At 44.8% G+C, this 72,089-nt stretch overlaps 1 long non-coding RNA gene across 2 annotated transcripts; it reads right to left on the minus strand.

Annotated features, from left to right (window-relative positions):
• Positions 1–6,730: 6,730 nt before the first annotated feature.
• Positions 6,731–26,236, minus strand: LOC146811189 (uncharacterized). Of its 2 annotated transcripts, none has more exons than XR_014966689.1 (2): positions 23,359–26,236; positions 6,731–6,928 (listed from the first exon to the last, which is right to left on the minus strand). It is a non-coding gene; the product is annotated as an uncharacterized LOC146811189 (long non-coding RNA). The 2 variants fall into 2 exon arrangements; XR_014966690.1 differs by lacking the exon at positions 23,359–26,236 and adding an exon at positions 20,331–20,712.
• Positions 26,237–72,089: the final 45,853 nt, after the last annotated feature.

The raw sequence follows: 72,089 nt of genomic DNA on the forward strand, positions 1-72,089 counted from the left end.
ACGCGGATATACTACTATTGTTCATGCTCCCGATTTATTGCCAGCTCACAAAAACACATTTCTAAACTGCTTAGAACACATATATCATCATAGAACCAGCATACACCTTCCTTCTTTGGTTTCTGCTTAAAGAACAGGTTAGTTTCTGCTCCTTTGAGACACTGAATGTGTCAAATGTGAACAGAATATTGAAATAATATATAAACTTGTATATATGATATTAAAGGGGTATGCTACTTGATGGTATAGATGTAAAGAATAAAGTGAATCATTAAGGTCTCATTTAAATTTTTGGTCAAATAATATTAATTTATGACACTCCTCTCTTATAGACTCTGGAGAACACTCTAATAATAGTGTTAGAGGCCTTTTGCTAATATTGTACTAAAATGTCAAGGTGGGTCATACTCGCTGTGTCATCAAAAAGGAGTTCCTGATAATTATATATTTATATAATTGATAGCAGAGGCCTATGTACTTGAAATGCGTACGCTCCTTGTGATCTTGGATAAAGAATGTACTATCCTTCCACAGAGAAGAAGTTGACAATGGCCAGAAAACTTACCTGGGCAGCCTGCAAACGCCGGAACACGCCATTGCTGTCGCCGCCACCGCCAAGAGTCACACCGTGCCAGAGTCAGCGTCGCCGCCCCGGGACTCCATATCCCGGCAGCACTAGCGGCGGCGCGCGCATTGAACGTAGCGCCAGCGCCAGGAGGCGCACATAAGACCAGCCGAAGGCGGCTGAGCGGGGGGGAGCAGAAAACTTACCTGGGCAGCCTGCAAACGCCGGAACACGCCATTGCTGTCGCCGCCACCGCCAAGAGTCACACCGTGCCAGAGTCAGCGTCGCCGCCCCGGGACTCCATATCCCGGCAGCACTAGCGGCGGCGCGCGCATTGAACGTAGCGCCAGCGCCAGGAGGCGCACATAAGACCAGCCGAAGGCGGCTGAGCGGGGGGGAGCAGAAAACTTACCTGGGCAGCCTGCAAACGCCGGAACATGCCATTGCTGTCGCCGCCACCGCCAAGAGTCACACCGTGCCAGAGTCAGCGTCGCCGCCCCGGGACTCCATATCCCGGCAGCACTAGCGGCGGCGCGCGCATTGAACGTAGCGCCAGCGCCAGGAGGCGCACATAAGACCAGCCGAAGGCCGCGTCGCGGGATCGCGCGCGGGTCGGCGCCGGGAGAAGCCCGGGACAAGGGCGGGACCGTCTGTGGCCGTCCGGGGCCGAAGGAGGCCGGGCCGGGCCACCCCCCTTGATCCTTACCACAGGTATTTTGCTGCTTGCATAAATCTACGTGTTGAACTGTATATTCAGAGTGAATAATGGGGAAAACTACACGGATGGCTACTCGTTCATCTGTTAAATCTAAAGTCCCTACTAAGACTCCTCTCCCAAGTCTAACAGCAATAGACAGGATGTTGCAAAAAACAATTGGAGTCGTCGCCAATGCTATTGAGAGCACTGAGAGGCGGCTATCACTACCTCCTAGTCTCTGTCTGTTAGCGCAACATCAACAGGATACAGAGGACCACTCTAACGCCATGCTGAGTATGCAATTGTCACAAGAATCTATATTAATGGCCTCTTATGCGGACTTTCCGGTCAAGGACCCGATTTGTGTTGTATCTTCACAAAGTTCACCTCCTGATGAGTTTATGAATCGAGACAATAGGTTGTCTCTAACTCCTAGATTAGAATCAAGTGAGGGACAATCTAATACGAATAATGTCTCCAATCATAGGGAGGAGATAATTATCTGTGAGAATGAAGATACAAACTCTATGGGCTTGAAAATTGGTGTAACCTCCTTGCAGGAGGTACAGGATAGTAGACCGAAGACTAAAGTGGCACAGACTGTGCGTAAAAAAGGGAAATTAAAAGGGAAAAATAGGAAATCCTTTTTACCCTCTCGCCAAGAGAATGGAGCTAAAAGAAAGCCACCAAGTAGTATTGAAGAAAACTCCTCTTTACAAGAAGCCATTACACTGAGTGATTTGGTAGATTTTATGTTGAAAATTGAGCAGGTAATGAAGTCTCTGATATTACCAGTGGTAGGAAGATTAAAGTCCCTCTTTGATAAAATTGAGGGCTTAGAAAAGCAAGGGGTAGTTATTGTAGAATCTTTGGAAAAGCATGGCGCACTGATTAAATCTCAAGTTGCAGTAAGCACTCCTAGCGCAGATGATGTTGCTATTATTGTACCGCATACATCAGTAGCAGAGACTCTATCTGAAAGGAGTAAGAAGGATGATGCACCCCTTATTATATCTAGGGGGGAAAACATGTCGAATAAAATAGATACTGGTGAAAAAAGAATTGAAAAAGAGAAAGGTAAGGGATATGGAGAAAAGGAGAGAATGATGAACCAAAACATTGAAGAACAGAATGATAAGGTTAAGAAAATACATATTGACCTCCCTCCACAGTCATTACCTTATACAGTAGTGTTAACCGGGGTACCAGAATTGAGTGACGGAAAGATAGAAAATTATCAGGAACTCAAGAATAAGGTAATTTACTGGCTGAATCACAATAGGCCATTGCCTGGACAAACTCGTGTAGAAATTTTAAATGTTAGGAGGGTACACTGGATTGGACAAAGGCATAAAGATATCCAAGGAGATTGTATTATCATAAACTTGAGGGATAGAAGAGCTGTGAGTCACATTTGTCAATGGGAACCAAACTATAATATTGGCAGAATTCACACTCTAGATTTAACCTATTTTTACCCGTTATTGGATTTAAGGAGAGAAAATATCTGGTATTCTCGGAATTATGGGTACAGACATAGAGGCAACGTTAGTCTAAATTTTACAATCCCTTTAGCAAATAGATTTCAGAGCCTGCAGGGGTTAGAAGATATTGACTGACTCAAGGGAGATAATAGACCCACTGATTTGAATATCCCCAAAAGGTATCAGACAAGGGACCAAGGGCTTCGGAATACCCCCACCGAAACAGAGGTAGTTAAGGTGGTCCCTATCACTGATAGCTCACAAATTGAGGCATCCCGTGGTGAGGAAATGCCTCTTGATAGTAGTAACAATCTAGATGATGATCAACCTAGCGGGGAAGTTTGGTCCCTTATGAGTTGGAATATTGCAGGACTAAGGTCTAAAATGGGTAATGAAAATTGGGCAAAAATGGTAGGTGAGTCTGATGTAATTAGCCTCCAGGAAACTTGGACAACTGAACCCATACATATTAATGGTTTTAAGACATTTTTTTCCCCAGCGGTAAGGTCAGTTTACGGCAGGGCTAAAGGAGGTTTGTGTACGTATGTTTCGAACCTCTTAGTAGGAGTTAAAACTGAGTTAGTTTTTAATAATGTATATTATCACATTATAAGGATCACAGTCAACAAGGGGTTTTCCATAATTTTGATTAATTTTTATGATAACATCCAAGGTGAAGACCCAAAGGATGTTTTTAGACTATTAGGTAGTAACATCACATTGGCAGCTAGGGGGAGGTCAGAGGATTACTGCATTATTTGGGTAGGAGACTTTAATTGCCAAATATGCAGGAGTGGCGAGAATGGGTTGTGTGGGATACAACTGGATAGAGATAAAGGTTCTAGTCATTTTGAGCACACTGTACGAGGGGATTGTTTAAATGAAATAATATTTGAAAATGATCTGGACTTTGTAAATAAGTTGATCAGCCCGGAAATCCCCTTTTTACCAACGTTTAATGGCAGAGGGGCAAATACAACTATTGATTATGCCCTAATGACTTCTAGACATAGGGACACGATCTGGAAATACGGAATTTTGGATTGCCCACTTAGTGATCATTTTCCATTAAGTTTTAAAATAACCATGGGATGTAAGAACTATCGTGGTAGGACCAAATCTAAAGTGATAATAGGCGATATCGCTATGGTCCGAAAAAATGGTTATGCTCTGAAGTGGACAAAAATTTGCCCCCTAGAATTTCAGGAGAAATTAATTAGAAGTATGTTGCCAGAATTTTATGTATGTACAGATGTAAATGCCAAAGATATAGATTTTATTAGTAATTTTACATCAATCACTGCTCAAATAAGAAAGTTATTGTGGGTTGATTCCAAAGGTACGAACACAAGGAAGAAGAGGTGGTTTGATACTGAATGTACGAAGGCGTATAAAAGTTTAAAATATGCTATACATGCTACTGAGAAGGATGTTGACCTAATCAGGAAGTGTAGGAGTGTCTATAAGCAGACCCTTAAAAACAGGAAAAACGCACTAAAAGTAGAAGCATGGGATGCTTTATGTGACGCCTCGTTAAATAAAGATTCCGCCTCATTCTGGCGAGTCGTTAATGCCCCTTTTTCAAACTTTAGTGACACGGACCCACTAGATGTAGCAATCACTGAGAATGAGTGGGCCGAGCACTTTACTAATTTGTACTCCATTGTACAGGATCATATTGTTAGTACCAATGATGATAGTTACTTGAGAGATCATGTACAGAGGAGTATTCAACTCGAACCTAAAATAACAATAACAGAGGTGCAGAAATGTATTGATGCAAGTTTGGCAGGGAAAGCACCAGGTCCTGATGGAGTCCCTGTTGATTTATTTAAAAACAACAAGGAACTCTGGGCACCAATCCTCACACGCATGTTTAATGCCACTCTGAAAGAAGGCCTCCTGCCATCGTGGTGTGAATCCCTGATAGTGCCAATTTTTAAAAAGGGCGATCGTGAAAACTGCAAGTGTTACCGCCCAATATCACTCCTGGATTCTACTATTAAAATTCTAGGAAGGGTAATCTTAAATAGGTTACATACATGGGCTAATGAAGCAAATATTTTAAGTGACTTGCAGTACGGTTTTAGGAAAGGTCTTGGTACAATTGAACAGTGTTTGAATTTGCATATTTTAATTGAAAAATATACCAAAGTGAAAGAGGGACGAATGTTTTTAACTTTTGTAGATCTTACCTCAGCATTCGACTCAGTAACACACTGTAAACTTTGGTTAGTAATGGACAAAATGGGTGTGGATAAGCAGATTATTGACTTCCTGAGAGACCTTTATGCAGGAGCATCGGCCCGAGTAAGATTTGGGAAAAATGGTGAATGTACTAGATCATTTGCAATCAGAAGGGGTGTAAGACAGGGCTGTGTCCTGGCGCCGTTTCTCTTTACACTTTATATCAACAACGTGGAAAAGACTCTGATAACAGAGTGCAGGGATGTACCAATGGTAGAAAATAGATCAATCCCAATTCTGTTATATGCAGATGATGCGGTATTAATGGCTAGAACACCGCAGGCCATGCAAAGGGTAGTCACTTCCTTCTCTGATTTTATGAACCAGCTAGACTTAACTATAAATTGTTCTAAGACATTCACCATGTACTGCGGGGCGGGTGCGCAGAGGAAGAAAAAAGCAATTTATATTGGAACCACCCCAGTTGAGGATACTTTAACATTTCCTTATCTAGGAGTCTTAATCGATAGCTCTGGGCTATGGAATAATACTATTAAGACAAGGAAACTTTTGTACTGTAAATCTATCATGGCCTTAAAGAACTTTAGCCGGAAAATAGGGAAGAAACCAATTAAAGAAATGTTGACTGTTTACAAAGCAACTTGTGTAGCAATTGCCACTTATGGAGCAGGCTTATGGGGATATGCTAATGTCAGCACACTACAAGTTGTTGAAAACAATTTTATGAAATATCTCCTGGCTGTCCCACAGAGTGTGTCAACATACTCTTGCCATAATGAACTAGGGGAAACATACTTAGAAGATATAATAAAAACTGCACCAGTTCTTTTATGGCATAGAATATGGACCGTAGATGAATCTGGTTTAAATAGAATGATTATGAGAAATGCAATGGGTCTAGAGAAGTGTGGGAAGATTAGATGGTTGCACTATATCAATAATTTTCTCACGCTATTGGGTTTAGGGGATTATTTTACTGATCCTCTCTCTCTTTGTAATATTTCGAGGAAGTGTTTAAAAGATAAATGTATGACCTATTTGCAAGAAACCAGACTAAAATCAGAATCTAAGAAAACTACGGTAGTAGCTCACGAGCAAATTATAATCTGCTATAGTTTACAGCCATATCTAAAGCTACAAATGAGTGATTACGAAAGGTTTTTATTGACACGTTTTAGATTTAATCTATTATTTAGAGCACTCAGCTTTCCAAATATGAATAATTGGTCAAAAATTATGAGCAAATGTCCCTGCGATGATTTATCAGTACAATCTGACATGCATATACTTTTCTTTTGTAAATTTTATACTAGACCAAGACAAATGTTTGTTGTACCTTTGCTAAAAATGATGGAAATTGATCGCTGTCGCCCTGCTTTTTTAGCTGTACAGAAGTTGGACAATATTTTAACTGTCGTATTTATTTCCTCATTCCTGAAAAATGTTTTTAAATTACGGAAAACAATTGAGATCTGAACTTACTCGGTTTTTATTATGTGTGGCCCTATGTAATTTTATGTAATTGTGATTTTGTTTTTGTACTTTTATGGTTATTTTGGTATTAATAACCGAATAAAGAATAACTTGACTTGACTTGACAATGGCCATTTACAATCTACTAAGCTCACCGTGCTCTTCTTGGATGGATTTGTTTCAATCAACATACCTTATTATTTGCTGGAGATAAGCAACACATTCATATTGTGTGCAATAACTTAATACCATTTACACTTGTCTATAATGTCTTCTGATAAATAACAAACAGAAGTCAAAAACTGGGATGCATTACTACTTTATTCAGAAAAGACACAAAGGACAGCATGATCCTAAAATGATTTCTAAATAGTGAGACCAGCTTTCTCGGTACATAGAAATCAAAAATCGTCCCTTGAGTGGAGATTTAAAAAGCAGAGGATTCATCCACCATCATCTCTGTGGAGTCCTTCAAGTGGTGCCGAGGTTGGCGCTGGAGATCTGCAGAAACGGAAACATATTGGATGTGAGTGACTAGGATTAGGACTTTAATACACCAAACAACTAACTGAGTAGAAAGAAGAATGCAATAACTCCATAAAGAAAGAAATATATACATCCAAAAAACTATCAGTCACTGTGAACAGGTACCCTATGGTTGGTTGCTCATTTGTAGCCATGGCTCAGTGGTGCCCTCTTATTATTATTAGTTTATTGTTTAGTTAGTTAAAACCATAACAATGTAAAACACAACAAATGCCTTCAATCAAAAAAATGTAAAGTTATAGTGGTGCCCTCTGCTCACACAATCAACAATCTCATTTTGTGATATTTAATGCTCGTAGGATTGCATGTGAAAAATTGAAGAACTGGATTCACTAAATTGCGGATGTTCATTTACAAGGTAAATTCCACCTCTAAAGCTATGTTTATTGGCTGAATAACATTCATGCCCTGTCAGCTGGTCTCACTAGTTATACCACCGGACACTGATTTGGCCTACCCTATACACCTAGCTAAGGTAATCTCCTGGAATATAGCTGGTATTCGCTCGAAACTAACTGATAAAGCTTGGCTGGAATACATCAGGGGTTTTGATGTAATCTGTTTACAGGAGACGTGGGCCAAAGAAAGAATAGAGATGGATGGCTATCAGGCCTTTGATGTGCCTGCCATAGCATCGTCGTCGGGGAGGGCAAATGTAGGGTTGGTAACCTTGTTCTCAGTCAGATTTGGTTCCATAAATGTGTTTTGTGTGGGATCCTCTCAATGGTTTTAAATGATTATGATTATTAACATGCTCCAGGTGAGAGTCCTTCTTGTAAACTGGTTTCTATAATATTTTCGATCCAAAGAACTGCCATGCTATCGAAGCCTTGCAAATGGAAATCACTAACATCTCTGGGAAGTGGCAACCTTTATGTGTTTTATGGGTGGGGGATTTTAACTGTACAGCCTGTAAATACAGTAATGCTAGAGTGTGGGGTCTCTTGGACACAGATGATCAGCCTTTGGCGCATTTTATTCATAATCCGCAGGCTTGCTGGCTACATACAAACCTAAACGGTGTGGCGGACTCCCGAATCCAGAGCTACCTCTCTATTGAATCTAATCAAATCGATGCAAAGCTGTGCTAGCTTTTTTCCAGAAAAAACACGGACCTGACGGGATAATACTTCTACTATTCTAGCTACTTTAAATATCGAATTAGGAATTATCTCTTTCAAAGTGTACCGCCTGACCAAGTGTACTGCTCGCTTTGGACACACTAGCACCTCACCCTATATAGCGGAGGTCTGCTTAAACCTTAACCTTCAAATCTTGATGAATACCTGGTCGTTTCACTGCTTGATATACTCTCAAATAACAGCGTGAATCCTTCTACCATATCTTCAGTTGAAAACCTATATATTGATTCTTATGAAGAAAGCCCTATAGATCTAGCCTCTGCTTTCTGATAGACTGCTTCAGGCCAATACAAATACTATTGACGGAGCTCTGACCTATATTTGAAAGTATCAGTGTACCGAATTAAATTTGTGTATGAACAAATTTTGATTATCCTAATCCTACCATCAGTGCCCTTGTGTGTCTGATTGATTGACATTTTTTCTTGTTTTTTGTTTGCGTTGTTATTTATGTATTTTATTGTTGAATCATGTACTTTCACTAAGTGTATAGCTTTGTCTTTTTTGAGATTTTCTCATTTTGTCAAAATGGATTTATGTGCATTTTATAAATTTTGGATACTAGCCTATTGAAAAAAAGATAAATATTTGTGAAAATAAACTTTAAAAAATAATGTTATAGATAAAGAGTTATATTTTTTCTGTAGGACAGTTCTAATGTGAATACTACCGAAAGAGGTTTTTTGTTGTTTATTGATTGTGTTTCCCTGATACTCCGCAGGGAGAGGCACTGAATACTATAATCATTGAGAATAACTTGGACAGCCTGACTAACAGTTTCTCAGTTAAGTTCCCTACCTTTAAAGGTGGGGGTAGGGAAAGTTCTATCGACTTTATGTTTATTTTCAGGGAGTGCTCCTCACTGGTGTGTAATTTTTATGTGGACCCGGAAACAGCGAGTGAACACACCCACTAATTGCTTCACTTAAAGTAATAGCTAGAACTACAGGGGGGGATGGTCGCTCGACTGATTATAATCACAATAAAGGTGTTCGACTAAACTGGGGAAAAATAAATTCAATACTTTTTGAGGAGGAAATAGTTAGATCTAAATTCAACCTGATCATGGATTGTTTGGAGCACGATTCTTCCTCATCTACGATAGTGCAGAACTTTGAACAGCTCTGCACTAACTTAGCAAACAGATTAACATGCCCAGCTAGGCCCCAGCAGCATTGTGAGAGCCGCTGGTTTAAGACAGAATGTTCCAGAGCCCATAAGATCTTAAAAACCGCCCTCCAGACTCACCCCCGTAACAGAGAACAAATAAAATACACAAGACGCCTATATAAAACTACCATCAGTGAAAGAAAAGAGGAGCTGAGGAAATTTGGAATGACCTGGAGAGAGCTAGCGCTCTTAGAGATAGCAAAAGCTTCTGGGCCATCATCAACTGACCCCAATTCACTGAGGAAGTGGGAAAAATTGAGTCACTAATCCTGGGAGATACTTGGGAACTACATTTTGCACCTATCTTTAACCCAAATGGTAGAGACCTGCTGATGTCTACTGAGGAGCCCCCGGCCGATATGACGCAGGCAGTTGAGCTTAGTGCTTCACTTACGGTGTCAGAGGTGGAGGTGGCAATTGGAAAGGGAATTTGCAGTAAAGCCCCAGGCCCAGATGGAGTTCCACTAGATCTTATTAAGTTAAATATAAATCTTTGGGCACGCCTGCTAACACAAGTTTTTAAATCGGTGGTGATTGGTACAGTTCCAGCATCCTGGAAAGGGGCTATAGTCGGACCCGTGTTTAAGAAAGGGAATAGAAATGATCCTGTCTGCTTTAAGCCCATTACCCTTATTGACTCTATCGCAAACGTATTGGGTAGGGTAATCCTTGCCCGACTAGAGTCATGAGCAACTGGTAGGGGGATCATTTCGAAGACACAGTATGGCTTCTGGAGTGAATTTGGAGCCACAGAGCAGTGCCTAAATCTGTCCTTCATCATGGGCAAGTACATGAGGGCAAAGAGTGTTTCTATCCACCTTGTCTTCATGGACTGGTCCTGTGCATTTGATACTGTGAACAGGGGGAAACAGTGGGCACTAATGACAGAAATGGGGTTTGAGGGTGCACTAATCCTGCTCCTAAAAAAGCTACACACTAATACATCTGTTTCCATAAGATTTGGCTCACACGGGGAAAGGACAAAGCCCATTGCCTTAACCGAAGGAGTTTGGCTGGGGTGCATTTTAGCATTTTCTGTTTTTAATTTACACGAATGGCCTGGAAGCATTTTTACTAGGCAAGAAAATTGATTTTTCCACATTAATGGTCAGCCAGTTCCGCTGCTCTCGTATGTGGATGATACTGTACTCATGGCCTTGATGGCCAACAGCCTCCAAACCTCCCTGGACACCTTTACTAATTTTATGGCGGCTCTAGACTTGAGGGTTAATTTCTCAAAGTCTTACATAATGGTGTGCGGCCCAAAAAAGGTTACAACCAGAAGTTTTAATGTCAGTGGTAAGTCCATTGAAAGGGTGGATCAGTATTCATACTTGGGAACATGTTTAGCAAGGATTTGAAATGGGATTCCCTGATTATGGCTAGGGCAAAGCAGACATGTAGAGTAGTGGAGGGGCTCTTTAGGTTCGCTTGTAAGCTATGCCATAACCCAGTGTCAGAGCTGGTTACTCTATTCAATTCAAAATGCTTGTCAGTCCCATCGTATGGGGTGCGTATGGGGATATCAAAGAAGTCGCCCGCTACTAGTAGTGGGGAACAAGTTTATAAAATTCTTGTTGATGATTCCAAGCAGCTCTGCCACCTCATAGTTTCATCGAGAAGTGGGGATGGAATAAATAGACGATCGTATCTTTGCTGCCCCTTTGCTCTTGTGGGTCAAAATCTGGGTCTCAGAAGAGTTACAGATTTCCAGGGAGATCATCGAAGACTGTAATAATTTGGACAAGTCTGTGAAAATCCCTTGGCTTCGGTTTGTGAGAAATAGGTTATCCGAGATTGGGTTGGGTGAGTACTTTGACACTCCGTCAAGTATCCCCTTAACGCAAAGGGTATATATTGAGTTGGAATAGACGGTTACTTTCATCTGGATACCCGTTTACTGTAGGATGACATTAATGTATAAATTGTGTTTTATAATTGTCAATATGTGTGTACACATTGTTTGTGAACTTATATTATTTTATATTATTGTTATTGTCACTAGTTGTGAATACATGATCTGTGAACTGAATTTGTTGCTCTAGGCAGTGTCTGTAAGGTTTTGAAGTATCCAAACTGTGCCTATAAGTTTCCTAATAAGCTGATTGTCTTCATCATGTTCCAGATTTGATCTCTTCTCCTCTCCCGAGTAACAATGGGTTCCCCCCAATGCACATTAGTCTTTTCACACTGCCTATCGACTTGTTTACGGTTGCCACTAGCAACAGCACGGGAATTAATTGGGTCCCGTTTTTCACTTTGACCAAATAGGGAGACTTACGCTCCATTATCCAGTAGTAGAGGAAGACTGTACTGCGATTCAATACCCCCCACACTCCCGCCCTGCAGCAATCTTGTTAATTCTATCGGGATCCGAACTATGACTATAGTCCTTTTACTATTTCCGAACCTTCTGACATAAACTCACATACGGTTACCTTGGTAACCGCACAGAGCCTCGGACGAGTTCACACTGCGCTGGGCTTCCAACGGAGACGGACGCTCCGGTTTTTCAAGCACATTTGTTGTGACCGCATGGTAAGCTCTACCAGTGCCCACATCTACGTTTTGTAGATTAATGAATTACTCACCCAGGCGCAGTTTTAAGTAACCATGCCCCCTCCTTGCTTTTAGCCGTGATTGAATCTCTGCCTCGGCTATCCCTGAACAGACAGCGGATACATCGCTACTAGTCTCTACTGATTCCTTGAAGCGGTAAGATGCCCGGGCTTTCCACTATTCACTAAGGGCTTGCTAGATAGCCACTACTCTATCAGTTCCATCTAACTGTTGGCTATTCTTAAAAAATATTTTGTATCATTGGTTTGACCTATGACCTTACCCTAATTGAATCTAATTTATTATTCTTTCAATTAGACACGAATTAAATGACCCTTCATAGCAAGCCCTATAATCCGGCAATTTTCCCAGTGGAACTAACCCACTAGGTATGTGAATAATTCCAACATACCGTATTTTTAAAATGTTTTTAAACAGGACAACTTCCTCACACCCCCTTGTTTTAATGTTTCAGGTGGTTCAGTTAAGATCACCCACCAGTCAGGTTGCCCCCTTTTTGTCCTGATGAAGACCCGCAAGGCCAAGGCTTAAAATCCCCCAAGGCCATCAAGACGGGTCGAAACGTCGACGCCCACCTTTACTACCTGGGACACATTTCCAGTCTTTCGTGCAAGACCACCAATGGGGTCATTTTCTGAACTATACTAATTTTGTATCCAATAAATGTGACCAGGTTTTTTGGCTTCTGGACGGTGAATTACAACCGATCCACATTGCCTGTAATTGATTAATTACTCCTACTACTATGTATCTTTCATTCCTTGTCCTATTCACGCACTTTTCAATCACTTTTCTTTGATGCACGTTTCCTCTTGGAGCAACCTCGTTCTGTCCTATGAATATTGCAAAAAACTGCTAAAAATAAATGTATGTATAACAGCTCTCAGTGTTTTGGATGTTGTCCTTTGTTGGTTTGAATTACCTATTGAATATTACGAGCCTTTTGTTCTTAAAGAAAATTTTGTTTAGGCTCATGATTAGCTAACTAACTGACTAAGCAAAATATATATCTCAGATTTATTAATCATTGGATAAGGACCACTGTTTTTGGTACCATTAATCCACCCAGGTCCTTCTTCCTTGGGTTACCCCATTTTTGTAATGGCCACCTTTGTGCAGGCAAGTCCTGCGAGGGTTTAATTGTTTAATTGTTCATTGTTTGTGTGTTTTTGAATGGTTCCAATTTTTGTGGTCTCTATTGTTTTTCCCACACTGTTGTCATTATACAGACAGAAACTTTTATACAAATAGTCCTACTATGTCAGAGAGGGAAACACTGTCATACAGCGAGGATTATATTGAGAAACTATTACAACTACAAGGAGGTAACACCTTCTTAGGTGGTACCACTACGAGTATAGATTTAACCCTTAACGAAAAAGTGTCTAAGCTAGAACGACTTGAGAAGAAATTGATCAGGACAAGATTACACGGTCGCACTTTGGCTCAATATCTCCAATCTAATGTCATCCCGGTGTGACTACAAGTAAGAAATGAACCAGCCATCTTTCTTGATAATCCAAAGTTTAAAGAGAATTTCAGTTTTGTGTCTAACAACTGCTCAAGGCACTGGATGGTGCTTGGTATAGAGACAGCAGTGGAAGAGGTACAACGACTTATTAAGGAAATCTCTGACATAAAAAAAGAAATTATTGAAGATAGGGCTCTAGTTAATGCCAAAGAGGCACTAGAGAGATTAGAACGCACCATCCAGGATTTTGATACATACACACAGGCAACAAAACTAGACAAAGTGACTAGAGATATTAAATTCTATGACAAGAAGATCACTTACCCATATTTACAAGAAGGTTACTACATAAGGGAACAACAGGGTACCTTTTCCAGTAGAGGTAGGAGTGGGTTTAGAAGGTACACTACCTTCTCAGGTTCCTCCTTTGGCAGCAGCTCAGGGAGTGACTCTGAACGTCCAGGACCTAGTACAGCCACTCCTACTGGGGGTTTGAACCAGTCAAACCAACAGCCCCCTTCCTCCTCTTTTTTACCAGAGGAACCATGGTGGGGCCAGCGAGGACGTGGCCGCCCCTGGGGGAGACCCAGGGGGAACAGAGGACAGACATGGAACCAAGGGAGAGGCCAGACAAGGAGACAGGCACACTTCCAACAGGAAACACATGGGGAGATCCAAACGCGCAGGCAGCATTACAGATGGTAATCTACAAACCGGACAACCCTGTTATCAACCTGTCAAATTACACCTTGGCACCTAATGAACAAGGGATCCTGGAAAAGGGTCTGTCATTTGTCCCGACCAACATGCCTAACAACTTTCACTTAAAGATTGAATTGCATCAATTCTTTCGCAAGCTGCGTCTTAAATATCATTTCTTAAAAACCCCTAGCAACCCCACCTTTTCTGCCAGCGGACTGCGACCACCATCTAAATTCAATCCCCCTGCGTCACTGATGCCACATAAACTTCTGGCTTTAGAACAGGTGGTTATGAGGGATGTGGACAATATACTGACTAACAGACAGTATGTCCAATATAACATCAGTAAACAAGAACGCGCAGCCCTGGATACATTAAAAAACAATCCCCATATCGTGATTAAACCCGCTGACAAGGGTGGTGCCATTGTTATTCAGAACACCGAGGACTACAAAAGAGAGATCGACTCCCAACTGGCTGTTGATGGGAATTACCTGAAATTACGTAGGGACCCCACCCAGGACATAAGTAAGACTATAAGGAACCTAACTGGTACTGCTCTGGAGAATGGTTATATTAACAAACTAGAGCATGACTATTTGAATAATAAACATCCCAGACTTCCTACTATCTATACCCTCCCCAAAATACATAAACGGATGCAAAATCCCCCAGGGAGGCCAATCGTGTCTGGCTGTGGCTCAATCCTAGAACCTCTTTGTAAATACATTGATGTATTTTTAAAACCCATCGCGGAACAGACACCCACCTATCTAAGGGATACCATGCAAACTATACAGCTCCTGGATGAATATCCATATGACCCGGACAACCACTTATTAGTTACTATGGACATAACTGCCCTTTACACCAACATCCCACAGTTGGCAGCTCTCCAATGCATAGAACTAGTACTTGGGACCAGACCTGCACCACACCTGGTTCCCACAGAATTCATTGTGTCATTACTTAAAATTGCCATGACCCAAAATTATTTCACCTTCTTGGGTCAATTTTTTGTACAGACTAAAGGCGTGGCGATGGGAGCCAGCTTTGCCCCAAATCTGGCCATCATTTACATGAGTGAGTTTGAACATCAATATGTCCTCAACCAGGTAAACCCATATAGTGAGTGTATAGAACTATGGCGTCGATACATCGACGATATTGTATTCATCTGGCGAGGTGAGGAAGATGATCTCAAAAAATTCCATCTTTGGTTGAACACATGTTCAACTGATATACAATTCACGATGAACTACAGTAGAGAAAAAATTGATTTCCTTGACATCACAATCAAATCAGACTCAGAATCAAGGAAACTATACACTACACTATTTAGGAAAAGTAGCGAAAGAAATACACTTCTTCGTTACTCCAGCCACCATCCACGCAACTTACGTGATAACTTACCTTTTGGACAGTTTTTACGGATTCGGCGAAATTGCTCAAAAAAAGAGAATTTCATGGAAGAGTCCGCAGGTCTATTGTCTAGATTGATAGACCGTGGCTACCCAATCAGGCTTCTGAAAAAAGCGCGAAAATGCGCATGGTATAACCACAGGGAACTCTTGCTAACACCCAAAAATAAAGATAAGACCCAAGAGGAACGGTTGGTTTGTGTAACCTCGTTCAACACCAAAAGTAATGCCATCAAGAAGGCCATTAATCAGCATTGGCACCTAGTGGCTGACGAATTAGGCAACATGCCCACTCCCCTTCATGCCTTCAGAAAAGGTAAAAACATTAGAGATTATCTGATCAAATCTCTATTACCTACTGGTCAGACGGTAGGACAGATTACCCTATGGGGTACCCCGGTCATGGGTCACCACCAATGTGGTTCATGCAAAGCATGCGCTCTAACCAGAACCATCAAAGAGTTTACACACAACAACCACACCTACAAATTAAGGGAACACAGCAACTGTAACACTTCAGGAGTAATTTATGTTATCACCTGCCCATGCAACTTTCTATACGTGGGTCAAACCGTCCAGAAGGTTAAGTGCCGGATACTGCAACACTGTAGTCGTATCCGATGCAAGACACCTGGGGCCCCTTTGGTGGAGCATTTCACCAATTTTGAGCATACAGCAGACAGCCTGAGGTGGTGGGGTTTGGAAAAAGTTAAACCTAACCCCAGAGGTGGTGACTTTACTGAAATACTGAATAAACGGGAGTATAGATGGATTCATTCTCTGGACACGGTCACCAGGGGTCTGAACGAACTAGAAGAAACTAACAAACAAGTTTCTACCATGAATCAAAGATAGAGTGTATCTCTTCCCCAACTCATTCTGTGGTTAAAGGGATCTTTAATCAGCGTCATGTATTGAGTTGGAATAGACGGTTACTTTCATCTGGATACCCGTTTACTGTAGGATGACATTAATGTATAAATTGTGTTTTATAATTGTCAATATTTGTGTACACATTGTTTGTGAACTTATATTATTTTATATTATTGTTATTGTCACTAGTTGTGAATACATGATCTGTGAACTGAATTTGTTGCTCTAGGCAGTGTCTGTAAGGTTTTGAAGTATCCAAACTGTGCCTATAAGTTTCCTAATAAGCTGATTGTCTTCATCATGTTCCAGATTTGATCTCTTCTCCTCTCCCGAGTAACAATGGGTTCCCCCCAATGCACATTAGTCTTTTCACACTGCCTATCGACTTGTTTACGGTTGCCACTAGCAACAGCACGGGAATTAATTGGGTCCCGTTTTTCACTTTGACCAAATAGGGAGACTTACGCTCCATTATCCAGTAGTAGAGGAAGACTGTACTGCGATTCAATACCCCCCACACTCCCGCCCTGCAGCAATCTTGTTAATTCTATCGGGATCCGAACTATGACTATAGTCCTTTTACTATTTCCGAACCTTCTGACATAAACTCACATACGGTTACCTTGGTAACCGCACAGAGCCTCGGACGAGTTCACACTGCGCTGGGCTTCCAACGGAGACGGACGCTCCGGTTTTTCAAGCACATTTGTTGTGACCGCATGGTAAGCTCTACCAGTGCCCACATCTACGTTTTGTAGATTAATGAATTACTCACCCAGGCGCAGTTTTAAGTAACCATGCCCCCTCCTTGCTTTTAGCCGTGATTGAATCTCTGCCTCGGCTATCCCTGAACAGACAGCGGATACATCGCTACTAGTCTCTACTGATTCCTTGAAGCGGTAAGATGCCCGGGCTTTCCACTATTCACTAAGGGCTTGCTAGATAGCCACTACTCTATCAGTTCCATCTAACTGTTGGCTATTCTTAAAAAATGTTTTGTATCATTGGTTTGACCTATGACCTTACCCTAATTGAATCTAATTTATTATTCTTTCAATTAGACACGAATTAAATGACCCTTCATAGCAAGCCCTATAATCCGGCAATTTTCCCAGTGGAACTAACCCACTAGGTATGTGAATAATTCCAACATACCGTATTTTTAAAATGTTTTTAAACAGGACAACTTCCTCACACCCCCTTGTTTTAATGTTTCAGGTGGTTCAGTTAAGATCACCCACCAGTCAGGTTGCCCCCTTTTGGTCCTGATGAAGACCCGCAAGGCCAAGGCATAAAATCCCCCAAGGCCATCAAAACGGGTCGAAACGTCGACGCCCACCTTTACTACCTGGGACACATTTCCAGTCTTTCGTGCAAGACCACCAATGGGGTCATTTTCTGAACTATACTAATTTTGTATCCAATAAATGTGACCAGGTTTTTTGGCTTCTGGACGGTGAATTACAACCGATCCACATTGCCTGTAATTGATTAATTACTCCTACTACTATGTATCTTTCATTCCTTGTCCTATTCACGCACTTTTCAATCACTTTTCTTTGATGCACGTTTCCTCTTGGAGCAACCTCGTTCTGTCCTATGAATATTGCAAAAAACTGCTAAAAATAAATGTATGTATAACAGCTCTCAGTGTTTTGGATGTTGTCCTTTGTTGGTTTGAATTACCTATTGAATATTACGAGCCTTTTGTTCTTAAAGAAAATTTCGTTTAGGCTCATGATTAGCTAACTAACTGACGAAGCAAAATATATATCTCAGATTTATTAATCATTGGATAAGGACCACTGTTTTTGGTACTGTTGATGATTCCAAGCAGCTCTGCCGCCTCATAGTTTCATCGAGAAGTGGGGATGGAATAAATAGACGATCGTATCTATGCTGCCCCTTTGCTCTTGTGGGTCAAAATCTGGGTCTCAGAAGAGTTACAGATTTCCAGGGAGATCATCGAAGACTGTAATAATTTGGACAAGTCTGTGAAAATCCCTTGGCTTCGGTTTGTGAGAAATAGGTTATCCGAGATTGGGTTGGGTGAGTACTTTGACACTCCGTCAAGTATCCCCTTAACGCAAAGGGTATATAGCTAAAGAGGAGTATAGGGTCTGGGAAATTTGTGTCCTTTACAATTGGAGTGGAAAGTATAATGGACAACCCAACCTACCCTTGAGGGCTTGGGCAAAATAGGTGAACAGGTATGTGTGCCTTCAAGGGATTTATTCTAATGTTTAATTCAGTTATTCAGTATCTTTGTTGTGAGCAGGATAAAATGATTACCTGCCTAGTGAGTTACTCAAAATTAGATTAACAGCAATTTTTTATATATGATTTTCACTTCAATAGACATAAAGTATATTTTCTATACAAAAGCAGCAAAAACGGGTGTAAAAATAATCAAATTTTATCTTTGAAATTTCATAAAGGGTACTCAAAATAATACATACAATGAAAAAAGAAGGCGACAATTAAATAATTCAACCTTCACAAATTCCAATTGTCAACACTTTCTCACAATATAAGTATAAAATTAATTTAAGAAGGAAAAATGTATATGTCGAATTTTCGATCTCTAGTCTTGCGTCGATGAAACCATCTTCAGGACTGAGATATATTGATAATAGTTGACCCCTAGTAAAGTACGGAATAGACATTGATTACCATACAAATCATTAAACAAATTCACGATAACACCCGTGTATATAAAGCAATCTAGACTTCATTCAAACACTTACATTTTATCTTATCATGACGTCTACAATCATGTACATTTATTAACATCTTATCAACATCTTTTTTGCTGCTAGAATTCCAATAGTTGGCATGTTTTACTCTATTCTATACGATTTCATTCACAGTCTAATCATATAGACATACTCAATTACTTAGAGTTTTAAATCGGACTTTTTAGTCACTAATACGGCATTTGCAGAGTAATTCTTTCTAATTCTTTACTATTAGTCACATTGAGATCACTCATATTTGCAATGTCAAACGGCATACTGTAAAGATTTCAGACCATCTCAATTAACAGTACATATATTGTTCATTCTATCGTTTTTTTAAAAACAAGATCATCCATTGGGTTAAAGTAATGTTTCAAATTTCTCTAGTATACCTTATTTTCATACCAATATAGATTCATACATTTATTATTTGCCCAGCAATATTTTTTGAGAGGGAAGCTATTATTTTAAGTGCATCTAAAGATTACTACCACAATCGTTATTCTATTGTGAGAAGAATTTATTCGTTTTCATCAATGTATACTCTGGTACTTTAATATTGTTCCTATTGTCATAGTGCTCCATTTTAGGCACCTAGCATAACTCTAAAAATAGACATAATGTCAAAAATACCTTGAGTCTGTAATATGGAAATATATTTGATAAGGATCTGCGACAATGTTACAGCCTTGATTCAGGACCTACACATGGCGTATCTATTAAAAATAAATACAATTAGTCTTCGTGCGCATTGTGCATAACTTACTTGACTATAGGATTGATATTAAATAAAATGTACCTTAAATTCGCAATGTTTATCGCACCGGTGTTAGATATTTATTCCGTTTGACATCGAGGGCATTTATTTCTTTCACATATAGTTACGTGATAACACTTCGGAGTCTACACAAAAAGGAAATAGTCAAATGTTGAGCTAGTAAGTTCTCCAACTGGTGATAGAAATAACCTGGTTTGCATAGCAGGTCTTTTACGCATACCTCTCTTCTCCTTAGAAAATTACATGCCAACGGGGTGAACGTGCCGACATCAACTTCGTAATACATCATAATATGGTGTTGATCACATTAGCTTATATCATACGCTCCTTTTAGTGTAGTGAGCGTTTGTTTCTTTTGTATTTACCCACGCTGTAGCGTTTCAAAGTCTAAAAGGCAATGGGACAACCGAGTATTAAGTTGTTTGGGTCTCAAATATATATTAAGCAATGGCCTATTTACATTGTTGTTATTATACACGTACCTCTGATTTCTTTGGTAAATTACCGGCCGAGGAGACAAGCATTTCCGCATCAACCTAGTTGTACGTCGTTTTCCGATATTTGTATTGTTTGGAGCGCGAAAGAGGACTGGCCCGTCAGTGTTAATGGCTGCCATCTTGGAACGATAAAAGTGTTTATTACAACATGATTGTCAATTATTTTCAACAAAAAAAGGCATTTGAGTCACCGTATGTTGATTTTATCAACCCTCAATAAAATCACATTCATAATTGGGTTATGTTATAACGCATTTAAAGTTATTCAATATATGGTTAATGATATTGATGTATTTTCATGCTGCGCGATTAACCATTATATTAGAGAGAGTCATGATAACCATCTCTTAGTTGCAAACTATCCTCATCATATATCCTTTAGTTTGCTTTTATAATAGAAAGTATAACAAATTGATTTTGCAAATACATTCACGATCTCATTCTCGGAGACAAACACAGTTTTTTCACATTTAATCTATCATGGAGGCATTGTAAATGTTCAAGGTTCATCAAAAAGAGTATAACTTGGACAGCGACAGTTAACATTTGCATCCATATCGAAGATAGTGGTATGTGTATCATTTTGCTTGACTGAACACAATGATTAACAATACACTTACATCTACCTATATCGATAACACAATTATGTACATCATTCCATAAATCATGATATACATGCCAAAGTATGCCATTCTGTACCAAATTCAGCCATGTTCAGCCCGTTGGCATGTAATTTTCTAAGGAGAACAGAGGTATGTGTAAAAGACCTGCTATGCAAACCAGGTTATTTCTATCACTAGTTGGAGATCTTAATAGCTCAACATTTGACTATTTCCTTTTTGTTTAGACTCCGAAGTGTTACCATGTAACTATATGTGAAAGAAATAAACGCCCTTGATATCAAACGGAATAAATATCTAAAACCAATATCAATCCTTTAGTCAAGTAAGTTATGCACAATACGCAGGAAGACTAATTGTATTTATTTTTAATATAGATGCACCGTGTGTAGGTCCTGAATCAAGGCTGTAACACTGTCGCAGATCCTTATCAAATATATGTCCACATTACAGACTCAAGGTATTTTTGACATTATATCTATTTTTAGAGTTATGCTAGGTGCCTAAAATGGAGCACTATGACAATAGGAACAATATTAAAGTACCAGAGTATACACTGATTAAAACAAATACATTCTTCTCACAATAGAATAACGATTGTGGTAGGAATCTTTAGATACACTTAAAACAGTAGCTTCCCTCCAAAAAAATGTCGCTGGGCAAATAATCAATGTATGAATCTATATTGGTATGAAAATTTTGACTGGGTCTATCTATGTTTTGTCCTTGGTGGTAATTAACCACCATATTTTAAAAGCAGATTTCTGGAGGGGGAACTGTGTTACAAAAATGCTTGTGCATTTTTAATATTTCTTTTTTATTGTGATATGGATGTGAGCTTCTGTTCTTTGTGCTGCTTTATTTTTGTACTGCTTTGTTGTAGCGTGAGGCTGTGTTTGTTATATTGCTTCGTGCATGTTCTTTTTTTGTTGTGTTTCATTGTTCACTTTAACAAATGCTGCTACATTTCCAGTCAAAGCTAGTACCTATCGCTAAAGATCCTGTGTCAGAAAACCATATATAATTGTATAGGGTGGTAAAATAGCACTGTTACAGCTCCTGAAGCTATTTAAGATACTTAAATATGATAGAGACGTGGTGGTTGAGGTGCTTACTTTATGTGATATGCCCCCTCCAAAATCCATTAGTTATTTCATTTATCTTTATTGAAGTACATTTTTACCTGTTCTGCATTTTGCTACTGTAATGAAATTTGGTGTTAGCCTGCTCTTTTGGCCCCATGTGGAAACACCAATTTACTAAAACCGTAATTTAACCATATTTGAATATAGACTTTATATTTTTATCTATCATAAATTACATTACCCATCAACAGATAGTCAGAATATTTTTTGTTGAGATTGGATTTGCAGAGCTTTACAATTAAATCTTTGCCGCTAATTGCATCAATTCAATCAATAATAAATTGATTTTAAAGTCTATTATTTTATTCATTATTTCATTATTCCATACAGGTGTCTTTTATTTAGGAAGTCAGTTACCTATCATCTCCAAAGGCCAGTCTCAATTCTCCTCTCTCTGGCTACTCTCTATATCACTAGTACCATGACATATTGTACCATTTAGAATGGCATAGAGGGAAACACTACTTTGTATGATTCTTCTCATTATAGATTTTACATATCTTCTGTTGGAAAAAGAAAACACCCACATCTATGTAAATATCACCGTCTTCTCAGCAAGGACTCTCCAATGGGGAATTCTCCTTAGCACCTTTTCACTGTTGGTTTCCATTCACACAGGCTGATAAATGGATGTTCAGATCTCCGTAATTCATTTACCACCAGGGTAGACCCGTCTCTCCCAGTATTACAAGGTGCAGAGAATCACACAAAGAGGTACTAAATATATGTAATCCATATTTATTTAAATGTTTTTGCTGTCAATTTCCCTCTAGATTACTTATTGTTTGCATATTCCTTCACATTAATAACACTCTCCCAAGCAGGTCCAATTCACCTTTATTTCTTTAGTAAGTGCATGTGTAGCTATTTATGGTTAAGCCTTTTGCCCAACGATGACTTTGAAAGAACGTAAAAAGCGTAGGCTTAAAAGCCTGCACCTCTCTGTAACAGTGGGGGAGCAAGTCACTGAGAGGTCATGACATAAATTCTGTGTGAAATACCTTGAAGGTTGAAGAGCAAAAGTGTATTACATACTTATGGTGTGTTATGGTCACATTTTTTTTGTATGTTGGCCACACCTAGAAGCTCGCTGTAAGAAGCTTAACGAAGAAAACATAATTTCCTAAATCAGCACACATGGTATTACAAATTGTAATTTGAATAAAATTCAATCTGCCTATGAACCAATATGTTTTAACCAATAAAAATCAATAACAGACTAAAATTGATAAAAACGCTGGTTCTTACCTTTTACTTCTAATGGGGATAAAAAAATAACAAGAATGATTAAATAAACCATATTCAGTAATAAAGAATCAATATTTAATCCCACTCTGCCAAAAATGACTCAACTCTGTGAGTACGAAGAAACACAATAAAACACAGAAATACATCCATTCCTAAGATGAGAGCATCAGTTCCAAAGTCAGAAACCTTTACGCACATGCGAAAATACGTCACAAGACAATCTAGTCACAGGTGTGGGCTTTTCTGAATGGGAATGCTTTGTAACGTGGGTTAACCCACAAACACCTGCTAGTTTGCTTACATTCTCAAACTTTATCTCGGCACATTCTCGCCCAGGATATTTGTTTAATCAAGGGTAAGGGAAAGAGTCCTATCGGAAATCTGTGACGGTCCCAGTTTCACTGTTTTATTCTGTAAATGTAAAAACATGCAAAATGTGTCCTGGATATAAAACTAAAATTACAGGAGCAAATTTATCATTTGAAATAGGGCCCAAGGTTCTGCATTCCTCCTTGGAGACACCATATTTGAAACTATTTGGTGCAATTTTGGCGATCACAAAAAACATTGATGTATTTGACAACTTCACAAATGTTGTATCCACATTTCACTATTCAGCACAAGTGCTGAACATGTCCTATTTGCTTCATCTTCAAAGAATTAGAATGTGAGGGTAAAATCTAGACCTTCACATAGTTGTCCTTAATTGCAGATGACAATTGTGTGGGTGACCTCTTTTGTGTGGATTCAATATTTTGCCATACAGCTACTGGAGGTGACTTACATTAGATGTACAGTTTATTTAAATTACCTTTATGTCATACTATTTCGTAACTCATTTTTAAATTTAGGGATGTGTAATTTTTAGAGGTGTTTTGCCGCTTTAAGAAATCAGGGATGACTAGTGTTTAGGGGAGAAAACAGATTTTAGGGTTTATGGATAACTAGTGTTAATGGGTAAAACATGTTTTTTAGAGTGGCGGGATGGGTAGTGCTTAGGGGTACTAAGGAGTTTCTAGGATACAGTGATGGGTAGTGTTTAGGGGTAGTAAGATGTTTTTCAAGTTGAAGGATGACTAGTGTTTATGGTAATAAGACATTTTTACAGGTCAGCAATTGGTAGTGTTCAAGGGGAGTAAGAAATTTTCATGGCTCTGCAATGGATAGTGTTTAGGAGTAGGAAGGGTTTTTAAAGCTCGGGTGACTCAGAGGAACACTAGACGTCCTCGTGGGGAAGATAGGCCTGGCCATTGCTTTGAGAACTGGCCTAGGAAACAGTCCCCTAGTGTCTGTGTGGACTTCACAGCCCTGGTCTCCTGACACTGGTAATAATAGGGGAATTCAATGCATTGTGAGTGAGCTGCAATTGGACATCAAAGACAGCAATGCGTGACACTCAACTAGAGCCCCTGCGGTTTAACCCATTGAGATGGGCTTTCACTCTCCCCATGTACGGGAGGTCAGGCATGAGCAGGTGAGGGTCCTGCAACAATTGCTCAGTGGTTGACCTTTAGGGGGACTAATGGAGCAAAGAACACTGTGACAGCCTGAACGTGCTTGATGCTCAAGTATCTCTCATTTAAGAAACTTTCACAGTTTTCCCCCACTACATATGTAGAAGAGGCAGGAGAAAGGCAAACTTCTCTCTCTGTCACCCACACAGCAAGATAGATCAGTCTCCCCCCACGGGCTTCCGCTCCTCCAGTCAAACCCAATAGGTCATAAAAAGGTTCCAAGAGCTCAGACCTCGAGCCATACTCTGCAACACCAGACAGGAAAGCACTTTTGACAGAAGCAGAAGCTAGCAGCTCTGCCTACAGTCACCCTGGGAAGGCACACAAACATCCAGGCTGAATGACACAAGTATTTAAACCTCTACCTAGACACATGGAACTAAACATCCAGGTACTTGACAGCAAGTAAGGAAACTACATCAGCACATCTGCCATTTGCCACACACCACTATTGTTGCACATCAAATTACTTCCTGGGCAGCAGCCGAGAATCATGCCCATGGGCTGCAGGAGGCAACTCATGTGACTACTGGGATATATGTGTAGAAGCCTAAACAGTAGGAGGAGCCTGACCCTCAAAGGGAAAACCTCATGAAACCTATGGTGTTTGCACTCAGTAGCTTTAAGCAGAACATTGTTTCCTTTAAGAAAAGCCATGGGTTTCCTCATGAGGTTTCTACTTCTGATCAAGCTTTCTTTCCTTCCAGCTTGGCCCCATTTGTATTTGTTTGCAAATTGAGTCAGGGCTGGATCAGGCATACACTCCACAGGTAGTAGAGTCTTTCGGGGGCCCAACCAAGGAGGGTACTATAGTTCAGTTTCAAAGGATTATGCAAGGTGTGGGTGGGTTAGGACTTGTGAGAACCTTTCTATCACACTGGTACAATCCAAGGCCCAGGCTCAACAGTTAGGGTCCTCTTCAGATGACTGATCTGACAGACTGTTCTACCAAGCTCATCCTTCACCTCACATGACCTGGTTTTTAGGCGTCTGACATGTTCTCTTGGGTAGGAACCCTCCCTGTGCCCAGACCTCACCCAAGGACCCAGCAGTCACAGGCTGCTCCACTGGCTAGCATGCAAGAGCATGGCCAAACCAAGTGCCTGTGTTCAATCTGAGAGACAGATGAAGTTGGACCTGCATCATCTTAGCGCTTTGCCAGGACAGTTGCAGACACCAGCAGAGCTGATCCGAAGACTTTACAAATCCATCCATTTTTTAGTAGTAATGGGCAGTGTGTACAAAAGGCAGGGACATAATCAACATAAGCTGGTGACATGTATCTGATGGAAACTCTTCATTCTAAGGACATTATTGCCATCCCCAATCCCTATCACAAATGGAGTTTAGCAGGTAATACACACCTGTCAGCAAAGAGCAGAAACAGACTGCTCCGTTCATGTTTAATGGCTACTTGAGGGGGTGGCACCAGTGTAGCATTAATTTACAGGCAGTGCACTTTACTAGGGACTTATAAGTAAATTAAATTTGTCAATTGTGGATACATCAATCAAAACAAGTTTAGTGGAGAACAACATGCACCTCAGTGTCAAAGTGCTCATAGTCCGAAGGTCAATAAAAAGAATCCAGCAAATTTGGAGGAAAACAGGAAATAGTTTAGAGAAAGACCACTGTCAGGTTGGCATTTAGTCATTTAAAAAAAAAAATCATTCTTGTCAAATGATTTATTTTTGGTTTGTCTTGTACATGTCCAATTTTATATTTTGATGTGCAATACAAATGTCCTTGATCATCTTTCTTCATCATTGCCCAAGTTTAAAAAAGGAATGGAGTTGATTTAGAGTTTCCATAATTTATGTGAGCAGTCTGCTTTGAACACTCTAAGTTTTTCATCGTAAATGCATCAGTCCTGCAAGACACTCAGTCAAGAGTATCAGGGGGGACCAAGAGGTTTGCAATTAGGTCAGGCCAAATAAAAAATAAAATAAAGAAAACAATTTGGAATTCTGTGTTACGCTTGTTACACAAAGTACTTCAAATTACATCATTATGCCACTTTGCGTAATTAAGCGCCATTCGTGGTAAAACTCTACTGTATACATGTGAACCACAGAATGTGAGTGGCTGTATTTTGTGGTACTTTTTTTTATTATGGGTCCTTGCAACAACAATTGACCAGAGAATGCTTTTCACACTGCCATTTAGTCAGAAATGACAGATTTGAAGTTTACATAGTTACTCACAATTTTGGTAAGGTTTCACCTAATTATGCAAAAGCATATTAGGTTAATTTCACACGTTCATCCCTACTTGGAACTGGATATGTAGGAGTTCACCTTTTGGATGGACAATCAGCTCATGCCAGGATTTATCTATGATTTTTTTTTAATTGCAGCAACTTTGATATAATCTATTAGTTCTGGAATTACAATCGTTGCTGGCACCATAATTGCCCTCCAATGGATCCTTATTAAAGGATTTGAAGTGTAGTCATCCCAATTTTCACTGGGTGGGGATTCGGTAATTTGAGCTCCTGCTGACTTCCTAGAATGTGCTCGTCTTTTCTCAAGCTCCTTCTTTATAATCAAACCCTAATCCCACTTTACATGGGGCCAACATGGGCACCATGGTAGGAACAGAGAGCACCAGCTAAAATTAATAGGCTTGACTTCTGGACGTACCATCACAGGTATGGGAGAGTGCAATTGCCCAAGGATATCTAGAATCACAAATCGGCCATCCTAGCCCAGATTTGTCTTTGTCTGACAAATGCACGCTTCCTGGGAGGTCAGTGCTCATTGGCATGTATTAGTTTCGGAATTACCAAAGATTTCTATCCAAGTAATATATGGAGCGATCAAAGAAATCATAACTGATTTAATCAGCTATTTGAAATTTGATCATACTGACCGTGTGAACAAACGTTTTTACATGTGACATCATTTTACAACAATAATTTAAACAATAATTTAAAAAATTGTACTATTTCTATTGTATGTTTGGTTTTATACCTAACCGTGTTTTTTATATGTTTTATCAATCTTTGTAATGGCTTTAATTAGCAGAGCAAGAACAAATAAACTTGAAACTTAAAACTTGACTGTGTGCACTTACTCAATCATGGTTCAATCTTTGAGACAAGCGTATGCTGCTCGAGGCATAGCCGCATCTACTGGAAGGAGCTACATGCCTCTCCCAGACTGACCTTCTTACTCTTGTAAACCCTTGGGCCCTGACTGTCTAGAGGGGCTATGAAGAAAGGGTGATAGCACACTCACCGGTAGCCCAGTCTGCTTTTCAATGACAGAAGGGAAATGCAGGCCGAGGAGAAGCCCGATCAAGACTTAGGAGTTCTTGCAATCTAACCGATATTGCTGGTGGGACACACTACCGGAAAGTCATTTTAGCTGCTGCAGAAATGTGCTTGGTGAAGAAGATCAAAAGTGTGGCATACATGGCTTCGACCACCATGCACTGTCAAAAGCTAGCATCGCCAGACCCCATCCACTTTGGTCAGGTCACTAGGAGCCAATCTGTCAGGCTGTATGACCTTCACTGCTGGGTGGGTAGCCCCTCTGAAAAGGCACATCCTCGAATAAGACATTCCCAGCAAAGTGGTATTTATTTGCTTGAAGCAACAGCCAAGGCTGGACAAACAATCCCTCCATAGCCAGACCAAACATGCCTAATTAATGAGAGTATGTTAACCAAAATGTCACTACTTTGGCATAACTCCAGAAAGGTATACTCACTTCCATTCTTATAGCCTGGATCATTGTTCACATTGGTAGGGACAATGGACTTTTTAAGCATTACCCTTCTTCATAGCTCCAGTTGAATTTAACACTTAAGCATAACAGTTTCACCCCATATTGAAAATGTCGGCCGATCATTGCAAGGCAAGCTGATACAACAAGCCTTAGAGAGGGGCACCTGTGTTCCTTATTGAATTTGTGGGCCCACATACTGAAGACTTTGCTCTTGCTTTTTGAAGATCGATGTGTTCTCCCCACCACAGTTTATCCTCAAACCACATCCCAAGATATTTTTATTTACTAACTGTCTATATTCTTTAGTCTTCTAATTACCAATCATAATTTGTATTCCCTTTTCCATATGTCAGAACCTTGGTCTTATCCATATTTACTATCAATTGCTTCTCACTAAAAAAAGCATTGAATGACGCTAATTTCCTTTGGAGGTCTAATTCTGACATATCCATGACGATAAGATCACCCGCATATAAGGGACATGGGACATGCATATCCTTCATTTTTGGACTCATGCCCTGAATGCTGATAGGTCAACTGATTGATCTGCTAAAATGTAGAGAATTACAAGGGGACCAACAAGCAGCCTAGTCTAAGACCGTTCTTGATTGTTATTTTACTGGTCAGTATTCTTTCTGCATCTATTACCACAGGTTCCCAATTCTGCCTGTGTAGTTCTTGCAGAATTAGGAGAAGCCATTTTGGGATTTCTTATTATATCAAGGGTGTATCATATTTTTATGATCCACCAAATCAAAAGGAGCACAAAAGGCTATGAAGCAGCTGGACAGTTTTCCCCTTTGTTCCACTGACTTTCACGCTCCTGCAAACAGAATAAAGCAGTGATTTATTTAGTGGCCTTCTTTGAAACCTCCCTGTTCTAAGGGGATTATATTCCTTGTATCTGTCCACTCTTTTTGCACGCTCAATGCAATTTGTGAAACTAGCTTTACCCCCGCATCTAGTAAACTAATCAGTCTATAGTTTTGGGGTATAGTGGCATCATTCTTTTTATGATCAGGTCTTATAATTGCACCCTTTCAGTTTTCTGGGAACAGATCTGTCAGTAGCATTTTGTTAAACACTAAATAATATAATTTCACTCACAAGTCCATGTTTGCTTTAAATATAACTACTGGAAGGTTATCTGGTCCCAATGGCTCTAGTCAAATTTATTTACATTATTGTGTCCTTAATAATCTTAATGCAGAACTGGGTTTTGATCTCCTTACCTACAATACATCTTTACTCCTGTGGTGCATGTGAATAACTATTACTGCAAATTTACTCCAGATAAGTTACCCATTCCACCTCCCCTAACAAGTAGCGCATTTCCCTTTCTCCTTTCCTTTGTTGCATGAGCTGCCAGAATTTTATACATTTTTCTTTTCCATCACCTACAGCATAGCTTTCAAACTCTTACCATAGTAAGCCTTTTTCTTATTATCTAGTTTTCTCTTATAATCCCTGTTTGCTACACAAAGAACATTTTTTAACTCATAATCGTATTTCTCTCTCTTATTTTGTATCTGTTTTTTAGGCTTCTACATTCCCTATTAAACTATACCTGGTGCTTTCTTGTGTAGGTAAAGCCTCCCTTATCTTGCTGATATTGTATGCTGATAATACATCAATGCATATTGGCTCACTCTTGCAAGGGTCTAATTTATGATTGAAATCACCCTTTAATAGCAAAACATATGAGCAGTAATTTGCTCACATCTTTACCTTGTCTTCTCTAAACGATGTTACCTGAACTCCTTAACCTTACAACCGAACTGCTTGAAAACACACATTATTTACAATTATATACTCCCAAAGCAAAAAGTTTTTAAAAAACTGAAATTGGCATACAAAAATCCAGTTATCCTTTGCAATTATCTCTGTCACATTGTATGCCAGTTTAGTAGAAACCCCCCCACACCCCCAAAGGCTCACCTGAGCCCAATTTCTTTGTTTGTTTGCTTACCTGTAGGAATCTATCAATCAAATAGAGGAAGGTCTTCATACATCCAGTCCTGAAAACACATGATCTCATATAGATTAAAAATCTCTTTTTAAACGTCTAAATGCAATAATGTCCTGAAACTATATATTCCCTGATTGAAAGAACAGGTTGTGTGAAGAACGTTTGTCTTAATCTTTTTTGCTCATATACCCCTGGTATGTTTCCTCTAAGGATGCTAGATCAGCTTATTGATTCTCTTCCACATAGCTATCCCTGCCAGCACTGTCTGTTGGAACCGTTACTCTCAGGGAGCCCTTATTTCCACGATCTACCTGTTTTCTATTCCAACATTTTTCTCCAGCCCATCATGTTGTTGTAGGAAACAATTACTCCACTGTTCACTCTTAGCTACTTCCTTCATGGACACACATTTGATACCTTCTTTTAAGATCTCCTCCTCATTATTTTCCAAGGCTAACTGTACAATTTCTGAGTAAGAACTTTGTGACCTCTTTCCCTGCTATGTCAAAAGTACGTTTGTGTTCACTTGTGTAGTATTTTGTTGTGTAGTGATGTGTTCTGTTATTTTTTGCACTGCTGTGTTTTTGGGCTGCATTATTACAAAGTGATTTTGTTGTGTTGCTCTGCAGTTGTTGTGTTGTGTTCTGTTTTCACTGTTTTGTTGTGGTTAGCCTTGTTGTGTTTTATGTTATTATGTTACTACTTGTATGTTATGTTGTGTATTTTTGATACATCAACAAACACTACAACATTTTCAGCCATAAGCTGAAAAGATTCCTTTTTTCCAGCCTATCAAACTCTGTCAGACAACACTGAGGCAGAGATTGCATCTTAACTCAGCACTCCTTGTGCTGACTTTGGGGCAGATATAGTAACTTTTAGCAGAACGCATTGCAGCAATCAATGTTGCTGTAGTGATTTGCACGTGGGAGAGCTGCTTCTCTCTCGCCCTCTGCTATTGCACAAACAAGCTTTTTAACCCTACAAAAATGGTGGAAATATGCGGTTATGTGCTGTCCAGCATAGGTTTTGTACTATATGTATACCCTTACAGTACAAAATTGTATGCCTAGACAATTTTCAAAATATTCACACATTGAACAGATGCTGTACAGTGCCACATGTACACAATATGTGAAATGATTGCAGGAATAAAAATATTTTTCCAACTTTGCATGAGCCTCTTCTAAGGGTAATTTTTTACTGAAAATCTTGTCTGTCAATTTTAATCGTTCTTTGTTGGGACATCCAAGTGCAAGTGTAATGACCCCTTTTCTGTCACAAAAAATAAATACGCTGGAAAGTAAATACCCTTTAGAGACTTTGTGCTGCTTTCCATTCATGAGCAATTCCTGGGGATAAAATATCTTGATAAATCTGCCATGTTTTGTAATGCAGCCCTTAGTGTGTATATGAACCACCGTATATGCAATACAAGTAGTCAATGTGCTCAGCCCAAAGAGGCCAAGTGTGGTAGCAACCAACTCATGGTTCTGGGGGAATTGATAAAATGTTAAGGACCAGTTGCTTTTTAGGTCTCGCCTGACCCAGCGCATGCGCTGGGTCAGGCAAGACTTTTTGTGAGGGCTCAAAAAAGGGCTTCCACTGTAGTCTAGAGCTACAGTGCACGTGCGCGGGCGCGCGCGCCTCACTTTCATGGCCACACGGCCGCTTTGATGTTTGATCGCGATCACGTTCACTTTCACGGCCACAGGGCCGCTTTGATGTTTGATCGCGATCACTTTTTCTTCTGTTTATTACTTCTATGTAGTAATTGTGGCACCTGTGCGCCACCATTACTACAGAGCAGTAATAAACAGAAACAAGCATTGGCATAGCCAATAGGCCTCGCTTTTGGGACCTTATAAGTATTTAGTTATGCAACTGTTTCATGGCTAAACACTTATAAGGCCCCAAAAGCGAGACCTATTGGCTATGTCAATGCTTGTTTTGAATCTCTCTCTGCCGCCTCTAAGTCACTGTGGTTTATATTTTATTGATGCCATGCAATTCTATCAGTCATTGGCTGTCTCCGGCCACATGTACTGTTTGGTCACAGACAGTATTTACTGTCCACACGCGTCAGCAGTAGAAAGTGTCTGGGCTGTACGCCCCCTCTAATCAATTGCCCCCTGTGTCTGTTTTGACACAAAGCACAGACATCAACACTAACATCAATGGGTAAGAGAAGAGCAAACCAGCAACAGACAGGGGCAAATAGTTAATACCCTGGACTCATTCTTAACGAGGGGTGCAAATGTACTGCCAAAGGAGATCAAGTTGACTGAGGGTAGGAGGGTAGGAGAGGTGTCGATCTAACTGTGCTTACCCTGACTGCCGACTTATTACTTCAATCTGAGTTAGTAGAGAACATGGGCCCTCTCGCAATTTCTAGCAGCCTCTCAAAGATTCCTTCTGAGGCTGGGTCATCCCCATTAATAGAACCATCAGTTAAAAGAAACAAGCATTTGCAATGCAATAGGCCTCGCATTTGCGAGAGTTAAAGCTATTAGCTTTGCAAATGACAATGCCTTTTATTTGTTTTAAAAAACAAACATAAATAAGACATTGTCATTTACAATTCCAATAGCTCAAATTCGCATAAAAGCAAGACCTAATGCATTGTAAAGCTTGTTTCATTTCCAGCACTGCTATCGAGAAACATATTTCAGTTGCAAACGTCCCAGATGATGTTTTTCTGTGGAGCTGACCACAATCCACCTAGTTTACCACTAAAAACCATGCCCAAAGCCTGTAAACAAATCGGGCATGTTTCGCTATGGCTACAACTTATCACTGGAGCGTGAGTGACACAAAATGACCGCCTTGATGCTGATGCACAGTACTAGACAACACCTTTACGGTTACATAGCAGTCTAGTAACAAAATCAATGACTCCGTAAATATAACACCTGGAGGTTAGCCACTCACTGTTGTACGTGGAAATGATCAGTGCCTGGTTTCAAATAAGCACATAGTGAGGGAGGAATTTCTCAGTGATTAAAATGCACACATTCTGCAGCATACATGAAAAGCTGAACTGCTTACAAGCTCATAGGATTTCTGCAGCAAGCACACTTAGCTGAGTCAGTTTTAGTGAAGACAGTAACAACAGGAAATACCATCCTTTTAAGGATTAACCCCAAAGATTAAAACTATTAACCTGTTTTTATTTTATTTTGCTCTAAACACGTGTAAATCCTTGCACAGCGAATCCTGGACTTTTTCAGTTTTAAAAGGAAGAGACAACAGGAGAAGATGAATTTCTGGTTTCCTTGCCCACGGCAACAATGCATAAACATCGAAGCAGGGCCCTGCTGTGTCTTGTTTTACTGCGTGTAATGTATGAATGCCACTGTTTCACTGGGGCAACAATAAAGGAATAAGAACAACAATAAAGGAATTCCCATGTTGCCAGTGTGTCTTCCTTTAATAATGGCGAAGAACCGCAGCCCATAAAAGAAGCCTCATTGTCTTGTCTACTTCTACTGTAGCTTCCTCTCACTCCTGTTAAAGACCATACATGCCAACATTTCAGAAGAGCAAAGTGGGAGATTTTTGAGAAAAAAGCGGGAGAATGGGGGCTTGAATCGGATTACTGTCATGTATGGACTTTGAAAGTGTGATGCTGCAGGATCGGACATTTGAAATGCCAATGCACGTTTTTAAATTCATGGAGCGCAATGGCAGGAAGAGAGAGGGTGATGCAGGTGTTGTGCACTGGCCTGGCAGGTTGCTGGCAGTGCATACACCAACACTTCTCCCCCTCTCCCCCTGTGTGTGGCAGCCTGGGCTGAAACAGCTTGTGCCCCCGGGTACTTCACAGGTCTTTTAAAGACTATTCGCCTGTTAACAAAGCTTTGTTGGTTTTCCATCCCTTCTAGAGCCCCCACATCGCCACTCTGACTATTGCTGGAAGAATTAGCACGCTACACAATACCAAGCCCTGGGTTTCTGAATGCTTGAATCGGGAGGCGGGAGACTAGCCTTGAAATCGGTAGTCTCCCGCCTGAATTGGGAGAGTTGGCATGTCTGAAAGACTGTAAGATTTAAATTGTGCTCGCAGCTAATGAACATTTTATTTTTTATTGCACGAGAAAAATATTGAAGAAAATGGCTGTCAAAGAAAAGACTGCTACTTTATTTCCTAATTATTCACATGCTGTAAACGGCTGCACGCCATTTCCTTTCATTTTCATCAATTTTGTTATAATCTTGGCACCGGCGCGGGCGCCGCGATTGCATCAAATGTAAAGAAATAAAAAAGGACTTTTTTTTCTATTTCTGTTGTACGTGAGGTTAACGTACATGGTGTGGTTAGAAGGATGCAGTCCTTCCTCTGTGTTTGTCTCGCCTCCTGACGTCGTGGCCAATCGGATGTCGTGGGCGGCTGTGACGTCAGGGGGCGGCGAGAAGAAGAGAGAGGAGCGCGACTATCTGAACGGGCGGTTGTATCCCCGCCTGCTTCTCGTCGGCCTTATCATTTGTACTCGCAATAAAAGTTGTTTCCACCTAGCAATCACGCCTCGACTCCCTCATTCCTGCCACTACAAATGGCGACCAGGGTTAAAACTTGCAGTACAGCCCACGAGTGAGCCCCGGTATTCCTACGTGTCTAGCGCTCCCCTGACGCTGCGGTGCAGCGTGCTGATGGGTCCCCTCCTGTGATCCTGCGGGGACTCCTGTTGAAGTCGTCTCCTTCCAGTTGATGCCTGCGGGTGCTGCCTGTATACCGGCGAGTTCGAACGTCGCCGTCTGCTGCCTACAGCGCTCGCTGGAGTGCCTCGACCCTACCTGCCCACGTGCGCCTCTCGCGGTGAGCTGCTGCGGGGGTGCTACGGTTCCCTGTTCTTCAGTGACCATCCGGCTGCCACGTGGAGCTCAGGCGGTGTGCTGCGAGGCCCGGTCAATCTTTCACAGCGAGTGCGCCCCGGTGGGCATAGTGCCTGTACCTGCCTTTGCTGCGGGTAGTGTGCCCAGTTCTTCGTGCTGCTGGTGGTGCCTGTTCTCCGGTGATGGCACGGCCTGTCAACATCTGCGTGCCTCCCCTGTTCCTCGAGTCCCCTGGTAAGCCGTGCATGAAATGGAAGGGGTGGCTGCGCGCATTTGAGAACTATATAGTTTCCATTGACGGTAAGGGGTATAGCCCCGAGCGCAAGAAGGCACTCTTATTCGGACTGCTGGGGAAGGCTGGCCAAGAGGTTTTCGACAGTTTACCAGTGTGTGTGAACCCCCCGGGGGCCCTCGCTCCTCTGAATGAGTATCAGGAGGCGGTTAAGCGACTTGAACTGCAGTATTCCGAGGAAGGTAACATCATGGCAGGGCGCCACAAGTTTGCATTGCGGAAACAGGATGAAGGAGAGACTATCGAAGAGTACATTGCATGCTTACGCGTTTTGGCCCAAGACTGTGAATTTGCGGAGATGACTGATACATACATCAGGGACCAGGTGGTGTTCTACTGCCATTCTAAGAAGGTGCAGGAACGGTTGCTGTCTTGCAGGAACCCTTCTCTAAAGGATGTGGTGGCCATTGCGAAGGCCATAGAACGTTCCTTGGTGTCCACTAGGGAGCTTGCCAGCATGAGCCAGGCCTCGAATGTGTTCTACGTGCAGGACAAACATAAAAGTGCGCCCAAGACTCCAGACAAGGCGGCGAGCGATAGAGGGGGAAGCAGGTGACCGCTCGCTTGCTTTAGGTGTGGGGCACAGGATCACTTGGCGGACAGCAGGGTTTGCCCGGCTCTGACCAAGAGCTGCACTAAGTGCAGGAAAGTGGGCCACTTCGCAGCAGTGTATAAAACCAGGAAACCGGGGGGGGTATGAAAGTGAGCTCGGTGAGCGATAGCGATGTGGATGCAAATGCGGACATAGTGCTGTCCATTGATGCTGTGGACGGCAGAGTGAAGGGGCCCATAGGCTCCGTCCTGATTGGTGCCATTGAGCTGCCGTTTACAGCTGATTTTGGTTCCCCTATTACCTTGATATCTGACACGACATTTGATGTGAAATGGCAGGGTGTGCGACTGCGTGAGACGGATGTGAATCCGAAGGCCTTCGGGGAACAAGACATAGTGATGAAGGGGTACTTCTGTGATACTCTCACCTTTAGAGGGCGAACTGTGAAGACGAAGATCTATGTGGCTGAGAAAGGGAGGAGCCTGGTGGGGTGGATGGACCTGGCGAAGTTGGGTGTGATGCTAGTCCCTGGGGCTGACAATCCCATAGTTCTGCGGGATGACTGGGTCAACTATGTCCAGCCAGATGAAGTGCATGGCGGGTTGGCTGAGGTCATTGGCAAATTTGAGTCTGTCTTTAAAAATGAGGTAGGATGTGTGAGGGGATTTGTGCACGCCATACATTTGAAAGAGGGGGCGGTGCCGATAAAGCACAAGGTCAGGACAGTTCCCCTCTCAGTCAGGGGGGAGCTGAAGGCGGTCCTAGATAGGTTGAAATAGGAAGGAGTGATAGAGGAAGCAGGCGCATCAGAATGGGTGTCCGCGATTGTGGTGTCCAAGAAGAAGAGGACAGGGGACATTCGGCTGTGTGTGGACCTGCGGTCCTTGAACAAAAATATCCTGGTGAACTGCCATCCGCTACCCAACATTCAAGAGATTTTGTCATCCACGTCAGGGTCGAGGTTCTTCACCCTGATAGATTTGAAGTCAGCGTACCACCAGGTGTGCCTCACGGAGGGATCCAAGAAATTAACCACCTTCATCACCCCGTTCGGAGCGTACAGGTACGTCCGGCTTCCTTTCGGCCTTGCATCGGCATCGGGTGTCTTCCAGAAGCTGATGGATCTGCTCTTCTGCGATATGGAGGGTGTCGAGGCATTCCAGGATGACATACTAGTCCACACGGAAGATGAGAAAGGGCACCTGGAGCTGCTGGGCAAGGTACTGGAGGTGTTGCGGAAGAAAGGGATGACGGTCTCCAAAGACAAGTGCAAGTTCATGGAGAGCAGGTTTGAATACCTGGGGCACGTTCTGACCCCGGATGGTATTGCGCCCAAGGAGGACCTGGTGAAGGCCATACGAGATGCCCCCTGTCCCGGAGATAAAGACGTCTTACGATCGTTCCTGGGGCTCAGCGAGTATTACTCGAAGTTCATGCAGGGTTACGCGACCACGGTGGAGCCTCTAAGGAAACTGCTGCGGAAGAACGAGAAGTACGTGTGGGCGCAGGAAGAACGCGCTGCCTTCGAATCCGTCAAGCAGGCCATTGTTGCGGCTCCAGTGTTGCAACCGTACAACAAGGACCACCGGAATGTAATCACGGTCGATGCCAGCGCCAAGGGTATCAGCGCAGTGTTTTGCCAATTCCAAGGGAAGAAGGAGAACACCGTCGCGTTCATATCCCGGTCGCTGAGCGACGCGAGAAACATTACAGCACCATCGAGCGCGAGACGCTCGCGTGCGTCTGGGCAGTGGAAAAACTGAAGAACTATCTGTGGGGCAAGGAGTTCGAACTGGTCACGGACCATAAACCCTTGATATATATGATGGACGGTGAAGGCCGCGGCAATGGAAAGGCCAGCTCGAGGCTTCTGCCATTACTGTGCAAACTGCAAGAATACCACTTTGTCATCAGACACATCAAGGGTGGCCTTAACAGCAGGGCGGATTGCCTATCGCGCATGCCAGTGACCGGAGAGGAGGACTGTTCCCTGGATGACACGGAGTGCATGGTGGCACTGGTGGACGCGGCGGTCATTTTCAAAGGGACCATCTCGGAGGAAGAATGGCTGGCAGCTCAAGAGAAAGACATGACCATTCGAAGGGTGATGGACCATATGACGACTCATTGGCCTCCGGTCCGGAACTTGCACGGAGCACTCAGGTGTTTCCAGCAGATAAGCGCTGAACTTACTATTGAAAATGGCTTCTTGAAGAGGCATGAGCTGTTTGTGCCCCCGGAAGGTCTGAGAGACAAGTTAATCAGGATAGCCCACAGGGGTCACCCGGGCAGTACTGCCACCAAAAATCTCCTCAAACAATACTACTGGTGGCCAGGGATGTTCAGCGACGTCTGCAGCTTCATAGATCGATGCGGACCGTGCTTGAGAGCCGACAAACATTGGAAGACGGCGAAAGGGGAGCTGCAAATGGTGGACATACCGGTCGGCCCATGGAGCAAGATTGCCATTGATTTCGCAGGCCCATTTGCCCTACTACCGGACGACTGCAGACACCTCATTGTTCTCACGGATTACTTCTCCAAGTGGATCCACTACAAGTTCGTCAGGGAGGTTACCACTGAACGGGTGATCAAAGTGCTGAAGAAAATCTTCACGATGGAGGGGCAGCCGAAGATCATGGTTTCCGACAATGGCACCCAGCTGGTGTCCAGGCAGATTACGGAATTCCTGGCCAAGCTGGGAATCAAGCAAGAGAAGACACCACTGTACAGCCCGAAGAGCAATGGGCAGGTCGAGCGGATGAATAGATTCCTCAAAGAAGGTATCCAACAGGCAGTCGCGTCCCACATGGATGTGAAAGCGTTTTTAGCAGACAAGGTGCACACTTTTCATAATACACCTAATGAAGTCACAGGGCACACACCATTCTATTTGATGAGAGGGAAAAGGTGCATGAGCGAGCTTACCCCCAAATTTAATAAGTGGTATGACGTGAGGGATGAAAATGAGGATGTACCTGATGAGAGGTTGAGAGTCAAGGAGCGAATTGTGGCTAAGCAAGAAAGCAACAAACGGTATGCTGATATGGTAAACAGAGCCAAAGCAAAAGAAATAGCGCAGGGAGACTGGGTACTGGTGAAGAAACCAAACAAAGCGATGAAGGGAGAATCTTTATTTCAAACCCCCGTACGTGTGCATGGAGCGACAAGAGGGACAGTGTGTTTGGAAGGAGGGGGATGGCGTAGCAAGGACGACATAGTCAAGCTTAAAGCTGGTCAAGAGGAAATCATCATGAGAAGCGGTCATGTGCGTGAGACCGAGAGCGATGGCAGTGTGCTTGAATGGCAGGATGATGAGATCGCCGGCGGAAGTATGTGCGATGATGAGAATGGGGGTAATTCCCCCGTACAAGGATGGAACGGACGTTGAAGTGCAGACAAGAGTGAGGGTACGAGCACTGGCGGGGTGGGACAACCCCAGTATGTTACTCCAAGCAGGCCGACAAGGCATATCAGAGCACCCAAGAGATTCGAAGACTTTGATATGAGATGAAAATGTGTATGATTCTTTATTTTGTTAAGAAGGGAGATGTCGTACGTGAGGTTAACGTACGTGGTGTGGTTAGAAGGATGCAGTCCTTCCTCTGTGTTTGTCTCGCCTCCTGACGTCGTGGCCAATCGGATGTCGTGGGCGGCCGTGACGTCAGGGGGTGGCGAGAAGAAGAAAGAGGAGCGCGACTATCTGAACGGGCGGTTGTATCCCCGCCTGCTTCTCGTGGGCCTTATCATTTGTACTCGCAATAAAAGTTGTTTCCACCTAGCAATCACGCCTCGACTCCCTCATTCCTGCCATTACAATTTCTTACTTTTGATGCAATCGTGGCACCCGTGCTGGTGCTGAGATCGTAACAAAAGTAATGAAAACGAAAGGAAATGGCGGGCGGCCGCGAGCATAAAAAATAATAATAACAAGCTAGTGCACTACGTGACAGGGCCCAGATGCAGAACTCTTTTAGACCACCAGTTCTAAAGTGAGGGGCTTTTATTCACGGTTGCACTGATTGCGCAGTGGGCCGGAAGTTGTTGCTTTTACGGAAAATGCTGCAGAGTCATGTTAAGTAGCAGTGAGTGACACACACATTTATTTTTTAAGACTAACACTACTGCCACGGCAAAGGGGAGGGAGCCCCAATGGCATAGAATCCCTCCCACAGGACACGCCACATTTGAAAGGGGGTGGAGCCACTGCTCGCCTGCCATTGGCTGGTTTGTTAGGCAAGCACTGAATATCTCCGCGTGCCTCCTGTTCAATAATTAAGCGCTGGCCTGACACTGGTGGGACCCAATTTATATTTAGAAATTGGAGCTCCCAAATAGACTAATGACAGGCAAATAAACTCTTAAACGTATTCTTTTTCATTACATTATGGTATATTTCGTTTATTTTCAGTTATAAAGGTTGGACAGCAAATACGAGAATGAAAACTGCTCACACGAGACACGGGGAGTGGAGAGGTTAATGAAACAGTGAATAAATATAAACAAAATGGATACATGCAATATGTGTATAATGTTTCTAAACTGGCAACAACTGGAATGGTGTGCATAGGAATGACGCGGACATAAGAACGGTGGCATAGACCGGGCAGAACTATAAAGGCGGGCCCATGGGTAGCATCACGGTAACCTTTTAAGTATGCGGGCCTGGCTCTAAGAGTTTGTTTTTTTAACACAAGTTAACCACTGCCCACAGTTAGCGAAGTGACCTCTGTGAAGTGTTGCATGCTTTAGTGAGTTTGTGGCAGATGCAAATTAAAAGTTGACAAATCCGTAATGGCAAATACGAAGTTGACAAACCCACAATTAGAAAAAAAGCAAGAGAGAGTATAAAGGGAGTGGAGCCCGCGTGGCCATCGCGCAACGCAAAAGTGAAAGTGATCGGGATCAAGTGCGCGGCGAGCGATGCGCTTAATGAGCATGAGGAATGCCATATGGCGCCTCTGCTCAAGCGCGCGCCAGCGCACATGCACTGCAAGCTGTAGCCAGCGGTAGCATTTTTTTAAGCCCTTACTTGGCCACAGAACTGCCTGGAAAACAAAGTTCCCCTAATTGTAATGACGATCTGTGTGTAAGATTAGAACATTCGTAAATTACCTCAGAGAATACCAAAAGACATAAATTGCATTTGTGAACACCAAAAGTCTTAAAGTTAGACTTTTGTATCAGATTATCTTTGTGAATAATCCCATAGTCTTTTACCTATATTTTTTGGTTTTGAGTGTAGTGGATTTTTGTATGTGGACATGCCCCATTATTTGGGAATTTGCATAAATTAATGGTTTAGGACAGTGAAAGAGGGTGTTTAATTTGCTATTGGCTGACTCCACCCGAGTGTTGGCAAATCAAAGACATATAAGATTTCAAACTAATGTTAGCTCACTTGGAATCTCAGAATCTCACACCCAGACAGGTAGCAGGAAATGCTAATAATACTAAATGCTCCAGTTTTGGCAAGTTAACTCTGTTTTCCCGCCTGGTGTCCTGAATACAAAAAAGGTGGCAGTCAAGGCTTTACTTATTCGGATTGAGCCTCTCTCCTTAGTTCTGCTCTATGGAACCATTTAACTGACAACTAAAACTTCCCTTCCTCTCATGCATGTCAGCTAGATATTTAAAATAAAATGAAAAATTAAGGCTTTCATGCCGACACCTATGAATGCCAAATCATAGAAAACGTTTATAAAATTAAGGTACACAAATTGTTGTTGATAAATTACTAAACAGAGCAACTTGGGCATCAAATAGATAAATCAGTGATCTGTTAAAGCATATTATACATGCACTATAAATCTAATGTCATGAGTTAAAACAAGATTTCAAGTACCAATTCCTTGCAAATTAGGCACTAGGCATGCCTACCTCCACACGGTTGCCAATAAGGCACGCACGTTTGTATGTAGTCACACTTAAAAATACCCACTACTAAAATTGTAATTGCCAGGGACACTTACACAGGCAAGCAAGGCAGAGCGCTACTGTGAAAGGGGTGAGGCCTGGACTGGACGGGTTGGAGGCAGGGCTGTCACTGTTTAGTTGTCTATGCTGCAGGAGTAAGCCCCATCTCTCAGATAGGGAAAACCTCACCACTCTAGACCAGCAGTCATCCTCTGACTGCCACCTGCTCTCTATCCTGGAGCAGCTGCAGTAAAGGCTGCGAGCTGTGCAGAGCTTCCTGTCTGTGGCTCTGCCCATCACCAATGTGCTCACGGGTGACCTCTACACTTGCGGTGTGTCGGACAAGCTGGTGTGTAGCTCTCCAGAGGCTGTGCTGGCCACTTTCACTGAGCACCTCTCACCAGAGCAGCTGAATCACACGGAGCCCACTAGGACCTGGGGTAAGTGCTGATGGGGTGAAGGAACTGTTTAAAATGGGCAGGAAGAATGTAGAAAAAGACCCACCTCTGCACACAGCGTACATCATGCTCTTCCAGACCACGTCATATCACTTCCTGTAACTGGGTCATAACAACTGCAAGCTTTGCAAAGAACACTTACAACACTAAGAAAAAATTACATCTGCAATATTTCCTGTACACCCTTTGGATGCAGGCATGCGTGCTGGAATCAGTCAGCATGCGGTGTCTCTCTGCTGCAGTTCCAATGCCTCCAGAGCAGAGCATGATGGGAGCATGTCCGCCTCTCCAGTTAAAGAAACAAGCCCGATCCCCTTTAAAAAGGAAGCCAAATACCTACATTCTTCCAAAAGAAGCCCAACTGACAGGAAACATCGAACTTTTGCAGAGAGACAAATAAAAGAAAACAAGCACCAAAGCAGTATATGCAGGAGGTAGAACTAACACACCTGTGGCATTTATAGGAAATGGGAGTGAGGAATGCTATATGCAAATGCAAACAGCTTTGGCACCAAAGCTGAACACGGGCAAACAGTTACTGAGCAGGAAGCCAAGAAAAAAATAATCCCCTAAGGAACAGCTAAAGAACAATAGCGTAATGAGACAGCACTTAGTCCCTGGTCTGTGTGAGGACCGGTAGAGAAAAAGGAGAGATAAAGAGGAAGGACTGACTATTAGCAAGCAAGGATTTTAAAAGGACACTGAGATATACAAATGAAAACAACAGCAAGCAATGGGAGGAGTTTAAACTCCACAAAGCATGTACAAGAGTTCCCTAAGCGATAGCACAAACGCTGTCTAGGCTTCACCTAAAAAAGGGTACCCAGGTCTGCGCTGAGCCAACAAAGCCCCTTAAGACATACCCTAGACACATAAAACAGCATCAGACAAAAATGATTTGTGATCAGCCACTAGCCTTTAACCCCTTGCCTGCTCATGACAGAACCACTCCGTCATGAGCCACAGGCGCCGTGTGCTCATGACGGAGTGGTTCCGTCATGCTGCGGCCGTTGGCGGCCGCTCCGCCCACGCGGCACTGATTCCCCGCCTGTGCGGGAGAACAATGCAAGTGGGCGGAGTCGTGACGGAACCACTCCGTCATGAGCACAGCGCGCCCGTGGCTCATGACGGAGTGGTTCCGTCACGAGCATGGCAGCGCCGCTAACACCCCGAACCCCCCCAGCGCCGCGGCAAAATTCGTGCCGCGGCGAAGGGGTTAAGGGAACCAGAGTGTCAACAATGAATTTTAGACTCTTTCTGAACAGATACAAGGTGAAGGGCCGGTTGCTTGCACTTATTCATGCAAACTGACACCTCTGATTCATTTTACATGTAATGGCAACCTGTAATTTTAAGTCATTAACGATGTGCGAGCATAGGTACAGATGTTTCACTGACAACTGCAGTGATTTGCTGTCGACAAAGTTTACTAAATTTTTCTATTATCTCTAAATCATGCTTCAGAACCATACCTATGAGAAATAATCAAACTAATGTAACATAAGAATGCTGTCTGATTATCAGAAAAACACGCTATTCGTAACAAGATACTATGGCGCCGATCACGATCCTGTAAAAACCGGGTACGAACCGTCGGACGGAGCATATTCTCCGTCCGACGCGTACCCGGTCGTACAAATATACAAACATGGAATTACGATTCGCACGGAAACACCATTTCCGTACGATTCGTACAAAACCCCGACCGACGAAAATAAACCTACAAATGCGATCCGGGAAAGCGCCGACCTGACGTCGGGACGCACGCAGCCTGCCATTCACGAACCAGGAATTACGATTCGCACCGACCTCATCCCGCACGGTGAATATTTTCCGACTGCCAAAAACTGCCGGGAATTCAGGACGAAGCGAACAAGGAGTACCTGTACGCGACGGACAGACATGGACCCGAACCTACGTGTCATCCCGGCCCTCATAGCACTCGACCTCCTCTACAGGTTCGGACACAGACGCCGCAGAAGGTCAGAACAACACAGGGAGGGGGGAAATGGCGGGGGGGCAGGAGCATGGGCAGGCCACTAAACCCCCACCCAAGTCACACAGCTCTCACGCCCTGGACATACCTGACCCACAGGCCCTGGTCACTACGCAGGGGTGGGGGCGTGTCCAGCTAAGCCAGCGACCGCCACAACGGAAGTACTTGATGACGCGAACCGCCAACACAACCAGAGAGGTACGTCCCTTACCCACGCCTCAAGAGCATGGGTACGAGTCGTACCACGCCCACACCTATGTCACCCCAACAATGGCGGGACGGCCCGTACCCATGTGGCAAAGGCCTGGGGACGGGCTGCACAAGCATCACATAGCGTGGGGACGGATATGTACGGACCCTACCCCCAACCGCATATGCAAGGAGCGTACCCCCCACCCCAACAGTGTAAGTACGACCCGTAGCCCCACCCGCGTATGCAAGGAGCGTACCCCCCACCCCAACAGTGTAAGTACGACCCGTACCCTCACCCGCGTATGCAAGGAGCGTACCCCCCACCCCAACAGTGTAAGTACGACCCGTACCCTCACCCGCGTATGCATGGAGCGTACCCCCCACCCCAACAGTGTAAGTACGACCCGTACCCCCACCCGCGTATGCAAGGAGCGTACCCCCCACCCCAACAGTGTAAGTACGACCCGTACCCTCACCCGCGTATGCATGGAGCGTACCCCCCACCCCAACAGTGTAAGTACGACCCGTACCCCCACCCGCGTATGCAAGGAGCGTACCCCCCACCCCAACAGTGTAAGTACGACCCTTACCCCCACCCGCATATGCATGGAGCGTACCCCCCATGCCAACAGTGTAAGTACGACCCGTACCCCCACCCGCGTATGCAAGGAGCGTACCCCCCACCCCAATGGTGTAAGTACGACCCGTACCCTCACCCGCGTATGCATGGAGCGTACCCTCCACCCCAACAGTGTAAGTACGACCCGTACCCTCACCCGCGTATGCATGGAGCGTACCCCCATGCCAACAGTGTAAATACGACCCGTACCCCCACCCGCGTATGCATGGAGCGAACCCACACCCGTGCATGTTATGAGCGTATATATTGTCAAATCGGAGAGGCGGGTGCAGAGTCCACCCAGCAGTGCCCAGACACAGGAGGGGTGGGTGCAGAGTCCTCCCAGCAGTGCCCAGACACAGGAGGGGTGGGTGCCTAACACTCCCAGCAGTGCCCAGACACAGGAGGGGTGGGTGCAGAGTCCTCCCAGCAGTGCCCTGAGACAGGAGGGGTGGGTGCAGAGTCCTCCCAGCAGTGCCCTGAGACAGGAGGGGTGGGTGCAGAGTCCTCCCAGCAGTGCCCAGACACAGGAGGGGTGGGTGCAGAGTCCTCCCAGCAGTGCCCAGACACAGGAGTGGTGGGTGCAGAGTCCTCCCAGCAGTGCCCATGGAACGCAAAGGGTGGAGTAGCCACAGATACCATGGCCACAAATGTCAGTCAGGTGCACAAAGACACTGCAGTACACGTACCACATGTGTGCGAGGCTGGGAGTATACGCATGCATAGGGCCAAAAACAAAACATGTCCCCATGAAGTCATGTCAATAGTCCACATACACAAGTACAATGACTACCAAGGATGCCACGAATGATGCAGGTGGAGAATGGCTCTGCATGCATGTGCAAAGTCAAAGGACTCCGTCACACACCCAGCTAATGTACACACAGCTCCGCGCTAAAGTCAGGGGACACCCTGCAGGGAAGAAGTCAGGGTACACAGAGGAAGGAATACACCTTGGGACAATTGCACCATGCAGCAACTGCTCACATGAATGGAGAAAGCTAGCTAACACCGTGTGATGGCACACAGATCCCAGGGTCCCCCCATGACCAGCACACTACTACATTTCCCACACACCCAACACATGAACACCACCCACAACCATGTAGCAGCCCCACCAACAGCAATACCAGCAAAGCAGGAGTGTTCCAAGGGCAAAAAAAACCAAAAGCTTTATTCAGCAGGATCAAATAACTGGTATGTAGTAAGTTCAATATTTACTAAGCCCATAGGGCAGTCCAGGAGTCACAGCTGGATGAGGGACACAGTGGGATGCGTCTCCCCTAGCTTGCCTGCACAGTTACAAGCCGTTGTCTTCCACAGGGGTGATGGCATCAAGTGGGGGGGAATGAACAGGCACCGCAGGGACAGGAGGGCGAAGGGTAGGCGACGTGGGTGCAGGAATGGAGGACTCCACCACAGGGGGTGGGGCAGGGCCAAAGGCGGAGGCCAGGATCTCGCTGCACACCTTAGCAAGGTCCTCCAGGGACTCCCCTGCACCCGAAGGAACCACAGGCCCCAGGGAGGGGGGTGGGTCAGAGGGATGGGTCGCAGTGCCACTGGGGGAGGGTGTGGAGAGGGGGGGGACTCAAGCACCCTGACCGTGGACTTCCTTGACCGCTTGTGGGGTGGTGTCACTGTGGGGCTCAGGGACAGAGCAGCCATGAAGGAGTCTTTGGGGGAGATGTGGCCAGGAGAGCTGAGGGGAGGGGATTTGGAGGGAGTGGATTGGGGGGAATGCGGACTCCCACTCTGGCTGCATGTCACACGTTTGCCCCCCAACCCAGTGGGTGTGCCTACTTCACCCTGTGTGTGCGTGTCAGGAGGTGTGCGGCGGACCTTCCCTGCTGGTGTGGTGCCTGTGTCTGTTGTGGTGGGTGCATGCTTACGTCTGGGTGTATGTGGGAAAGGCATGGGAGTGGGAAGTGTGGAAGGGGCAGGGGTAGGGGGTGGGACGCAGCGCTGCAGGAGACCCACTGCTGCAGTCAGTGTGGAGTCTATGGACCTCAGCAAGTTGCGTTGGTCAGCCTGCGATGAATGAATGCCCTCCAAGTATGCCTCCATGTTGTTGATGACCTGGCTGTGGCCATGGAGGACATTAAGGATCGCAGTCTGACCAATCTGCAACTGCCGCTGGATGTCCACAGACTCAGCATTGGCGGCAGCAGTGGAGACAGGGGCAGGGGGTGCGGTGCCTGTCAGGAAGGAGACATGTGGTGACTGGGCACATTGGGAAGGGACACGAGCACGTGGGAGGCGGCTGATGCCAATGGAGGGGGCGGTGCCAGATGTAGGGCTGCTGTCAGATGGTGGTGCAGCCACCGCCCACTCGGAGAGAACATCCTTGGACCCGTCAGCTTCATACTCTTTTGTGCCAGTCGACAGGTCCCCGGGTTAACTCTCCTCCGCCTCTGTCCCACTCGAAGTGCCATGCACGATGTCACCGCTGGCACTGGTGCTCGGTCCCTCCGCGCCGTCTGTGTCCATGTCTCCCTCCGTGTCCCCCGACGATGCTGTGGGCAGGGTGAAGAGACAGAAATTAATCATACACCTGTATACATATGTCACATGAGTACAATCTACTTAGGATACAGTGCATAGCCTGAAAATAAGGAAGAGTTACAACTACAAAACAAGGTACATATGTAGGCCCTGCAAGACACAGTTGTGTGACCCACCATGCCATGGAAAAACTATGGAGAGCAAGACACAATAGCAAATGAGACGACATGGAATTTTGACTGAGGAGCAAGGCCCTGGGGACAATTCAGCACCGCATCTGCACCACACAGCGTGGCAGGCAATAGGGATGAGCAGGGACCACATCCAGGAACTAGAGGCACATGCTGCATAGGTAATACTGATAACATGCCCACCCTGACTGGCACACTGCACCTTGAGTGTATGTCCACACAAACATCACACACTGCCCAGTCCTAGCAAGGAGAGTACAGGTCTTGACATGTAGGCCATGCCCTCACCACCCACCCCCTACATGAGACAAATCTGTGGAGACACAGGAAGCACTTACATCTCTTAGTCTGGGTGAAATACACATGGGATGCAAAAAATCATGATTGCACACAAAATACCCAAGGTGCGCTTGTCCAAATAATCATGTACAAATGGCCATCATCAGATGATTGCAACAAGACACACAGGCAATGGCCACCGTGAGTATGTACTTGGAAAATCAGGTCAGGATGGACATTGGACACTTGTAATACATCTCACGTCAATATACATGGTGCCAGGGGACAATGGCACAGAGCCCAACCTATGCTGTACACACAGAGATTGTCGACATTCTCGGATTACACACATGATACCTAGGAAAAGATGCCCCTGGGGACAGTAGTGGCCACACAACTCCATGCCCCTGAATGGGAATGACTGCAACACACGCTAACATCCCTGCACTATGCGTAACGCACACTCATGCACATCATGTCACAGGCCACCACATGGGACATGCCTGCTGGAAGGCCTCGCACTCGAGAGAGCAACTCCCATGTCTGGAATCAGCATTAGTGACAACTGACATGGAAACCACAAGTCCAGAACTGGACAGGGCACAGGCAAGGTCACTAAACCTGTTACACACCACCCCCACACATGATGCTGCAGGCATTGTACACTTGGAGAAGGTGTCAGGCTACATAACCTTGGGATGGAGTGACTACACACAGACCAGGGAACACATTGCAAGGAGAGGAAGGGAGGCAGGAGAGCACTGCAACACTGTGGGTATCTGGATCTGCACAGCACCATTAACCCTGGAAGTGTATCCATGGAACAGTGCACTCACAAATGCTGGTGAAATACAACAAACACACATGTACCTACCCCCTTCCGGCTGCTGCATCTCCTGTAGGCGCCTGTCCATGTCTGGAGAGACCACCGCCAGCACACGTTTCTGGATGTGGGAGAGACGGCGGCGCCCGCGCTTCTTGTGGCTCTCAGGTGAGTCCCCCAGCAGGACCCGTGCGATCCTCCGCGTCCAGCACCAGATATCCTGCCAGCGTTTCCTCACCTGGGACAGGCGCCGCTTCCAACCATCCGCACTCCTCACGGCGCTGACGGCGTCCAGCCATATCTTCTCCTTGGCAGAGGCGTCTACCTGTGAGGATGGACAAGTGACACCACATCAATACACCTGGCACATGTCACAGGGACACAGATTAGAACACATATGCTGTTTACAACAAGGCATAGTATGCATCCAACGCATTGCACCTTTGTCATAGGGACATGATCCTCTGGGGAAGGGCAAAGGCAGTACGTGCCATTGAAAGGACACAGGTGGAATGAGGGCAACTACACAATCAATGATCCAGGCTCACACTGTGCATCACACCCACCCCTCCGGTCTCAGGGCACTGCTGGGAGGACTCTGCACCCACCCCTCCTGTGTCTGGGCACTACCGGGAGGACTCTGCACACAACCCTCCTGCATCTGGGCACTGCTGGGAGGACTTTGCACCCACCCCTCCTGTCTCAGGGCACTGCTGGGAGGACTCTGCACCCACCCCTCCTGGCCCTGGGCACTGCTGGGAGGACTCTGCACCCACCCCTCCTGTCTCTGGGCACTGCTGGGAGGACTCTGCACCCACCCCTCCTGTCTCTGGGCACTGCTGGGAGACATCAGGCATTCCCCCCCCTGGGACCCCACCTACAGTACATAGCATGTGTGTCACACCTGGACACAATGGCAGAAGTCACAGTCACTAAAAAGGGACACAGTCTGTGCCAGTGGACACTGCACTCACCTGATAACCTGGTCGCCCATACAGCATGGGGTACTGTGGGAGGATCACATCCACCAAAGCCATGTTCTCCTCCAGGGTGAATGGCTGTGACCTCTCCACAGCCCTTTACATGGTTCCAGGGAATCAGTAGCAGCAGCTGGGTCGTGGAATACAGAGATGTGCAGGCAAGTGCTCCCTCATGGGACCTGGCTGCCTTATATCTGCCTTGCTGGCCCATCTCATGCACAGGAGTACAGAGTGATTGGTCACTCACATTTGCATCCTATGTTTCCTACAATCCCTTCAAACCTAGCAGTCTGTGGGTACTCAATCTGTTTTTTTCTCCTGCATGATGTCAGCCCCACAAACACATTGCAACAAAGTAGATTCATTCCAACTGACTTCTGCCTTGCAGCTTCCTGACCACATTCAAAATTTGAACTTGGTCTCAATGACAACCAGCATGCGTGTAGGCCTTAATACTTGTCCCTCATGTGTCCCCTATGTAATTCGGAGCTTCACACACAGGTACGGTGCGTTCCGGGGCCCTAGGGCACCCCAAATGCATAGCAACGGCTCGTACACACGTGCCTACGTTCACTATCACTCTGGGTGTCCACGCGAATGCGTACTCGTAGTGGTACGGACCGTACACACAGTGGTACGCTCACTATCACTCTGGGTGTTTTCGCGTATGCGTACCCATAGTGGTACGGAGCGTACACACAGTGGTACGCTCACTATCACTCTGGGTGTCCCCGCGTATGCGTACCCATAGTGGTACGGAGCGTACACACAGTGGTAGCTCACTATCACTCTGGGTGTCCTCGCGTATGCGTACACGTAGTGATAGTGAGCGTACGCACGCGTGTACGGTCTGTACCACTACGGGTACGCATACGCGAGTACACCCATAGTGATAGTGAGCGTACCACTGTGTGTACGGTCCGTACCACCATGGGTACGCATACGCGAAAACACCCAGAGTGATAGTGAGCGTACAGGCGTGTGTACGCTCCGTACCACTATGGGTGTTCTCGCGTATGCGTACCCATAGTGATATGGACCGTACACACGCCTGTACGCTCCATATCACTATGGGTGTCCTCGCGTATGCGTACACGTAGTGATACGGACCGTACACGTGTGCGTACGCTCACTATCACTATGGGTACACATACGGCAGCACTCCCATAGTGATAATGGAACGTACACAGGCCCTCTTAGCAGCAGTACGGCGGTTTTCACACATCACAGTGGTGACAGGCAGCACACAGGAAGGAATAGGGCGGACATACTTGTCCATGGATGGACATCAAGGCATTGTCTGTGCATTACTACATGTGTGGGGCACAGGTGTGACAGGCTGTGATGTGGAACATTACTCCTGAGTGGAGAAGGCACGAGATGTATGATGAGATGTGTACAGATGTAATGTGTGATGGTGCAATGTGTGCCAGGCATGCCCTTGACTCCTTTGACATGTGTGCATGTCGTACTGCACACTGGGGATGAGCGTCACTGGCATGGCACGGACACCAACACACGCAAGTGTCCCCTGATGCCCGCTACAGGGGTTACCACACCAGACAGGTCACTACCCACGGTGCACGATGTGACTATGTCATGTATGTGTGGGGGCTTCCCATTAGGTTGCTGTTGGAGCACCCTCAAAAGCTGCAGCTGTTGCAGCAACCAACATGTGTATGTGTGTAGCTTTACATTGGACACTGTTCCGCACACCATGCCACATGTGGTATCAGATGTGAGGTGCGTATGTATGCATGGGACACGGAGTAGCGTGACAAGGACATGTCTGCATCCTCTCAATGAATGTGTGGTGAGTCATGACATGTGCACCTTCATGGCAAGGTGTGTGGGCTGTCCTAGTGTAATGTCATGTGACCTGTGGCTCTAGTGTTCCGCTACCAGTCTCTGCAATCGGCATCCTACTTCTGCTGCTGTGTGGGTGTATGTCACTCCTGTGTTGCGTCTGGCTGTTCTCTTGCACTGGGACACAGCTAATCCCATGGCATGGCATGTGGAGGTTCACAATCTCCCTGTGTAGCTGGGTCTTGGTAGGAGTGTCAGCTGCCAGCCATACGTGTCCAGGGCATGTGGCACATACCTGACTCCGTATGTAGAAAATGTGTATAGACAGATCAACATGTGCTCAGGACAAATTATTTGGTGTTGTGGGGCACTCACTCTTCCTTGTCACTTCCAAATTCATGCAGAGCGCCGCCTCTTCCCCGAGCAATTCCGGACTTGGCTACCATGCAGGAGAATGATCGTATCCGGTGCTACCGCTTCCCCCAACGGTTGATTCTGAATTTGACGGCAAGACTCGCACCACACCTGGAACCGCTGCACAGGTATCCTACGGCACTGACACCCCAGCTGAAAGTAATGGCAGCCCTACATTTTCTAGCCACGGGTACCTTTCAAAATACCATAGCTCAAGTTGGTGGCATGTCCCAGAGCATGTTCTGCCATGTGCTGCATGATTTCTTAGAGGCCATGTTGCTTCACCTGGATGACTTCATCAAGTTCCCTACCCCAGAAATGTTGACTGGGGTCAAGCGTGGATTCTATGCCCTGGGAGGGATGCCCCATGTCATTGGGTCCATAGATGGTACACATGTAGCTTTGGTACCGCCACACGCATGGGAGGTAGCGTACCGCAATCGGAAGCACTACCCCTCCATCAATGCCCTTGTGGTGTGTCTGTCCAACATGGTGATTTCACATGTCTGTGCTCGTTTTCCAGGATCAGCACACGATGCCTACATCATGAGGCGTAGCAGGATGCCTGAAATGATGATGCAGCTGCGCAACGAACGAGCATGTGTTGTTGGTGGGTACAGTCTGTCTGTCCTGTATTTTGCATAGCCTACCAGCACGACCGCTTCACCAGTTCTAACGATGTCCATGTGCTTCCCATGTAGGGGACGCTGGCTATCCCAACATGCCTTGGCTGCTCACACCTCTCCGCAACCCCATCACGCCGGCCCAGCTCCGCTACAACACCGCCCATGGCCGGACAAGGCGAGTGATAGAGAGGACGTTTGGCCTGCTGAAGAGCCGATTTCGGTGCCTCCACAAGACCGGCGGCGCGCTCCCATATGCCCCTGCGAAGGTCTGCAAAATCTTCATGGTCTGCTGCATGCTGCACAACATGGCAGTTGAGAAAGCTGTGCCACTCATCCTGGATCAAGATGGTTAGGACCATCCACCCGTGGAGGACAAAGGGCTTGGCAATGGGGCTAGTGATGTGGAGGATGTGGAGCCGCAAGAGGACATCCGGACTCGGCTCATACGCGACTTCTTTGCTTAGTGGTGAATACCAGTGTCTGAGTGTGCACACATTGCTCCACGTGTGGCATGTGTTGTGATGTGTGTCTCCACCTGCATGTATGGCACGTGAGTCAGAGGTGTGTGTGGGTGTGTCACTGGAGTGATGGTGCCAGTGATGGTTGTATTTCCCCAGTCATAATTGTGACCTAGCATGTTGTCATCCATACATGTGTCGAGTTCATGCACATGCAAGTGGCTGTGCTTTTTGTGGCTGACTTCTTGTGTGTCTCTCTTGCCCAGGTACTTGCGCATGGCGTCTGCTGGTTGCATTGTTGTGGCACTGCTATTCCTCATGGACACGTCATCGTCTGCTGACTCAGCGTTACACGCACAGACAAGTTTGGAAGTCTCCTTAGGGTAAGGGATGCATCAGGGGTGTATTGGGTGTGGCAGTTGTTCAGGATGTATGCACACTGCCCCTGTCGATGTTTGGTTCCTCTGCAGCCATGTAGCATCACCATGGGACACGACATGCAGCTGTGTACACCTGAATAGATGGTCTGACTGGTTGACAGTCATCAGTGATGGGATAGTGGATTGTGATGATGGCATCAATGTGTGTGACACTGCCCTCTGACACATACGGTTAGCATTGGCTTGACATGGTGTGGGACTTCTACATCAGCGGATCAATGGTGTATGGCAGGCTCTCCGTGAGCAGCTGTGGGTGTTAGCTGTTAGCCGACAATTGTGTGCCAGTTCCATGGTTAACACGCATTTGTGCTGCAGAAGGGGGGTGCCAGTGTTGGACCCACATGTTACTCCACAAGAAGTGTTCATGTGTACTTCAAGTTGCCTCTGCAATCCCGAATACATGACTAATAAAGGTGTCCCTATGCCTCCAAGGTGCCTCTTCTCAGTCAATGCTGGTGTGTTGACACGGTGCATCCAGCATGTCTGGCATGGTTTTCCTGGATAGTGGCTATGTGTCGATGTGTCGAGTAGCAAGATGCAAGCTGTGTGTGTGGGCTGAGACTGTGTATTGGGCATGATGTCCATGACTGTGTGGGTATTGTGACATGTGCCATCCCCATGCATCCAACGTTGGCCAGGCCCCCATTCTCTGCATCCACCGGACTCAAGCTTGCAGGACATGGTTCTGCCACCTGTCTACACATACCTGGGTGCCCCCCAGGACACTCCACATGATCCCTGACCTCTGCGCATGACTGTTGCTGTACTCAATGTGTCTGTCAGCACGGTTGTGCGCCCACCCCCTCAGCTGGTTGGGCACATCACGGGTGTGTATGGTGCTCCATGTCTGTCTTGCCTAATACACTGTGACCCGTGTGTCCTGTGCCAGACTCAGGCCCCAGGGTGTGGATGGTTGAAGTCACAAGAGTACTCAGGCATGTTTAGACTTTACAACACACATGTAAGGTAATAATGCAACCAGCAGGCATCTTCTCTTCATGGTGTGATTTTTTTATTTTGGGGGGGGGGGATAAAGTGAGGGGCTTTCCGGGAGTTTGGAATCCAAAGTTCAGTAGGGGAGTTGGTGTCCTTGCCATTGGAAATCCTCATAGTCCATGCCACAGTCTTTGTCAACATTGGTCAGACAGTGACCAGCAGGGCCATGTGGCAGAGAATGTCTCTTGATGCTGTGATGCTGTTGCTCCAGTGGGCCAGGTGCCAGGCCAGGTGTCCTGGGAGATGGTGATGTAGTGCCGACCCTCACGGTCCTTTCCGTGGACGACCCGGACTCCTGCGGGGACCCTCAGAAGCAGGCCGTGACGATGATTGGGATGCTCCGTCGGATGTCTCCTCATCCTCCTGATCCCTCCCTGTGGGTGGTGATGTTCTACGCCGTCTGGCACAGGGAGGATTGCTCATGTTGTCGGCCATCCGACGGAGTGTATCGTGAATCCCCTGGAACACCGTCACTTGCTCAGCCTGTCTGTCCTCCATCCTCCGTTGGTGTTGCAGTAGACAGGCATGTTGCTGGGCCTGCTGGGTCTTCATCTCATCGAGGGTCCCCTTGATCTCATTGAGGGTGGACACAACCTGGCCCATGCCCGTGGTGTCCTGCCGGTATGTGTCCAGGATGTTACGGACATGGGAAAATACCGGTTCCCCAGCCAACTGGTCAGGCTCGCGCCTCCGCCGTCCTCCACTCCCACCACCCCTGCCCACTTGCACCTTGCCTGCCCTTGTGGGTACATCGGGTCTCCGGGACCCCTGAGGGGTGGCATTGGCGTTGTCGCCTGCCTCCTCCTGGGTGCCCGGGACACCGTGTCCCTCCTGGCCAGCCTGGCTGCATTGTGGTGGTGGGGCAGGGATCCTGGGTGTCTCCTGGGATGTGGCAGGAGTGGGGGTGGTGGTTGGCACAGTTGTACCTGACGCAGGTGCTGCAGGTGGTTGGACACCAGAGGGGCCAGGTCGGTCGGGCTCGTCCACAGAGTGGTGAGAGAGGTCGCTGCCGGTGGGATCGGGCTCCTGCCGATCCGGGTCCTGTGAGTCTTCCCCCCCAGTGTTGGGGGGTGAACCACGACATTGACCTGTGTGTGAGAGAGACAATGTTAATTTTGGTCTATGCAACATCCATGTTTCATCAGTTTCAAAGTTGGCACATTTCCTCTTGGAATTAGGATCTGTCTTGCATTCCACTCACAGTGCACTTGTGCATGGGTGTGTCCCTTGGGCACCACTTTGGCCCCTTTAACTATGTGTGGCACAGTCTTACTTGCTGCGTCAAGTGTGACTGCAGTCAGCAGTGGAGTGGGCAGGTGTGGCGAGCCATGCATTGGCGCATTCCGTGTAGCACTGTACATGTGCACATGGAGTGGATCCACACACTTATATAATGCAGGTAGCTGTCGTTGTGCTCGTGAACAGGTTGTGACATGGCCCTGTGTTTTGCCATGGGGAAGAGGGGGGGTTCTGGCACTGGCCACCCTTGGCTACATGCACGCGGTCTACCTGCTGACGAGCAGACATTCCCACACACCACACGGCTGATTTGCTCTCCCTGTGTCTCCCTCCCTCTCTGTCCCCCTCTCCCTCCCTCTCTGTCCCCCTCTCCCTCCCTCCGTGTGTCAGCCTCCTCCCTCTGTCCTTGTCCCTGTGTATCCCTCCCTCTCTGTCCCCCTCTCCCTCCCTCTCTGTCCCCCTTTCCCTCCCTCTGTGTGTCAGCCTCTGTCACCTCAGCCCAGCTTCCTGGCCACACACTGTTAGCAGATCTTTGAATGGCCCTTGGCTTGTTGATGTGCGTTTGTTTCTGATCTCCAGGCACCCATTGGGTATAGTGTGTGTCTGTGCGCTGCTGCTGTGGTGGTGTGTGCTGCCACTCTTTCACAATGTTGGCTGTTCATTAGCTACTGTCATGTGCAAAACAGTGCCTTCACCCCCATGTGTTGATGCAAGGCATCCGCCATTTGCTGGAATGTCTTTCCTGTGTGGGTACACACTGTTTGTCTGGCTGTGACCTAGGCCATATGGGCAGAGGGCATTGTTGTCTGCTTCTGAGTTGCACTATGTGATTTTTGGAGACCACCCTCCCGCCATCCGGGTTTCCGTGTCATGTGTTGGTGTCTTCTGTGGCCTGTGACCTGACATTGTCCAGCTGGGTGCATGGGGCATGGTGGCGGCAGTGGCATGTGCGTGTTCATGGAGTGTGGTTGAGTCATGCGATAGGTTGGGGTGGTTGCGTGCCTGTTAGTGATTTTGGTTGTGGATGACGTTCCCCCCATGTGAGGTGATGTGTACTCACCCGGGTCTCGGAGTCCTCCTAATCCTTCGACTGCCTCCACCGGCTGTATGGCCATCACCCTCTCCTCCCAGGGCTGGTAGTGTACGGGTCTGCTGGAGGGCCCTCCTCCAGTGGCGTTGGCCTGGTTGTGTTCCTCCAGCATCTTGGCTTGGACCCTCCTCCGCAGATCGTACCACCTGGATTGGCATTCCTGCCTGGTCCTTCTGGTGTCCGCAAGAGCATTCACAGCATCGATGATGGTCTGCCACATGGCTGTTTTTGCTGCCATGCTGGTGTTTCTGACCAATGTTCCAAAGAGCTGTGGCTCGACTCTGAGGATTTCATCGACAATAACCTCCAACTCTCGGTTACTGAACTTTGGATTCTTGGTAGTGGGCATGGTGAGGGGTGTGGATGTTGGGGGGGGTGTGGATGGTTGTGGGTGTGTGGGTGTGGTTGTGCAGGTGTGTGTGTGTGTGTGAATGTGATGAGGGGGTGTTTGTGAAGGTGGTTGTGTGAAGGTGTGCAAGTGTAAGGTGTGGTGTAGCTTGTAGTATGGTGCTGTAGGTCTGTGGTGTCTGGCAGCAGTCAGTCTGTTGCAAAGGCTCATGGTTTGTGTGTGTAGGCCCTTTTTATTGGTCCATTGGTGGGTGTGGCTGTGTTTGAAGTTTGGGTGGGTGTGTTATAAGGAGTGGTGGTGTATTGGGCCTCTGTTTGTTTTTGGCAGTTGCAGGTCAGTGAATGTGTTATTTTAGTGGTTGTTGGACATGTTTAGTGGCTTTGTGCCATTCGAATGGTGTATTATTGTGTTGTTTTGTTTTGTCCTGGTTGTGTACGTGCGTTTTTAGCGTGTGTACGGTGTGTACAAGGGCCATTTGGTTGTACGGTGCTGTCCTTGTGTGTGGCTTGGTACGACTCGTACATGCGGTCGTGATGTTGGGGCATGGGGTGCGCTCCGTACTTAGGAGGTTGTGGTGGGGGTGCGACTCTGACATACAGGGGTGTACATACAGGGGGGTACGACACGTACAGGGGTGGGGATAGGACTTGAACGTACAGGGGTGTGGGTACACAGGGGTAGGACACGTACAGGGGTGGGGGTACACGGGGGTAGGACACGTACAGGGGTGGGGGTTCGACTCTGACGTACTGGGGTGTCCATTCAGGGGGGTACGACACGTACACGGGGGGTTCGACTCTGACGTACTGGGGTGTCCATTCAGGGGGGTACGACACGTACACGGGGAGGGGTTCGACTCTGACGTACTGGGGTGTCCATTCAGGGGGGTACGACAAGTACAGGGGTGGGGGTGGGACTTGAACGTCCAGGGGTGTGGGTACACGGGGGTAGGACACGTACAGGGGTGGGGGTACACGGGGGTAGGACACGTACAGGGGTGGGGGTTCGACTTGAACGTACTGGGGTGTCCATTCAGGGGGGTACGACACGTACACGTGGGGGGGTTCGACTCTGACGTACTGGGGTGTCCATTCAGGGGGGTACGACACGTACACGGGGGGGTTCGACTCTGACGTACTGGGGTGTCCATTCAGGGGGGTACGACACGTACACTGGGGGGGGTTCGACTCTGATGTACTGGGGTGTCCATTCAGGGTGGTACGACACGTACACGGGGGGGGTTCGACTCTGACATACTGGGGTGTCCATTCAGGGGGGTACAACACGTACACGGGGGGGGTTCGACTCTGACGTACTGGGGTGTCCATTCAGGGGGGTACGACACATACAGGGGTGGGGGTGGGACTCGAACGTACAGGGGTGTGGGTACACGGGTGGGGGTTCGACACGTACACGGGTGTACATTCAGGGGGGTGTACATTTACGGGGAGTACGACTCGAACGTATGGGTGCTGGGGGCAGTTTGTACGGCACTTGTACGATTCGTACGGGAAAAAGACCGGATACGAGTCGTACGGGCTTTTTTTTTACCGGATCGTAATTGGCACCTTAGACTTACTTCTGGTGTCTAGAGGAGCAATAAAACAGAGATGTAAACATTTAGACATATATTATCATCAGAAAATTAACAAATAAGTCAACCTTTAGAAAATGCAGAATTATTCATGTCATTTATATGTTAACAAAAAATATTGAAATACCACTCTCATTTAGAAATCTCTTAGGAGTCACTCAAAATGTCAATATGTACAATTCCAGACACTGAAATAAAAGGTAAACTTACTGTTGTTGTCTGAAAGAGAGATAAGAAAGTGATGTTAAATATTAGATATATCATTTACAATCATTAGAACTTTAAAAATTAAACTCAAAATGTGTTTAAACAACAGAAATGCTACATTACAAGTTAGCAAGATATATAAAAATTACAATTCCTATTTAGGAGCAACCAAACTATATTTTACAATTGAATTATTCAGACACAATTGGGCTTAATAGGACGAAGTGCACATCTAACTGTTTATGAGTGTAGCAAGTGCTATTTAAACTTCTCCAAATTCACTGTAGATAATCAAGTACATTTGTTTGGAGTCATGTATGCTTGTTCATCCCCTAATTTTCACAAATATATAGCAGATAGCCAATGTTTTCTATGAGGTGTGTTCATCTTCTTCTCTGTTACTTTGAAATATTAGTGTAATGCTGATTTAAAAAAACAATGAAGTATGTGGTGAACAAAAGGAAATATGACATATTGTATTGTAATGCATCAGAGCTGTAGTTTTTTAAAAAGCCTGGAATGTATGGGCTAAAATACCCCAAGCATTATCTTTGGCTACAAGGACAAAGCACATTGGAAGATCTGCCTAGGTGACTTGTCACAACTGGGCCTGAATTGAATCATGCTGTGAACCTCTCCTGGAATGGGTGCTGCATTCTATGTGCTGTCCCTAAGTTCCTGTTAGCCTCAGAAGTGACCAAGAGGAGATGCTCCTGAAAGTATGCAAAGTTGTGACTGAGAATATTTTTGGACCTCCAAAATGTTTAGAGTTTCTGCATACCTCTTTGAAGCATTGCCCGATATTTAGAAGGTCTTTCACAGATATAACTACAGGTTTTTCCAACTAGAGGATATTTGAACTTGAAGAAAAAGACAAAATGCTTGTCTAACAGTGTGGCCGATAGGTTCCTCAATCAAAACATAAATTATGTACTATCCATGTTATAAGAAGTGCATTAAATCCACATGCAATTGTAAAAGGCCAAACAAGGCATCGATCATGTTTGTAGTGTCATACCTAGCTACCAAACCTTAAATCAGGCACTATGCCCAGAGGCAGAAATCAGGACGGAACAAAGGTGCTATAATTATCCCCAAACATGTCATGACTCCGGTTGCCACTAATTTAAAATTTCTCCAAAAACAAAGCTTTTTCCAACATAACCAAATGCGTCAGCAGGAGTTATCCCAGCAGCTCCCAGCAATGAAGAGAACGTCTGCGGATATGGATTGCAACAATCCCTAGCTGAAGGATTTCAACTTCCATTTCAGAGACTAATTGATAAGGTTGAAATATTTAACTGGGATTAATCTGCTTGGTGTATCTGACCCTCATTCCAGATTGGCTGGACGAAAATCACATCAAGAAGCAGCATATTGTGCCTATACTTATCATTTGCACTTCAAGACTTTACTGATTTTTTTGACATGCATTTTTAAGTATTTTCAAATCTGGTTTCGCTTATTAGATTATGTTGATTACAATTCACCCAATGTGTCTGATTCTTTTAGGTAATTTTATTGTTTTCGTGTTTTGACTTTATTACTCTTTGCAATCGCACCATTTTTTGGACATTTCCTGTAAGTTGAGCCTGTCTTCTCTGTATCATATTTATCAGGTGGTTAAGCTTAAAATTATTTAGCAACTTTAGCGTTCACCCTGATAAGTTAAGCTTATTATTTCTTTCACAGGTTGACAGCCTACCCAAAATAATAATGCAATTAATTGGGATTAACCAATTGTTTTGCTTCTAATATTTTGACAAAATTCTTTGTCTTTTCAGTTTCTGGTTGAAAGAATGAAAGCCAATAATATGATTTTATGATAGTTCTCAAGAGATGATGAATACGACCCATCACAATCCAAAGACCACATCGAGGAAATCAGGTCCCACAAAAATACAAAAATCTACTCAATAAGGCAAAATGTCCAATTTCATAGACTAGGTAAAAAACATTAAGACTTACTTCTGGTGTCTAGAGGAGCAATAAGACAGATATGTAAACATTTAGACATATATTATGATCAGAAAATAAACAAATAAGTCAACCTTTAGAAAATGCAGAATTATTCATGTCATTTATATGTTAGCAAAAAATATTGAAATACCACTCTCATTTAGAAATCTCTTAGGAGTCACTCAAAAGTTCAATATGTAAATTTCCAGACATTGAATTAAAAGGTAAACTTACTGTTGTTGTCTTAAAGAGAGATAAGAAAGTGATGTTAAATATTAGATATGGTGAACACCCGAAATATCGACTGCCCAGAATATCGAAGTTTAAATATAGAGTGGACAGAATATCGAATTATCAAAATATAGATAGCTCAGAATATCAAAATTGGGGTACAAAATATCGATTTCCATAATATAGAATTTAAAAACATAGAATTCCATAATATCGGATTTTAAAATATAGATTACCATAATATCGAATTTTTTTTAGTGTTATGTATTGTAGTATATGTGTTAAAATTATGTATTATTTTTGTAATGTATGTTTAAATTATTTAAACTAATGAATGGTATGTAATTTAATTTTTGCGTGATTTAATTCCGTAGCGGGTTGTGGGTTTATAGGGGAATAGTTTGGGAAGTAATTTAATTATGCTTAATTAAATAATAACTATATTTATATGTTTTGATATCTAATTGATTGATAAATAATTATTAATTGGTAATTAATTTGTATTAATTGGTAATTAATGTATATTAATTGATTAATTGATAATTATGTTAATTGTATTTTTCATTATTAGGAGCGGGTTGTGGGTTTCTAGGGGAATTGGGTGGGAAGTAATTTAATAGTAATAAAGTAAATCATTTTTTATGTATTTATGTGTATTGATAATTAATTGATAATTAATTATTAATTGGTAATTCATTTGTATTAATGGGTAAATAATTTGTATGAATTGCTAATTAATTTTTATTAATTGCAAAATTATGTTTATTACTTGATTACTTGATAATAATGCTAATTGTATTTTTTATTATTGGGAGTGGGTTGTGGGTTTATAGGGGAATTGGGTGGGAAGTAAATTAATTGTAATAAAGTAAATATTTTTTTTTTTATTTATGTGTATTGATAATTGATGATTAATTATTAATTGGTAATTAATTTTTATTAATTGGTAATTCATTTTCATTAATTGCTAATTAATTTTTTTCAATGGTAATTATTTGTTATAAATTGGTAATTATTTTTAATTAACTTTTGATTGGTATTGATAATTAATGTAATCTGATTTTAAAAATAAATCTTTACTTTCCCTACTGTTGCACTCACTGGAGTGGGAATAGTAATGTTTACCCCTACACTATCCAACGCTTTCTCTACTGTTGCACTCACTGGAGTGGGAATAGTACATTTTACCCTCCTGCTATCCAACGCTTTCCCTACTGTTACACTCTTTGGAGTGGGAATAGTAATTTTTACCCCTACACTATCCAGCGTTTTCCCTACTGTTGCATTCACTGGAATGGGAATAGTAATTTGTACCCCTACGCTATCCAGCGCTTTCCCTACTGTTGCACTCACTGGAGTGGGAATAGTAATTTTTCCCTTCTTGCTATCCAACGCTTTTCCTACTGTTGCACTCTCTGGAGTGGGAATAGTATATTTCTTCCTCCCGCTATCCAACGTTTTCCCTACTGTTGCACTCCTTGGAGTGGGAATAGTAATTTTTACCCCGACGCTATCCAACGTTTTCCTTACTGTTGCACTCACTGCAGTGGGAATAGTAATTTTTACCCCTACACTATCCAGCGTTTTCCCTACTGTTGCATTCACTGGAATGGGAATAGTAATTTGTACCCCTACGCTATCCAGCGCTTTCCCTACTGTTGCACTCACTGGAGTGGGAATAGTAATTTTTCCCTTCTTGCTATCCAACGCTTTTCCTACTGTTGCACTCTCTGGAGTGGGAATAGTACATTTTTTCCTCCCGCTATCCAACGTTTTCCCTACTGTTGCACTCTTTGGAGTGGGAATAGTAATTTTTACCCCGACGCTATCCAACGTTTTCCTTACTGTTGCACTCACTGCAGTGGGAATAGTAATTTTTACCCCTACGCTATCCAACGCTTTCCCTACTGTTGCACTCACTGGAGTGGGAATAGTATTTGTTACCCTCCTGCTATCCAACGCTTTCCCTACTGGTACACTCTTTGGAGTGGGAATAGTAATTTTTACCCCTACACTATCCAGCGTTTTCCCTACTGTTGCATTCACTGGAATGGGAATAGTAATTTGTACCCCTATGCTATCCAACGCTTTCCCTTTTGTTGCACTCACTGGAGTGGGAATAGTAATTTGTACCCCTACGCTATCCAATGCTTTCCCTACTGTTGCACTCTCTGGAGTGGGAATAGTAAATTTTATCCTGCCGCTATCCAATGCTTTCCCTACTGTTGCACTCTTTGGAGTGGGAATAGTAATTTTTACCCCTACGCTATCCACAGTTTTCCCTACTGTTGTATTCACTGGAGTGGGAATAGTAATTTTTACCCCTACGCTATCCAACGCTTTCCCTACTTTTGCACTCACTGGAGTGGGAATAGTAATTTTTACGCTCTCACTATCCAACAAAATCTCTACTTTTTTTACATTACTTTTTTTATGTTTACATTTTAAGCTTTTTTATATTATATTATGTATGTTTTATTTAATTGTTTTTAATATTTAATTACTTTTATATTATGTTTAATACATTTAAAAGATTCGATATTTTAGCTAACTATATTTTAACATTCTATATTTTGGAATCAATATTTTAGTACTTACCTGTTTGTAGATAGGGAGTCGATATTCTGTCTTTCTATATTTTGGCGTCGATATTTTGTGTAGTCGATATTTTGTCTCTCGATATTAAGTCACTGAACCATTAGATATATCATTTACAATCATTAGAACTTCAAAAATTAAACTCAAAATGTGTGGAAACAACAGAAATGCTACTTTACATGTTAGCAAGATATATCAAAATTACAATTCTCATTTAGGAGCAACCAAACTATACTTAACAATTGAATTGATTCAGACACAATTGGGCTCGATAGGAACACGTGCACATCTAACTGAATATGAGTGTAGCAAGTGCTATATAAACTTCTCCAAATTCACTGTAGATAATCAAGTACATTTGTTTGGAGTCATTTATGCTTGTTCATCCCCTAATTTTCACAACTATATAGCAGATAACCAATGTTTTGTATGAGGTGTGTTCATCTTCTTCCCTGTTACTTTGAAATATTAGTGTAATACTGATTTAAAAAAACAATGAAGTATGTGGTGAACAAAAGAAAATTTGACATATTGTATTGTAATGCATCAGAGCTGTAGTTTTTTTAAAAGACTGGAATGTATGAGCTCAAAGAACCCAAGCAGTATCTTTGGCTACAAGGACAAAACACGTTGCAAGACTCTTTTTCCTGATCAGCCTAGGTGACTTGTCACAACTGTGCCTGAATTGAATCATGCTGTGAGCCACTGCTGTAGTGGGTGCTGCATTCTAAGTGCTGTCCTAAAGTTCCTGTTAGCCCCAGAAGTGACCAAGAGGAGATGCTCCTGAAAGTATACAAAGTTGTGACTGAGAATATTTGTGGACCTCCAAAAGGTATAGAGTTTCTGCAGACCTCTTTGAAGCATTGCCCAATATTTAGAAGGTCTTTCACAGATATAACTACAGGGTTTTCCAACTAGAGGATATTTGAGCGTGTTGAAAAAGACAAAATGCTTGTCTCACAGTGTGGCCGATAGGTTGCTCAATCAAAACATAAATTATGTAGTGTCCATGTTATAAGAAGTGCATTAAATCCACATGCAATTGTAATAGGCCAAACAAGGCATCGATCATGATTGTAGTGTCATACCTATCTGCCAAACCTTAAATCAGGCACTTCGCCCAGAGGCAGCAATCAGGACGGAACAAAGGTGCTATTATAATCCCCAAACATGTCATGACTCCGGTGGCCACTAATTTAAAATTTCTCCAAAAACAAAGCTTTTTCCAACATAACCAAATGCGTCAGCAGGAGTTATCCCAGCAGCTCCCAGCAATGAAGAGAACGTCTGCGGATATGGATTGCAACAATCAATAGCTGAAGGATTTCAACTTCCATTTCAGAGACTAAGGTGCCGATTACGATCCTGTAAAAACCGGGTACGAACCGTCGGTCGGAGCGTTTTCCCCGTCCGACTCGTACCCGGTCGTAAAACTTCACAAACATGGAATTACGAATCGCACGGAAACACCATTTCCGTACGAATCGTAAAAAACACCGACCGACGAAAATATACATACGAATGTGATCCGGGAATGCTGCGACGTGACGTCGGGACGCTTTCAGGCAGCGTTTCACGACCCAGGAATTACGATTCGAACCGACAGCAGTCCGGACGGCAATATTTTCACGGCACCCAAAAAGTGCCGGAAAAGCGAAGTACGGCGCGAATCAACCAGAGTAGGTGGCCCGGTACGCACCGTACCCCCCCCAGCCCCCGTACGTACGCGCCGACCCCCCCAGCCCCCTTAGGTACGCGCCGACCCCCCCCAGCCCCCGTAGGTACGCGCCGACCCCCCCCAGCCCCCGTACGTACGCGCCGAACCCCCCGTGCATGTACACCCGTGTACGTGTCGAACCCCCCGTGTACGTTCGAGTCGAACCCCCCCGTGTACGTTCGAGTCGAACCCCCCCGTGTACGTTCGAGTCGAACCCCCGTGTACGTTCGAGTCGAACCCCCCATGTACGTTCGAGTCGAACCCCCGTGTACGTTCGAGTCAAACCCCCCGTGTACGTTCGAGTCGAACCCCCCGTGTACGTTCGAGTCGAACCCCCGTGTATGTACACCCCTGTACGTGTCGAACCCCCATGTACTTTCGAGTCGAACCCCCCGTGTACGTTCGAGTCGAACCCCCCCGTGTATGTACACCCGTGTACGTGTCGAACCCCCCCGTGTACGTTCGAGTCGAACCCCCCCCGTGTACGTTCGAGTCGAACCCCCGTGTACGTTCGAGTCGAACCCCCCATGTACGTTCGAGTCGAACCCCCCCGTGTACCTTCGAGTCGAACCCCCCTGTGTACGTTCGAGTCGAACCCCCCGTGTACGTTCGAGTCAAACCCCCCCGTGTACGTTCGAGTCGAACCCCCGTGTACGTTCGAGTCGAACCCCCCCGTGTACGTTCGAGTCGAACCCCCCCATGTACGTTCGAGTCGAACCCCCCGTGTACGTTCGAGTCGAACCCCCCGTGTATGTTCGAGTCGAACCCCCCCGAGTAGCGCTGGGGGTACGCACCGTACTTACACGGGTGGGGGTACGACTTGAACGTGCACGGGGGGGTTCGACTCGAACGTACACGGGGGTTCGACTCGAACGTACACGGGGGGGTTCGACTCGAACGTACACGGGGGGTTCGACTCGAACGTACACGGGGGGGTTCGACTCGAACGTACACGGGGGGTTCGACTCGAACGTACATGGGGGGTTCGACTCGAACGTACACGGGGGGGTTCGACTCGAACGTACACGGGGGGTTCGACTCGAACGTACACGGGGGGTTCGACTCGAACGTACGGGGGTTCGACTCAAACGTACACGGGGGGGTTCGACTCGAACGTACACGGGGGGTTCGACACGTACACGGGTGTACATACACGGGGGGTTCGGCGCGTATGTACGGGGGCTGGGGGGGGTCGGCGCGTACCTACGGGGGCCGGGGGGGGTCGGCGCGTACCTACAGGGGCTTGGGAGGTTCGGCGCGTACCTACTGGGGCTGGGGGGGGTCGGCGCGTATGCGGGCACGTCTCCATGGTTGCTATGGGAGTTCGGTGCGGACGGTGTTTTTTCCATCCAGTTGTAACCTCGGACGCACGGATGGGATCGTGATTCCTCGGTCGGACTTCACCTTTCACATTTGTACGGTAAATCGTCCGAGGACGTGTCGGACACATTTTCCGACCCGAGGACGTGTGGGGAATGATTCCCAATGCGGTTCGTATGGACTTTTTACCATGCGAATCGTGATTGCCAGTTCGTACGGCGCTTGTACGATTCGTACGGTAAAAAGACCGGATACGAGTCGCACGGGGAAATTTTTTACCGGATCGTAATCGGCACCTAAATGATAAGATTGAAATATTTTACTGGGATTAATCTGCTTGGTGTATCTGACCCTCATTCCAGATTGGCTGGACAAAAATCACATCAAGAAGCAGCATATTGTGCCTGTACTTATCATTTGCACTAAAAGACTTCACTGATTTTTGTGACATGCATTTTTACGTATTTTCAAATCTGGTTTCGCTATTTAGATTATGTTGATTACAATTCACCCAATGTGTCTGATTCTTTTAGGTAATTTTATTGTTTTCGTGTTTTGACTTTATTACTCTTTGCAATCGCACCATTTTTTGGACATTTCCTGTAAGTTGAGCCTGTCTTCTCTGTATCATATTTATCAGGTGGTTAAGCTTAAAATTATTTAGCAACTTTAGCGTTCACCCTGACAAGTTAAACTTATTATTTCTTTCACAGGTTGACAGCCTACCCAAAATAATAATTCACTTAATTGGGATTAACCAATTGTTTTGCTTCTAATATTTTGACAAAATTCTTTGTCTTTTCAGTTTCTGGTTGAAAGAATGAAAGCCAATAATATGATTTTATGATAGTTCTCAAGAGATGATGAATACAACCCATCACAATTCAAAGACCACATCGAGGAAATCAGGTCCAACAAAAATACAAAGATGTACTCAATAAGGCAAAATGTCCAATTTCATAGACTAGGAAAAAAACATTTAGACTTACTTCTGATGACTAGAGAAGCAATAAAACAGAGATGCAAACATTTAGACATATATTATCATCAGAAAATAAACAAATAAGTCAACCTTTAGAAAATGCAGAATTATTCATGTCATTTATATGTTAACAAAAAATATTGAAATACCACTCTCATTTAGAAATCTCTTAGGAGTCACTCAAAATGTCAATATGTACAATTCCAGACACTGAAATAAAAGGTAAACTTACTATTGTTGTCTGAAAGAGAGATAAGAAAGTCATGTTAAATATTAGATATATCATTTACAATCATTAGAACTTTAAAAATTAAACTCAAAATGTGTTTAAACAACAGAAATGCTACATTACAAGTTAGCAAGATATATAAAAATTACAATTCTTATTTAGGAGCAACCAAACTATATTTTACAATTGAATTATTCAGACACAATTGGGCTTAATTGGACGAAGTGCACATCTAACTGTTTATGAGTGTAGCAAGTGTTATTTAAACTTCTCCAAATTCACTGTAGATAATCAAGTTCATTTGTTTGGAGTCATGTATGCTTGTTCATCCCCTAATTTTCACAAATATATAGCAGATAGCCAATGTTTTCTATGAGGTGTGTTCATCTTCTTCTCTGTTACTTTGAAATATTAGTGTAATACTGATTTAAAAAAACAATGAAGTATGTGGTGAACAAAAGGAAATATGACATATTGTATTGTAATGCATCAGAGTTGTAGTTTTGTAAAAAGCCTGGAATGTATGGGCTAAAATACCCCAAGCATTATCTTTGGCTACAAGGACAAAGCACATTGCAAGATCTGCCTAGGTGACTTGTCACAACTGGGCCTGAATTGAATCATGCTGTGAACCTCTCCTGGAGTGGGTGCTGCATTCTATGTGCTGTCCCTAAGTTCCTGTTAGCCTCAGAAGTGACCAAGAGGAGATGCTCCTGAAAGTATGCAAAGTTGTGACTGAGAATATTTTTGGACCTCTAAAATGTTTAGAGTTTCTGCATACCTCTTTGAAGCATTGCCCGATATTTAGAAGGTCTTTCACAGATATAACTACAGGTTTTTCCAACTAGAGGATATTTGAACTTGAAGAAAAAGACAAAATGCTTGTCTAACAGTGTGGCCGATAGGTTGCTCAATCAAAACATAAATTATGTACTATCCATGTTATAAGAAGTGCATTAAATCCACATGCAATTGTAATAGGCCAGACAAGGCATCGATCATGTTTGTAGTGTCATACCTAGCTACCAAACCTTAAATCAGGCACTATGCCCAGAGGCAGAAATCAGGACGGAACAAAGGTGCTATAATTATCCCCAAACATGTCATGACTCCGGTTGCCACTAATTTAAAATTTCTCCAAAAACAAAGCTTTTTCCAACATAACCAAATGCGTCAGCAGGAGTTATCCCAGCAGCTCCCAGCAATGAAGAGAACGTCTGCGGATATGGATTGCAACAATCCCTAGCTGAAGGATTTCAACTTCCATTTCAGAGACTAAATGATAACGTTGAAATATTTAACTGGGATTAATCTGCTTGGTGTATCTGACCCTCATTCCAGATTGGCTGGACGAAAATCACACCAAGAAGCAGCATATTGTGCCTATACTTATCATTTGCACTTCAAGACTTTACTGATTTTTTTGACATGCATTTTTACGTATTTTCAAATCTGGTTTCGCTTATTAGATTATGTTGATTACAATTCACCCAATGTGTCTGATTCTTTTAGGTAATTTTATTGTTTTCGTGTTTTGACTTTATTACTCTTTGCAATCGCACCATTTTTTGGACATTTCCTGTAAGTTGAGCCTGTCTTCTCTGTATCATATTTATCAGGTGGTTAAGCTTAAAATTATTTAGCAACTTTAGCGTTCACCCTGATAAGTTAAGCTTATTATTTCTTTCACAGGTTGACAGCCTACCCAAAATAATAATTCAATTGATGAATACGACCCATCACAATTCAAAGACCACATCGAGGAAATCAGGTTTCACAAAAATACAAAAATGTACTCAATAAGGCAAAATGTCCAATTTCATAGACTAGGGTGCCGATCACGATCCGGCAAAAACCGGGTACGAACCGTCGGACGGAGCATAATCTCCGCCCGACGCGTACCCGGTCGTCAATTTTTACAAACAAGGAATTACGATTCGCACGGGTACACCATTACCGTACTGTTCGTAAAAAAGCCCGACCGAACAAAAAAACACCTACCAATGCGATCCGGGAAAGCGCCGACCTGACGTCGGGACGCTCGCAGCCAGCCATTCACGACCCAGGAATCACGATTCGCACCGACGTCACCCCGCACGGTGAATATTTTGCGGCAGCCAAAAACTGCCGGGAAATCAGGACGACGCGAACAAGGACCACCAGTACGCGACGGACAGACGACGACGCGAACAAGGAGGACCAGTACGTGACGGACACACAGGACGACGCGACCAAGGAGGACCCGTACGCGACAGGATGACGCGACCAAGGAGGACCCGTACGCGACAGGACGACGCGATCAAGGAGGACCCGTACGCGACAGGACGACGCAATCAAGGAGTACCAGTACGCGACGGACAGACATGGACCCGAACCTACGAGTCATCCCTGCCCTCATAGCAGTACACCTCCTCTACAGGTTACGACGCAGACGCCGCAGAAGGTCAGAATAACTAAGGGAGGGGGGAAAGTGGGGTGGGGTGGGGGTGGCACGACCAGGGCAGGCCACAAAACAACCACATAAGTCACACACCACACATGGCCTGGACATACCTGACTCCCATGCCCTGGTCACCACGAGGGGGTGGGGGCGTGACCTGATAAGCCAGGGACCGCCACAACGGAAGTCCGTCACCACGCGAACCGGCAACACAACCAGACAGGTACGTCCCGTACCCACGCCTGAAGAGCGTGGATACGAGTCATACCACGCCCACACACACGTCACCCCAACAATGGCGGGACGGATCGTACCCACGTGGCAAAGGCCTGGGTACGGCCCGCACAAGCATCACATAGCGTGGGGACGGATATGTACGGACCCTACCCCCACCCCGTATGCAAGGAGCGTACCCCCCACCCCAACAGTGTAAGTACGACCCGTACCCCCACCCGCGGACTCACGGACCGTACCCCCACCCCAACAGTGTAAGTACGACCCGTACCCTCACCCGTGTATGCAAGGAGCGTACCCCCCACCCCAACAGTGTAAGTACGACCCGTACCCCCACCCGCGGACTCACGGACCGTACCCCACCCCAACAGTGTAAGTACGACCCGTACCCCCACCCGTGTATGTATGGAGCGTACCTCCACCCCAACCATGTATGTACGACCCGTACCCCCACCCGCGGACTCACGGACCGTACCCCACCCCAACAGTGTAAGTACGACCCGTACCCTCACCCGCGTATGCAAGGAGTGTACCCCCCACCCCAACAGTGTAAGTACGACCCGTACCCCCACCCGCGTATGTATGGAGCGTACCTCCACCCCAACAGTGTAAGTACGACCCGTACCCCCACCCGCGGACTCACGGACCATACCCCCACCCCAACAGTGTAAGTACGACCCGTACCCTCACCCGCGTATGCAAGGAGCGTACCCCCCACCCCAACAGTGTAAGTACGACCCGTACCCCCACCCGCGGACTCACGGACCGTACCCCCACCCCAACAGTGTAAGTACGACCCGTACCCTCACCCGCGTATGCAAGGAGCGTACCCCCCACCCCAACAGTGTAAGTACGACCCGTACCCCCACCCGCGTATGCAAGGAGCGTACCCCCCACCCCAACAGTGTAAGTAGGACCCGTACCCCCAACCGCGGACTCACGCACCGTACCCCC

The sequence above is a fragment of the Triturus cristatus genome, chromosome 7, assembly GCF_964204655.1.
Source record: "Triturus cristatus chromosome 7, aTriCri1.1, whole genome shotgun sequence".
Classification (NCBI taxonomy): Eukaryota; Metazoa; Chordata; class Amphibia; order Caudata; family Salamandridae; genus Triturus; species Triturus cristatus.